The 72,089-nt window shown below is 37.7% G+C and overlaps 1 protein-coding gene across 3 annotated transcripts; it reads left to right on the top strand.

The window, feature by feature from the left end:
* The first annotated feature begins 31,383 nt into the window (after positions 1 to 31,383).
* LOC122010382 (mitogen-activated protein kinase 10-like) lies at positions 31,384 to 50,708 on the top strand. Of its 3 annotated transcripts, none has more exons than XM_042566896.1 (10): positions 31,384 to 31,973; positions 32,601 to 32,999; positions 46,936 to 47,063; positions 47,232 to 47,291; positions 47,844 to 47,993; positions 48,065 to 48,220; positions 48,385 to 48,596; positions 48,676 to 48,777; positions 49,948 to 50,096; positions 50,203 to 50,708. In XM_042566896.1, exons 2-10 carry the CDS (start codon positions 32,603 to 32,605, stop codon positions 50,469 to 50,471), a joined length of 1,623 nt encoding a protein of 540 aa, XP_042422830.1. In that variant the 5' UTR covers positions 31,384 to 31,973; positions 32,601 to 32,602; the 3' UTR covers positions 50,472 to 50,708. The 3 variants fall into 3 exon arrangements, with proteins under 3 accessions (XP_042422830.1, XP_042422829.1, XP_042422831.1); XM_042566895.1 differs by having other exon boundaries at positions 32,591 to 32,999; XM_042566897.1 differs by lacking the exon at positions 47,232 to 47,291 and having other exon boundaries at positions 32,591 to 32,999.
* Positions 50,709 to 72,089: the final 21,381 nt, after the last annotated feature.

The raw sequence follows: 72,089 nt of genomic DNA, 5'->3' as shown, positions 1-72,089 counted from the left end.
GTAAACCTAAGGTGTTGGTGAGATGCTCAAAAACTAGACCTATGGGTACATGCTTTCTATGGATTCGAAACTAGTCTAAGGCCAAAGCTGTTTTTGAAAATCTAAAAATGGAAAGTTTCGAAAACATACAGTTTTAACTTATAAGTTAAAAAAAAAATTATTTTAAAAGTAGTTTTTAAAAAAAATCCTAGTCTATTAGGCACATCCCTAATTGTCGTCGTAAGTTGCTAAATTCACTTTCAGGGAGTGGTTTTGTAAAAATGTCAGCTAAATTTGATTTGGACTCAATGTATTTGAGTTCAATATCACCTTTAGTAACATGATCCCTGATGAAGTGGTGCCTAATTTCAATATGTTTGGTTCTTGAATGATGCACAGGATTCTTGGTTAAGTTAATTGAACTTATATTGTCAATTAATATTTTTACATTTGTGATATTTAAGTTGAAATCTTTTAGAGTATGCATCATCCATAATAATTGTGCAACACATTCGCCTATAGCTATGTATTCTGACTCAGTTGTAGATAGAGCAACACAATGTTGCTTTCTACTAAACCAGCTAACAAGTGATGAACCTAATAATTGGCATCCACCACTTGTGCTTTTGCGGTCTAATTTGCATCCAGCATAATCTGAGTCAGAATACCCTATTAGTTCAAAATTATTTATCCTAGGATACCAGATTCCTACATTTGTTGTTCCTTTAAGATATCTAAAAATTCTTTTGACTTGTGTCAAATGGGATTCCTTAGCACAGGTTTGATATCTAGCACACATACTAACTGCAAATAAAATATCAGGTCGGTTTGCAGTTAAGTACAGTAGGCTACCTATTGCACTTCTATAATGTTTTAAATCAATTGGTTTTCCATTTAGGTCACTGTCTAAGATTGTGTTTACTGCCATAGGTGTCTTTATTTCTTTTATATTTTTCATTCCGAATTTTTTAAGTAATTCTTTGGTGTATTTATGTTGATAAATATAATTTCCTTCATTTGTTTGTTTGATTTGTAATCCTAAGAAATAGGTTAATTTTCCCACTAAGCTCATTTCAAATTCTTTTTCCATTAGATTAATAAATTCTTCTAAAAATTCTGAATTTGTTGAGCCAAATATTATATCATCTACATATATTTGTGCAATAAATATGTCTGTATTTAATGATTTAACAAACAAGGTTGGGTCAATTTGACCTTGTTTGAATCCTTTAGATGTTAAGTAAGATGTTAGCTTCTCATACCATGCCCTGGGTGCTTGTTTAAGTCCATATAGTGCTTTCTTTAATTTAAAAACATAATCAGGATGTTCTAGACTTTCAAACCCAGGAGGCTGACCTACATAAACTTCTTCTTTAATTAGTCCATTAAGAAAGGCAGACTTAACATCCATTTGGTATAGTTTGAATCCCTTATGGGTTGCATAACTTAGTAACATTCTGATGGATTCTAATCTGGCTACTGGGGCATATGTTTCATCATAGTCAAGTCCTTCAACTTGACTAAATCCTTTGGCAACCAGCCTAGCCTTATTTCTAGTAATTTCCCCAGTTTCACTTAGTTTGTTTCTGAATACCCATTTTGTTTCTATTATTTTCTTATTCTTAGGTGGTGGGACTAGGTCCCAAACCTCATTACGCTCAAATTGGGCTAGTTCTTCTTGCATAGCTATAATCCAATCTGGGTCTAGTAAGGATTCATCCACAGTTTTGGGTTCAATTTTTGAAATTAATGAAATTTGACTTAGGTTTCGAAAAGATGATCTGGTTTGAACACTTAAGTCTGGGTCACCGATTATTTGATCAATTGGATGATTTGGGTTGACCCTTATTGTTCTAGGGGGTTGACTCTCTTGATGTTGTTCCTCTTCTTCATGACTTAGAGTTTGGTTGGTTTCTGGAACAAACTTAGGTATTTGTGTAGGTTCTATGTCTTGTTTAGTTTCTTCAAATTTTACATTAGTAGTTTCTTCAATTTTTAAGGTAACCTTATTGTAAATTCTGTAGCCTCTACTATTTAGGGAATATCCTACAAAAATTTCATTTTCAATTTTAGAGGTGAATTTTCCTAAGTGTTCTCTTGTATTTAAGATAAAGACTGGGCACCCAAATACTTTAAAATATTTTATATTAGGTTGTTTATTATAAAACATTTCGAAGAATGTTTTGTTATGAGTTTTATTTATTGTTGTTTTGTTCTGTACATAGCAGGCTGTACTAACGGCTTCTGCCCAAAAGTATTTAGGTAGGTTATACTCATTTAACATTGTTCTAGAAGCTTCAAGTAAGGGTCTATTTTTTTTTTTCTACAATTCCATTTTGTTGGGGGGGTTTAGGGCATGAGAACTCATGATGGTAACCGTTTTCTAGACAAAAACTGTTAAAGTTGTGATTTTTAAATTCTCCCCCGTTGTCACTCCTAATTCTTTTAATTTTAATATCTTTTTCGTTTCAATCTGTTTACAAAAATTTGTAAAAATTTCAAAAGTTTCATCTTTATGTTTTAAGAATTTTACCCAAGTAAACCTAGAATAATCGTCTATAATTACTAAGCAATATAAGTTTCCATTTATAGATTTGACTCCATGGGAGTCAAAAAGGTCTAAATGTAGGAGTTCTAAGATTGAGTTAGTTTGTGGTTGATTTGTTTGTTTGTGGGTTGATTTAGTTTGTTTGCCTTGTTGACAAGCATTACATATAGTTGAATCTAAGTTAGGTAGCTTTGGTAAGCCTTTTACAAGTCCATTTAGTTTACTTATATTTCTAAAGTTGGTGTGAGACATCCTCCTATGCCATAACCAAGCTTCTTCTTTTTGTGTTAAATAACACTTAATGGAAGAAATGGTTAGGTTGATGGCATAGATGTTGTCTTTTCTAAAACCTTTTAGGCTTATGGTAGGATTATCTAGATGTTTGATTAAACACTCTGTAGATAGAAATTTGACCTTATACCTAGTATCACACAATTGACTTATACTTAGAAGATTATATTTACAATTTTCAACAAGTAAAACATTTGTAATTATAAAGTCTAATTTTAATTCTATATTACCTATACCAATTACTTTGAGTTTGCCGTTGTTTCCAAAGGCAACTGTTCCTAGGCTTTTGTAAGTGAGTTGAGTGAACTTGGTGTGATCTTCAGTCATATGTTTGGAGTAACCACTGTCCAAAATCCACTTGATTTCCTACAGTAAGTAGGATTTAAAGTTAGTCTTTTGAGCATGCATTACTTAAGTGTAAAATTAATTTAAGTTTGAAATTAATTAAAAATAAATTTTTAAGTTTTTAAGATTAAAATTTTAAAAATTAATTTTTAATTTTAAAATTAAAATTTTGAAAGTAATTTTAAGTTTAAAATTAGAATTTTGAAATTAATTTTTAAGTTTAAAATTTTGAAAATAATTTTGAAGTTTAAAATTTGAATTTTGAAAATTAATTTTTAAGTTTAAAAATTTTGAATTTAATTTTTTTTTTTAATTTAAGATTAAAATTTTGAGATTAATTTTTAAGTTTAAAATTAAAATTTTGAAGCCTTATTCATCTCACTCGATCTATATTTTCAATCAGGGAATCCTATGATTTCGTGAGATGAAATTGGATTTTTAATTATAGAGTTTTGGTTTAACGTGTGTTAGATTCAGATTTAGTTTTGGTTTCCACAAATAGGCATTCTTCGGATAAACTTTTAAGCTAGGTGAGTCACATGGACATCATTAGAAGTAACCAACCTTTCGAGGTTTTCCGAATAGTCTTATCCACGGAACTTAGTACTAAATCTTGGTCTAACTGGTTAGGATTCATTTAAGGGTAGCTTCGGTCAGTTCCACTTGGCCAAATGCACCAGATCGAAGCCATATCTTTCTAGACATGCGATGCCCAAGCTTCCCTAACGTACTATCATCCAAAAATTTCACTAGTACCATGATTCAAGTTAAACTTGGTCTCTTTTTAACTAATCCTAATTACCCTGTCGGGTTGGTAAATTTTGGGTTACCCTGTCGGGTAAGTTAGTTTTAGAGGTGCCAGCTATTCTGGAGCCTCCCCCTGAATTATTGGCCTTTAATAAATTTTGATTTTAGGCTTGTGTCGATTCTTTTTATAGTCATGGTTAATTTAGTGATAATTTTGTTGATTTTTAAACTGTTTAGATTTTGAATTTGATTTAGGTTTGTATTTTGGATTTTGGTTTGGTTTATTTGATTTTATATAATGTATTTTTTCTTTAGGTATATAATATTGATTAAGTCCTACTTGCGTGGTTAAGCACGCTTTCGGAACCCACGCTTGATTAGTTGATTTGTATTGAGTTATTAACGACTTAAAAGTTTTATTTGAGTTTGACTTGTATCCGAGTCCGGTTTTATTATAACATGCTTTTTGATTGTTCAGGATTAAGTCAAGATTTTTTGATCTTGTTGTGAATTTTTCTAACATTCCTTTTAAACTGTTGATCTTATTTTTTAGTGATAAACTCTCCTCCTCAAGTGTTAGATCTTGAGTTGGATTTGAATTTTTGATTTGTTCCTTGAGGTTTTGATTTTCCTCAAGAAGTGATTTGTTTTCATTTTCTATTTGGTTAATTTACTATTTAAACAGGAAATAATTCTAAAAAAAATTTTGTTTAAATTAAAATATACCTCATTCGAGCCTTCGGAAACGAGTATGGACTCGTGGCTTGTTTCGGGTTCAGACCCGTCTTCATCTTCCGACTCGTCTTCTGTTTCGTCTTCGCGGGCCATCAGTGCGAGGTGGCTCTGATGTTTCTGCTCTTCTTCCTCTGATTCGTCCGAGGAGTCGTCCCACGTTGCTTTGAGTGCCTTCTTTCTGGTTGGCTTTGGTTTGTCGAACTTCAGTTTTGGGCATTCGTTCTTGTAGTGTCCCTTTTTATTGCAGCCGTAGCAAGTCACGTTCTTTTGTTCTGAAGGAGAACTGATCTTTTGAAGATCCTTTTTGCTCTTTCTCTGGTGAACATTTTTCTTACCAAGTTCACCAGGTGTTCTTCGTCTTGGTCTTGGTCGGAGTCTTCTTCAAATTCAAGCTTGCTTTTCTTTTCTTTGGAGGAACCTGCAAATAAAGCTACACCTTTCTCGGCTCCAGCATTAGTTTGTTCGTGTAATTCTAATTCACAGAAAAGCTCATCTAATTTTAATTTAGAAAGATTCTTAGAAATTTTGTAGGCATCCACTATTGATGCCCACAAACTATTACGTGGAAATGCGTTTAATGCGTACATTATTAAGTCTCTATTATCCATCTGGTGGCCTATCGCATGAAGCCCGTTGAGGATATCCTTGATCCTCGCGTGGAGCTGATTCGCCGTTTCACCTTCCTGCATTTTTATATTAAAAATTTTATTCAAGAGCAAGTCTCGTTTGGTTACCTTGGCGTCGCTCGTTCCCTCGTGCAGCTCGATCAATTTGTCCCACAGCTCTTTAGCGTTTTTGTGTGGACCGGCTCTGTTTAGTTCTTCTCTTGTTAATCCGCACTGTAGAGTGTTGATTGCTTTATTTTCTATTGATGCTTTCTTCTTCAAATCAGCTGTCCAGTCTTCAGGATCCAGTATATTCCCGGAAGTGTCTGCTGGAATTTTGTAGGGCCTCGTAACGCTCATCCACTGGTCGAAGTCTGTTTTGAGGTAGACCTCCATGCGCTTCTTCCAGTACGGAAAATCGTCCCCGTTGAAAAGTGGAGGTCGTACTGTGCTGAAGCCTTCTTGTTGGGACATCCTGTACACAGATAAATAACCAAAAAAAACCCAAGACTTGGTCTTGGATTAGTAGTGCGAGACGAGAAAAAAAATCTAGATTGGTGTTGCACCAATTTAGCAAAAAAAAAAATTATAGAAAATTATAAACCAGTTTGGAGTTTTGAGTGTAAAACTGAAGACCGGAAAAAGAAAGAATTTCACCCCCAGTCTGATTGGTGGTTGCACCAAATCAGAGCGGTACCTGCTCTGATACCACTTGTAGGACCGTTAGATTCGATAGAGGGGGGTGAATATCGATTCGAAAACATAGAGTATAAACGCAGCGGAAAAGTAAAATAGACACAAATGTTTTTTACTTCATTCGGAGCCTGTGACGACTCCTACTCGAAGGCCCGTGGTCTTTGACCACTTTCGTTGGGCAATCACTAACAAATCGAAATATGATTACAGAATGAATACAGGAAATGCTAGTGAAAATAAAGCAATACCGACAAGGAAATTAAATAAAAACTGAAGGAGCACTTTGTCGGAGCGTTGTTGGCGTCGCACTGAACGTCGAGCAGCAAGACCAGCAGTAGAAGAGTTCTCAGATGAATTGTTGATGAAGCTCCTGCCTGGGGCTTCTTTTATATGCTGTTCCGAGCGCCTGGATCCCTTCCGGGCGCCTGGAATGCGACGTAGCTGCACAAACCGTGATGCTCCACGTGGCGACGACTCGGCTGGATATAATTTGCCTTCCGGGTGTCCGGACCACCTTGTTCCAGAAATCTCCTTTTTCCTGCAAAACAAAGTTAGTCCGTGGCAATATATATCCTGCAAAACAGATTATTAGCACATTTATAATAGTATGAATTAGCATAAGTTAGTATGACTTAGATTCCGTCTTTCCGAGACCGGAATCTAGTCACGATCTCGACTTAGACATCCGAAATGGATCTAAACCGGATCGACGCCTAATGTTCCCTTCCCGGGAACGCGTCCTCACAGTCACTCCCCTCCAGTGACTTACCTCACTTACCTGCCAGACGTCCGGTCAGCCCTTCGACCCGTCTGGACTTCTTGCCAGCTATCCGGTCAGCCCGTCGACCTAGTTAGACTTCTCGCTAGCTATCCGGTCAGCCCGTCGACCTAGCTAGACTTCTCGCCAAGCGTCCGGTCAGCCCGTCGACCCGCTTGGACTTCTCGCCAGCTATCCGGTCAGCCCGTCGACCTAGCTGGACTTATCCTGCACACTCGATCAGAGTGTTAGATAATGACGAACCTAACTTAACCTGATTTGTCATTCATCAAAACCTGAGTTAGACCGTTAGTGCTAACCGCACCAACATTAGCTTCCTATCCTTCAAAAGTATTCTCTTAGCACACAGCAAAGGCAGTCTCCTAGTATACAGTAGGCCAAGATAAGATCTGGTCTAACTTGCAGAGCTGAGGTGCCTAGTATATAGCTGGTCAGCCCTACAATATAATTCTTAGCATGTAACTGATTAGTCTACTAGCCGGTCAAACCTCTGGGGCTTGATTTCCCACTTCTTATATGCCAGTCTCCCTTCATACAACCCGTCGGGTAAAGTGTCAGTCGAATTGTCTCCAGGAGACAACGGTGTTAGAGAATCGTAATAATCTGTCAGAGAATAATAGCTATTCATCAAGGAATATTTAGATATTCTGACACATACCTACAATGGAACCTTCTTATGAGAGTGACCATATAACTTTCATCATTTTTATGGAAGTTACAAAAGACTCTTCATATATATAATGGAAGATTCCTCAGAAGATGTTTATACCACTTCCAGACTGTATACCTTCCATTACCCGCCATCTTCTGACAACAAATATTCCATGCCACCTCATTATTGTGAAGGTTATGAGAGGTGGTATAAAAAAGGGGTCTTCTCCATTGACGAGGTACTCTCACATTTTTTATTGGCATTCGTATCTACTATTCATCTTCTCCACTTTTTTCTTAGCTACCTTACTAACTTGAACGTCGGAATTTCTATGTTAAAGACCGCCTCCCTAGTTCTCACCCTATCATTCTGTTTGATCTCAATAGTGTGCGCAGAAAAGAAGTGCCCGGTTTCATCCTCTTTACCAGCTTGAAGTCTTCTTGCAGTCAACATCAAAGCCACTTTCCCAGCCAGCCATCTACTTTGCTTTCAGACAAGATCAAATTTGGTGTCATTTATAGGAACTTTGTCTGAATCTGAAACAAGGAGATGGAAGAAGTTGAATGACTTACCACTGTTACCCTGACGTAGGAAGATTTCATGTTACTCATTGCCGCCCGAGCATAAAAATTAGCGCAACAACAATAACAAGAAGTAGCTATCGATGGTACTTTACTACATGACCCAGCGCGTCAATGACGGGCCCTCATACTGAACGAAGGATCTGTCGGACCCCGTAGGTGTTTTGATGTGATCAACCAAGTTGGTTAGGTCCTGCGTTTTGTCTGATCCCTATGTCTGAGTGTGCAGGAGCTTAGGAGCACAGGAAGTCGAGCGGAAGACGCAGCTAGCGAGAAGGACGACACGGGAAGGGAGCCGACGGGCTCGGTGCGTCCGAAGGACAAGAGAGCTGCGGAAGAGTACTCCGGTGGAGCGAGAAGAACGTGCGCAACGTTCGAGGGACGAGAAGCCGGACGGAAGCCTGCTCGAGGAAGGCCGAAAATTGGGTTCGGGTGAGCACTATTTCGGTTGGCCGGAATCACCCAAAAGACCGGAACTACGGAAGACGTCGGAAGACGAAGCAAAGAAGCAAAGGAGCTGAAAAGGCAGCTCAAGGCGCCTTCATCATGCGTAAAGGCGCCTTCATCATGCGTAAAGGCGCCTTCAACTTGAAGGCGCCTTCAAGGCTTGCTTAAGGCGCCTTGAGCCTGGTCAAATCGACCGTTCGGCTTCGGATAGAGTTCTATCCGAACACTTGCTTGGAGGCACCTTGGACCATTGTTGGAGGCGCCTTGGAGCTTCGGGATAGACTTTCCAGGGGCTATAAAAGGACCCCTGGACCTAGGAATTCATTCATTGATTCAAGCTTTCAATTCCTAGCAACTTGTGAGTTCATTAAGTGTGTAAAAAGGCTTCTCCGCCTACAGTGAAGGAGACTCTGCTAGTGCGATCTTCGATTGTCCTGAATTAACAACCTCCTTGGTTGTAACCAGGTTAAACCTCGGTCTCCCGTTTTATTTCTGTCTTTAATTTTATATAGTTGCTAGTTATTTTTACTGCTGATTTTATTTCTGAGTTGGAATCCGAGGAGGGTATAGTTTATTTTTGATTTCAGCAATTCACCCCCCCCCTCTTGTCGGCCTCCGCTGCACTTACAATTGGTATTAGAGCCTGACCGCCTCAGAAGGATTAATCGCCGACTGAAGCACGAAGATCAAGACGATGGCCGGAGCGAACATCTATCCCCCGAAGTTCGACGGAGACTTCGCCACATGGAAGCGCAAAATGGAGGTATTTTTTAAAACGGATTTTGATATTCTTATTACAATGAAATATGGTTTTGCAACGCCGAAAGACAAAGAAGAAAACACATGGAGCAAGAAGGAGCAAACTGATTTCGTCGCCAACAGAAAGGCAGAGTTCCACCTGCTCAGTGTGTTGCCATCACAAGAGGTAAGTCGAATCGGAAGCTATGCCTCCGCGAAAGATCTCTGGGAGAAATTCCTGGAGCTTCACGAAGGTACCTCCGAAGCAAAGATGGCGCGACGCGACATCCTCCGGACCCAGTTGACGAACCTCCGGATGAACCAAGGCGAGAAGGTAGCGCAACTCCAAGCGAGGATCAAAGAGCTGATCACTCAACTCACCAACCTTGGAGAAGAAGTAACGAACCGGGACTCAATTCGATACGCGCTCAACGCCTTCCCGAGAACTCCCGAGTGGGCCTCCTTAGTAGATGCTTACTACATCTCTAAGGATCTCGAGGTAAGTACATTGGAACAATTGTTTTCAACCTTCGAACTTCATGAATCTCGACTTGCAGAAAATCTAGTAGAGAAGTCGAACCTCAACATTGCCCTACGAGCCGAAAAGGACGATCCTGACTCTGAAGCGACAATCGACGAAAACGAACCTGCATTAATGGTAAGACGTTTTAATATGTTTTTTAAATCTAACAAATTTAGATCGCAGAAGCATCATCGAAAGAAAAGGATGATTCGTTGCTACAACTGCAACGAAGAAGGGCACATCAAGGAGGACTGCCCAAAATTGAAGAGCAAACAGAAGGATAAGGAAAGGAGCAAGAAGCCAGCTCGAACCAAACACAATCTAAAGGCCACGTGGGATGATTCGTCATCCTCCGAATCAGAAGTCGAAGAATTCTCGGGACTAGCACTGATGGCCAACCATCAGCTAGAAGAAACGTCCAGCTCAGAGATGAGCATCGACGAAGGGGGAGGAACGTCAGAAGAGGAAAGCTGCAGTGAATGGGGAGCATCGCTGAGTCAGGTAAGTAAGGTACGCAATCTAACCCCGACTCAGCCCTTTAAATTTATAAAAGCACTTTCTAAAGAGTTAGATAAATTTGAAAAGGAAAATGAAAATTTAAAATTAGAAAATACAAAATTAAAAAATGATATTGAAAAATTGAAAAATGATGCATGCTTAAAGAAGTTTCCAAATTCAAAAATTAGAATTTATGGTAAATTAAATTGGTATATTAGAAACCATCATGGCCAACTTAGAAAAGTACCAAGAAACTATGTACCCCCTAAATTTTTGAATAACCCTGTAGGAAGGAACCTCTATTAGGTTCCAAAATCTGTGCTAAATTAATATTTTTTTTTAAGCTTTAAGAGAGAAAATTAAACATGGAAATTCTTTATGGAAGCTTTGTCTAAGGAAGTGGTTGTTGCTCCAATAACTAAGAAGGCCTAGTGCCTCGCCACGACCTGGAAGCTAAAATATTGAAAGAAATATTTAATTAACTTTCTGAAAAAACATTAAAAATAAGAATTAAATAATTCTTTGAAAGTTTGACAAACATTTTTTTTTAACTATTCTTGAAAATTCTAACTTAGAAATTTTTTATTGTAGTTAGAATTTTGTTTTAGAAATTCTAAATAACTTTATTTGACTTAGAATTTTTTTGGGAATAGTCAAACAGTTCGCTTAGGATTTTTTTCCCCTTAGAATTTTTTTTTGAAAATTCAGTTTAAACTTAGAATTTTTTTTGTAAAATTCAAAAAATTCATTTTTGCTTAGAATTTTTTTTTAAATTTAAATTTAACTTAGAAATTTTTTTTTTCTAACTTAATAATTTGCTCTAATTGGTATCCCATTTTTTGCTGTGATCAAAGGGGGAGAGAAAGGTACAAGTTTAGGGGGAGTACGAAAATTAAAATTTTAATATTTTTTTCTAAACTGTGTTGCAATTTTATTTATTGCAAATTTATGCTTAAATATGTTAGTTTAGTAATTTCCTTTAAAATTACTATTTATGTCTATTTACCCTAACTTGAACTTGGGTTGATACACATCAAAAAGGGGGAGATTGTTGGACCCCGTAGGTGTTTTGATGTGATCAACCAAGTTGGTTAGGTCTTGCGTTTTGTCTGATCCCTGTATCTGAGTGTGCATGAACTTAGGAGCACAGGAAGTCGAGCGGAAGACGCAGCTAGCGAGAAGGACGGCACGGGAAGGGAGCCGACGGGCTCGGTGCGTCCGAAGGACGAGAGAGCTGTAGAAGAGTACTCCGGTGGAGCGAGAAGAACGTGCGTGGCGTTCGAGGGACGAGAAGCCGGACGGAAGCCTGCTCGAGGAAGGCCGAAAATTAGGTTCGGGTGAGTACTATTTCGGTTGGCCGGAATCACCCAAAAGACCGGAACTACGGAAGACGTCGGAAGATGAAGCAAAGAAGCAAAGGAGCTGAAAAGGCAGCTCAAGGCGCCTTCATCATGCGTAAAGGCGCCTTCAACTTGAAGGTGCCTTCAAGGCTTGCTTAAGGCGCCTTGAGCCTGGTCAAATCGACCGTTTGGCTTCGGATAGAGTTCTATCCAAACACTTGCTTGGAGGCGCCTTGGACCATTGTTGGAGGCGCCTTGGAGCTTCGGGATAGACTTTCCAGGGGCTATAAAAGGACCCCTGGACCTAGGAATTCATTCATTGATTCAAGCTTTCAATTCCTAGCAACTTGTGAGTTCATTAAGTGTGTAAAAAGGCTTCTCCGCCTACAGTGAAGGAGACTCTGCTAGTACGATCTTCGATTGTCCTGGATTAACAACCTCCTTAGTTGTAACCAGGTTAAACCTCGGTCTCCCGTTTTATTTTTGTCTTTAATTTTATATAGTTACTAGTTATTTTTACTGTTGATTTTATTTCTGAGTTGGAATCCGAGGAGTGTATAGTTTATTTTTGATTTCAGCAATTCACCCCCTCTTGCCGGCCTCCGCTGCACCTACAGGATCCAAGTAGAAGGCCCCATTGGATTCTATCCAATTCCTCCAATGGCTGGCTTCGTACAACCACTTGTCCAACCAATCAACCTCCCACCCATGCTGCCTTCCCTGGTTGTCTATCACAGAGCACTATTCTGCACACCATTTGACAAGGCTGGCCATATGGAGTGACCCCAAGTATCATCTTCTAGAGATGCACCCGTGCAAGATTTGTGCAAGTGTAAGGCCCCGATGGCTAGCAACTCTCTTGAGTGAATAAGCATGCATTTCTCCCATGAAATATTGGAGGACAAGCTGTTGAACCATTTCTAACCATTGATGATCGAAGAATATGGAGGGGTGACCGACCCAGAAGATCACCTCCTCAAATTTGAGAACGCCGCCATCCTTTATTAGTACACGGATGGAGTAAAGTACCGGGTGTTCCTCACCACTCTCTCTAGCTCGGCATAGAGATGGTTTAACAGGCTCCCTGTCGAATCCATATGCTGCTTCAGGGATTTCTGCAAGGCTTTCTTGTTGGTGCATCAAGGTTATTTTGATGTGATCAAACAAGTTAAGTTAGGTCCTATTATGTTTAACATTGTATCTAAGTGTTAGGAACTTAGGAGTACATGAAGTCAAGCAAAAGATGCAGTTAGCGAGAAGAACGACATGGGAGAGAGCCGACGAGCTCGGTGTGTCTGAGGAACGAGGTGCTGCGGAAGAGTACTCGGGCGGATGAGAAGGAGGCGTGCGACATTTTTGAGGGACGAGAAGCCAGAGCGGAAGGTTACTCGAGAAGGCCAGAAGTTGGGTTTGGGTGAGCCCTATTTCGGATGGCCGAAATCATCCAAGCAAGTAGAGTCAGAGCAGAAGATTCGGATCGAGGCGAGCAGCACCGGTGCAGAGGGTCTGGACCGGAAAAAGTCAATATTGTTGACTTTAAGGGTCTGGGTACCAGGACTCAATCCGGGCACCTGGACTCCGGGCGCCCGGAATGGACTTTTATCCGGGTCACGTTGCGAAGGGGATAAAGTTTTATCCCCTTCCAGGCGCATTAAACACTTTCAAGCGCCCCGACCAAGGCTATAAATATAGCCTTGGTCCAAGAAGTTAGATAGAACAAGCAATTACTGAAATAACACTTGTGTGATTTCCTTTCTAGTTTAGCTTCTCATTTTCTGTGCTTACACTACTGTAAAGAGGCTTCTCCGTCTGAAAGAGAATTTAGTGCTACTCTATTCCTTGGATTAACACCTTCCTAGTTATAATCAATTAAATCCTCTGAGCCTCTGCTTTTTCAATTTATTTAATTATTTTATGCAAGTGTTCTTTAAAGTTTGAGAAGGGTTCGCTTTATTTTTTTTACAGGGCTATTCAATCCCCCTTCTAGCCGTCCAACGGTCCTAACAAGTGGTATCAGAGTGAGGACGCTTCAGGAGGACTAAGTGTCAATCGAAGCACTGAATCAATTGCCGAACCGAGCATATACCCATCGAAATTCGAGGGGGAGTTCGCTAGCTGGAAAAAGAGAATGCAGGTATTCTTTAAAATTAACTTTGAATTACTTTTAATAATGAAGTTTGATTTTGTAGCACCCAAGGGTAAGGAAGAATACCAGTGGACGAAGAAGGAGCAAGCCTACTATGTGGCAAACGACAAAGTAGTGTTCCATCTACTGAGCGTTCTTCCGCCACAAGAAGTCAACCAGATCGGCACCTACAACTCAACAAAGGAACTTTGGGAGAAGTTCCTTGAGCTACACGAAGGGACGTCCGAAGCCAAGCTCGCAAGATGGGACGTATTTCGCAACCAGCTCACCAACATACGATTTGAAGAAGACGAAACGATTGCACACCTTCACTCAAGGATTAAGGAGCTTATCACCGGACTTTTGAATCTTGGAGAAAAGGTAAGCAACCGAGATTTGCTAAGGTACGCTCTTAATGCATTCCCTAAAAATACAAAATGGCATCACTAGTAGATTCCTTCTATATCTCTAAGGACTTAGAATATATTAGCTTAGAAGAATTATTTTCAACTTTTGAAGTGCATGAATAAAGATATGTAGGTACGAAGGAGCCGAAGCACAACATCACCTTCAAGGCAACGGGAGACAAACATGAGTCAGAATCCTCTCTCGACGACGATGAAATGGTAATGATGGTAAGATGTTTTAAAAAGTTATTTAAATCAAGAAAAACCAACCATCCGCAGGGTAGAAAGAAAAGGACAATCAGATGCTACCACTACAATGAAGAAGGGCACGTTGAGGACAACTGCCCTAAGTTAAGGAACAAGGATAAGGACAAAGGAAAGAAGTCTGCACAAATGAACAAATACAAGACTTTAAAGGTGATGTGGGACAAAACGTCATCCAAATCGGAAGTTAAGGCTTTCTCCGGACTTGCATTAATGGCAAGTCATCAAGAATATGAATATGAAGTAAGCTCGTCCGAAATGAGCATCGAGAGCATCGATGAAGGGGGGGCTACATCGGAAGAAGACAGTATTTCAGGGGGAGCTACAGACAACGAGATCGATAAGGTAAGTCAGGTACGATCTCTTCCTTCCGATAAGTTATTTAAATTTGTTAAATTGTTAACTAAAGATTATTGTAAATTAGAAAAAGAAATTAAAGAATTAAAAGTAATTCTAGCAAAATCTTGTCCATTAGAATATTTTGATAAATTAAAGCTAGAAAATGGTAATTTATAAAGAGAAATAAAAAATTTGAAAAATCATACATGCACATATAGTACAAGTATTAGAAGATATAATTTGAATTGGTATTTTAAATATCACAAAGGATAAATTAGAAAAATTTCTCAGAAATACATTCCAAAGAAATTCCTAATTAACTCAGTTAGAAGGAACCTATATTGGGTTCCAAAGACTTATCTTAATTAAAAATTAGACTTAGGGCTTTCAGAGAGTATATTAAACGTTTAATTTCCTTAGAGGCTTTGTCTATAATATGATTGTTGCTCCAATAACCAAGAAGATCTAGTGCCTCGCTACAGTTTAGAAGTCAAATATTGAAATAAAATATTTAATTGACTAACTGATAGAGCATTAAAATTGAAATTAGATAATTCTTTAAATGGTTACTCAAATTTTTTTTACTTAGAAAATTTTCAAATTTTTCTCTACAATTTTTTTTAAACTTAGAAAAATTCCTCATTTTTTTAATCTGTTTAACTTAAAGTTTTAAAGTTATTTTATAAACTTTGTTTTACCAAAATTTATTTTATGCATTGCACAAAATTTTTTTATCTTTAAACTTAGAAAAAAAAAATTTTGCTTGAAATTTTCTTACTTGGATTTTTTTTTGCAACACTTAACGTTTTTAAAATTATTACAATTTTTTTTAATATCAAAATAATTTTCAGAATTTTTAAAACTTGATAAGTTTTTTCAAAATTATTTGAAAATCAGACTTACCCTTAGATTTTTCTTAGTACCACATTTTTTAAGTGATCAAAGGTGGAGAAAAAAAGATTAAGTCTACGGGGATGTAGATTAATTTTTTTAAAAAATTATTACACTTGAATTGTAAATTTATTGCTTTTATTTTATATTTATTTACCCTAACTTAACCTGAGTTGCTCACATCAAAAAGGGGGAGATTGTTGGTACCCCAAGGTTATTTTAATGCGATCAAACAAGTTAAGTTAGGTCCTATTGTGTTTAACCTTGTGTCTAAGTGTGCAGGAGCTTAGGAGCACAGGAAGTGGAGCAAAAGACACAGTTAGCGAGAAGGACGACAAGGAAGAGAGCCGACGGGCTCGGTGCATCTGAGGAACTAGATGTTGCGAAAGAGTACGTGGGCGGACGAGAAGGAGGCGCGTGGCATTTTCGAGGGACAAGAAGCCGGAGCGGAAGGTTGCTCGAGAAGGTCGGAAGTTGCGTTCGGTTGAGCCCTATTCCGGATGGCCGAAATCATCTAAGCGAGCGGAGCTGGAGCGGAGACCTAGACCGAGACGAGCAGCACCGGAGCAAAGGACCCGGATCGGAAAAAGTCAACGTTGTTGACTTTAAGGGTCCGGGTGTTCGAAATGGATTTTTATCTGGGTCGCATTTGATCGCAATCCGTTGCGAAGGGGATAAAGTTTTATCCCTTTCTAGGCGCTTGGAACTCTTCCAGGCGCCCCGACTAAGGCTATAAATATAGCCTTGGTCCAAGAAGCTAGATAGAATAAGCAATTACTGAAACAACACTTGTGCGCTTTCCTTTCTAGTTTAGCTTCTCATTTTCTGTGCTTACACTGCTGTAAAGAGGCTTCTCCACCTTAAGGAGTATTTAGTGCTACTCTATTCCTTGGATTAACAACCTTCCCGGTTATAACCAAGTAAATCCTCTGAACCTCTGCTTTTTCAATTTATTTAATTGTTTTATGCAAGTGTTCTTTAAAGTTCGAGAAGGGTTCATTTTTATTTTTATTTATAGGGTTATTCAACCCCCCTTCTAGCCGGCCAACAGTCCTAACATTTCCTTCATCACTTTGCCAGTAATCGACGATACCATAAAACTACGTTGAGCTTATTCTCACTCAAATGGGGGCTCAAGGAGATGCTGAGGGCCTACATCAAAAAATTTAACCAAGTGACTTTGGATGTGCCCTCGACCACCTCAAAGATTCTGGTGAGCGCCTTCTCTTAAAGGCTCGCAGATAGCAATTTCTTTTGTTCCCTAATAAAGAAGCCCCAAAGGGACTTAGACTATTTGTTTGGAAGGGTGACCAAGTACATTAATGTAGAAGAAGTCCAATCCACTCGGAAGAAGGAGGTTACCACACCTGCTTCACTCTCCACTCCCGAGCGTCGGGCTCCTCCTCCGCCTCTTTCGTATAAGGGACCTCAAGCAGATCCTCAACCTCATCATCAGGAGCAACGACCTCACATGGTACAACACATGGAGGCCAAGCAGACAAGATTCTCTGAGCCCCTGAGATGGGCTCCACTAAAGTTTTGTACCTATTATCAGTCGGAAACGCACAACACCCATGACTGCTACCACTATAATTAGGAGAAATGTGAGGTGACTAACTAGGGGGTCCGTCATCATTCGCCGTCTCCTAACCATCAGTGTTATCAATGGCCGAACGGACCACTTCGGAGGGATGATGATCCGGCGGTAAGAACAGGGGACCCCCGTTCCGAGAAGTCAACGCCACGTGGAGGTCAAAAGGACTATCGGAGAAGGGTGGGCCGACCGGCCGACCGGAAAAGGTTGTACCGACCGGCTACCGGTGTCTAATCGAAGTGTAAGGCACCCCGGCGGAAGTTAGGGTTCCGACGCTCATATTGAACAGGATCGTACGGCCGAGCGGGTAGCCCGCTCGGCCGAAGGAATAAAGTAGCAATACTGCGAACAGTCTTCACAGAGCACACTACCGGGAATCTCCAAAGTGGACCCGCGCATATGACCGGCCGGACGTAATGGGACTGCTGACCGGTCGGACACTCGGCATGGGGTAAGGAGAAAAGGACAAGGAAACATCTTCTGACAACGGGTATGTCCAACGAGAAGGCCATAAGCAGGATCTTATGACAGAGGGTTCCGTTGTCCCATCACACACGTCCTCAGACTGTAGCAGTATGGTGTCAGGTAAGCTTGTCTGACAAGCCCATGCTGAGGTATGGGCTGAAGACACGTACGTGCCTCGGTATTTGTGCGTGAGCATCTTCGCAGCTCTATATAAAGGACCTCACACTTCATGGGAGGTACGCGTTCTTTGATATTCGAAGCCACCTCTTTGCTGTCCACTTGTCTGACTTGAGCGTCGGAGGGTCGTCGCCGGGAACCCCTTCCCGGCCCGACTTCTTTGTAGGTTCACCGGAGCTCCGTGTGACCGGTCGGGGATCTACGTCAGCAACGAGGAGAGCCCCACGTGCCCAGCGTCCATTGATTCAGCGTTCGGACAGGATCAATTTGGCGCCGTCTGTGGGAACGCACCTGCATCCGAGCGGAAGAGATGGACGACAGCACACCGTGATGCTCTCCCAGGAGAAGCTCGATGCTCTAATCGAGGCAAGAGCAGCTAAGCTCGTGGAGCAACAAGCAAAGTCAGTGTCAGGAGGCCGAGCGACAGCAAAGTTCCGACCGGAGAACATCTCAGCATGGTGCCGAGATAAAGATCCGGTCGGCATTCAAGGGGAAGCACCTTACCGGGCGGGGTGAAAGGTGCGCCAATGTAATGTATGCTGTATATTTTCCGTTTGGCTGTATATTTGAAATGCAGGGATAAAAAATCAGAAAATTAGCACAAGTATAGGGCATCGTCAGCCGAATCGAAAGACCGTCGAGCTCCGACGTTAAATATCGAGAGTCGAGCCGGCGACTATAAACCCTCCGAGCGGAAGACCGTCGAGCTCCGACGTTAAAAATCGAGAGTCGAGCCGGCGACTATAAACCATCCGAGCGGAAGACCGTCGAGCTCCGACGTTAAAAATCGAGAGTCGAGCCGGCGACTATAAATCATCCGAGCGGAAGACCGTCGAGCTCCGACGTTAAAAATCGAGAGTCGAGCCGGCGACTATAAATCATCCGAGCGGAAGACCGTCGAGCTTCGACGTTTAAAATCGAAAGTCGAGCCGGCGACTATAAATCATCCGGCCGGAAGACCGTCGAGCTCCGACGTTAAAAATCGAGAGTCGATCCGGCGACTATAAATCATCCGAGCGGAAGTCTGTCGAGCTCCGACGTTAAAAATCGAGAGTCGAGCTGGCGACTATAAATCATCCGAGCGGAAGACCGTCAAGCTCCGACGTTAAACATCGAGAGTCTAGCCGGCGACTATCAATCATCCGAGCGGAAGACCGTCGAGCTCCGACGTTAAACATCGAGAGTCGAGCCGGCGACTATAAACCCTCCGAGCGGAAGACCGTCGAGCTCCGACGTTAAAAATCGAGAGTCGATCCGGCGACTATAAATCATCCAAACGGAAGACCGCCGAGCTCCGACGTTAAAAATCGAGAGTCGAGCCTTAACAGCTCCGACGTTAAAAATCGAGAGTCACGCCGGCGACTATAAACCCTCCGGCCGGAAGACCGTCGAGCTCCGACGTTAAAAATCGAGAGTCGAGCCGGCGACTATAAACCCTCCGAGCGGAAGACCGTCGAGCTCCGACGTTAAAAATCGAGAGTCGAGCCGACGACTATAAACCATCCGAGCGGAAGAGGACTTGTGAGCAAGTACCCAAAGGTATTTGCTGTAAATATCGTTCGACCGCCTCTACGGTCCGCTCGGCCCAGTACCCAAAGGTTCTTCATCACCATTTAGCGAACAACTTCTTCTGTCGAAGCAGGACATATTCGGCCAAGCGGAAATGTTTCACAAAATACTTCATCAAAATCCCTTTCGAACACAAGAGATGTGTGATAAGAGGCGAGCGGACAACACACCTATCGACTAACAAAAGGACAGAGCAAGCAGAAGGATGTCATATTAAGGAAACTAAGGCCGAGCGGCCAAATTACAAAAAGTGATAGGTTTAAGCCAAACGACAGAATTACATATAGACTCCTATTCTATATAATCATAAAGCGTCGTCGGGATGTTGTTGAGAAGTGTCGCCTGGTCCTTAGCCGAGATGACGGCGGACTCGGGAAGTTGCCCCTGGGACTTCAAGTATTCCGTCGTGGCATTCATGGCAAGCTCGAAGGCCATGTACATCCGCTCGCAGACCTTCTCCGAAAATTCGGCCGAACGGATGTATTTCTGTTTCAAGGCAGCGACCCGGCTTAGTTCGGCCTCCTGGTACTCTTTAAAGGCCGCTCGGGAAGCATTGACGGCTGCCTTGTGTTCTTGTAAAGCAGCCTCGAGCTCTGCCACCTCGTCCGTTCGGGCAACCTTCTCGTTGGCTAGTTGGTCCATCAGCTCTTTAACCTTCTCCTCCAAGCCCCGAGCCTCAACATTCTTCTTCTCCAGGTCGGAGATAGCTGTGTTCTTCCGCTCGGTCGCCAGGCTTATCTTGCGATCTAGAGATTTATTCACGCGCTCAAGCTCAGCCAAAGCGTGGGCCTGATCGGCCGTCTTCTTCCGCTCGGCCTCCAATAGATCTTGGGCCTTTTTGAGCTCCTTCTGAAGATCGGCATATGAAGAGCCTTGGGAAGGAGCGCCGCCCGAACTCCGTAGCCGTTTGAGCTCCTCTTCCACCATGGCAAGCCGATTGGAGACCGCAATCTCCTCCACCCATCTCTGACAAAGGAAAAATTATTAGTAGCCTATCGGAAAGAATGTGTAAACGACTTAAAGAAAATGCACTTACCCCGGTGGCCTGTTGCATGTGGCTATTAGCCAAGTTGCTGAGTGGAATCATTGCCACCCGCGCCCGAGCGTCGGCCCACATTTCGGCTAAGGGGCCCTTCATCGTGATCATATGCTTGGGCGCGGTGGGTCGGTCAGCCTCGGGCAGCAATTCTTCAGTTGGGAGGTGAAGTGAGACTCGGACAGTGCGGCGCCGACCGGGGGTCGTTTGGGCGGAAGCCGGGGGAGGATCGGAAGCCGGCGCCGAAAACTGGGACAAGATGGTTGAGCGATGGACTGGATGGGGAGCAGGTGGAAGGGAGCTGATCGGAGCGGCTTCAATTGGGTCCACGGACGCATCCCATTGGGAGGGAGTCCGATCGGACGAAATAGTCTCCATTGCTGGAGCCTTGCCCCGCGAATCCGCTGTGGCCCGTTCAGGCGGTTGGACTGCGGACGTGGCCGATCGGATGGGAGTCTCCACTCGGCGCCTTTTTTGTCGGAGAGGCCGCTCTCCTGCCTGAGCGGAGCCTTCCTCCCGGGCGGAAGGCTCTTGGCTAATAGTTGCTCCCATCGCCGGTTCCAGGAGAAAAGCTTGAGCGGTCGACTCCTCGTGAGTCCCGCTCTCCCCTTCATGCGAGCCGACCGGCTCAATGTCGAGTGCTTCCATTTCTTTGGTCGTCGCGGCTTCGAGCGCCGCCGCCTTCCTCTTCAGGATACCAGCCATCACCGACTCCATGACAATATTCGCTGCAAAGGAAAAAGGAAAAAATCAGTTAGCAAGCAAGGCAACTGTACAAGTAAAATTCTTACCGAAGCCGCTCGGAAGGGGTGTTCTGATCAGACTCAAGCCGAATATGTACATAACCCCATCTGGAAGGAATTTGTTGATGTCAAAGCGCAGATCGGCGAGCATGTTGGCGGCATGGAGATAGTCCGGTCGGGTCTTGAATCTCTTCAGCTCTGGTGAAGTTGGTGGTCCGGTCTGCCACTTCGTAAGGAAGGGGGTCCGCTCGGAAAGACGAATATAAAAGTAAAATTCTTTCCAATACTTATTGGAAGAGGGTAGTTTGTTGAAGAAAACTAAACGAGGCCGAGCCTGGAACATGTAAGTGCCCGGCTCGGACTGTTTAGGGTAATAGAAATAATAAAAGACCTCCGGTTGGAAGGGAATGTTATGGATCTTAACTAAGACGACAACGCCGCATAAGAGGCGGAAGGTATTGGGGACTAGGCTTCCGAGCGGAATGCCGAAAAAGTTGCAAACTTCCACAAAGAATGGATGAATCGAAAATCATAGACCGGCTGTAAACTGGTCGCGGAAAACACAAAAAGCTCCACGCGGCGGTTTGTGTGGCCGAGCGGAATTTGTGGGTAGGATGATTTCAAGGTTGGAGGGGATGTCAAAACTGTCTATCAGAATGTCGGCGTCGCGCTGATCGAAGCGCGACTCCATGGTGGTATACCATGGGCCGAGGGCTTGGTCTTGTGGATGGGAAGAACCAGCCATTGTCTGAACGGACGAAATCAAAAGAAAATGAACGGATAAAAGGAAGAAGATGGCAATGAAACAGTAGCCCGAGGACGAAAACTTGGGAAAGAAAGGCAAAGAAAACGCTAGAACCAAAGAGAGAAAGAAGGAGAACCTTACAACGAAGGGGAGGATCGAGGGAAAAGCACCGGAAACAGAAGCGCGAGATCGTCGGAAAGCTGGAACGCAAGAAGAAGCGGTGAGCATGCGACAGCGGTACTGAGGCGAAGGGAAGAGAAGTTTTTATAGGGTGGAGCCCGAGCGGCCTCCACCGTCGGATCTAGGTCGCGAGAATCGGAGCACGCATCGCACCATTCATTTAGAACCGCCTCGATCCCATCGGAACACCACGTCGCCGCCGTACAATGATGTCAGCACCGCCACGTGGCCTTCAGCCATTGGAACGCATTTAATGAGCGTGTGCTCGACCTTAATGATGGAGATTGGCGGAAACTTCGAAGAGATGCTGAGTAATGTTGGCGTTGACTGGCGTTTTGGTTGCCCCTTTGTTTCCGAGCGGATGGTAATGCCGCTCGACCCAACTGATGGTCCAGTTAGTCGGACTAATCGCCTCCTTCGACTAGACTTGAAGGGGAGGCAAGTGATCCGGCGGTAAGAACAGGGGACCCCCGTTCCTAGAAGTCAATGCCACGTGGAGGTCAAAAGGACTATCGGAGAAGGGTGGGTCGACCGACCGACCGAAAAAGGTTGGACCGACCGGCTACCGGTGTCTAACCGAAGTGTAAGGCACCCCGGCGGAAGTTAGGGTTCCGACGCTCATGTTGAACAGGATCGTACGGCCGAGCGGGTAGCCCGCTCGGCCGAAGGAATAAAGTAGCAATACTGCGAACAGTCTTCACAGAGCACACTACCGGGAATCTCCAAAGTGGACCCGCGCATATGACCGGCCGGACGTAATGGGACTGCTGACCGGTCGGACACTCGGCATGGGGTAAGGAGAAAAGGACAAGGAAACATCTTCTGACAACGGGTATGTCTAACGAGAAGGCCATAAGCAGGATCTTATGACAGAGGGTTCCGTTGTCCCATCAGAGACGTGCTCGGACTGTAGCAGTATGATGTCAGGTAAGCTTGTCTGACAAGCCCATGCTGAGGTATGGGCTGAGGACACGTATGCGCCTTGGTATTTGTGCGTGAGCCTCTTCGCAGCTCTATATAAAGGACCTCACACTTCATGGGAGGTACGCGTTCTTTAATATTCGAAGCCACCTCTTTGTTATCCACTTGCCTGACTTGAGCATCAGAGGATCGTCGCCGGGAACCCCTTCCCGGCCCGACTTCTTTGCAGGTTCGCCGGAGCTCCGTGTTACCGGTCGGGGATCTACGTCAGCAACGAGGAGAGCGCCACGTGCCCAGCGTCCATTGATTCAGCGTTCGGACAGGATCAGATGACTAAGACAACAAGTAGCGCTAAAGAACATCCCAGAAATAAGAGAATCGAGCTCAGGCCCCTGCCCGGGTACAGTAGGAGCATCTCCAGACACGACAAGAAGAAATCGTAATAATGCCTCTCTAGGAGATATTGGTATGATAGCAAGAGGTCTGACCGACAGATACTCCAACCGAACCCATAAATCGCATGCTTGCCTACTTGAGATCCACACGGTCAGTTGTAGCCAGGAGTATACACAAGGGCCCAAGATTAGTTTCAGGCCCAAAGATTTTGAAGAGATGAAAGTACCCCATGATGATGCTTTGATTGTTATGGTTGTTATAGCCAATTATAACATACATCGCACTTTTGTTGACATAGATAACTTGGTCAACATCATTTTCAAGAAGACGTTCAAGCAGCTACAGATAGACAAAAGTGAGCTCCAACCTATGATGATGCCACTATATGGCTTCACGGGCAACGAGTCGCTCGGCCAGATCAAGCTGGTTATATTTTTAGGGGAGAAGCCCCTAATGAGGATGCACCGGACAACTTTTATCTTGGTGGATGCGCCCTCAACATACAATATCATTTTGGATCGGCTGGCCCTAAATGAATTCCAGATAGTTGTTTTGACTTTCTGTCAAAAAATAAAACTCCCCGTGAACGACCAGGTGGTGGAAGTCAAAGGAAATTAACCGATAGCACGTAAGTGCTATGTTGATATTATCAAGACGAAAGCTAACATCACTCGGAAGAACCAAGGGATAGAGGTTAACATCATTCAAGAAAAACCCTCCACACCTATTTATGAAGAAAGGAGGAGATACAGATTCACCTAGGCCAGTCAAAGATACCATTCATATAGCAGCCAACTTGGCTTCATAAAGCAGAGCTCATTATGTGTCTAACACTCAATAATGACGTCTTCCCTTGGACGCCTAAGGAGATCACGAGCATATCACCAATAGTGATGGAACATGTGCTTCACGTTCATCTGGACGCTTAGTCGATTAAGCAGAGGAAGCAAGATTTTGGGGCCAACCAAAATAAAATCATCCGGATGGAAGTAGATAAGTTGCTAGAGGTCAGATATATCCGCAAACTATAATTCCCAAGTTGGTTAGCAAACGTGGTCTTGGTGTCTAAGCTAGGGAACAAATGGTGAGTTTGCATCAACTTTAGGGATCTAAATAAGGCCTGCCCCAAGGACTATTATCCCCTTCCCCACATCAATCAAATGGTAGATTCAACTTTCGGTTGCGAGCTGATATGCATACTGGATGCATATCAAGGCTACTATCAAGTCCCACTAGATAAAGAGGACGATGAAAAGGTTAGCTTCATCACTGCAGAAGGAACTTATTGCTATAATGTTATGTCATTTGGACTAAAGAATGCAAGAGGTACTTACCAATAACTTACGAACAAAGTGTTCTGAAAGCATATTAGGTGGAACATGAAAGTCTATATGGATGACATTTTGATAAAGTTCCTCCGAGCGGTCAATTTATATGCGGACATAGATGAGACCTGCCTGACCTTACGAGAATACAGGCTCAAGATTAATCCCAGTAAATACTTAATTAAAGCTAAAAGTGGACAATTCTTGGGTTATATAGTTACAGAGCGAGGGATTGAAGCTAACCCGAGTAAAGTGCAAGATCTACAAGACATGACTCCTCTACGCAACTTGAGAGAAGCACAACGATTGACTAGGAGAATTATAGCATTGTCCTGCTTCATATCAAGATCAACCGATCGGAGCTTGTCATTCTTCAAAATACTCCGCTGAGCCACCAAATTTCAATGGGATGATGAATGCAATAAGACATTTGAAGAGCTAAAAGAGTACCCGTCCACCCTACCTATACTTGTTAAACCAATATTGGCCGAAGCTCTATGGGTGTACTTGTCCACTACTAAAAGTATTGTTGGGTCAATATTAGTAAGGTAAGAGGGGAAGGAGTAGCAACTTGTATATTTCTTAAGTCATTTATTAAAGGATGTCGAGTGTCGGTACACCACATATAAGAAGTTGACTTATGGATTGGTTTTAGCAACTCGAAGGTTGCGTCCTTATTTTCTCTCTCACCCGATCATTATATTGACTAATAGCACCCTGAGCCGAGTACTTATCAATCTTAAAGCATCAGGGAGATTGATTAAGTGGACTAATGAACTCAGTAAATATGATATACAGTATCAACCTTGAGCGACCATCAAAGATCAGGCCTTAGTGGATTTTATAGCTGAAGTACAAAGCTAAGAACCAAAGGAAACTTGGAAAATATATGTGGATGGATCGTCTACTCGGCAGGATAGTGAAATGAGAATTCTTATGATCTCACCTAGGGAGTACAAACTGCAATTGTTCATTCGGCTGAATTACCGAGCTACCAATAATGAAGTAGAGTATGAGGCTCTGATAGCTAGGTTGTAGGCCATGAGGAATGTAGGAGCAGCTCGGGTTTTAATTTACTTAGACTTTCAGCTAGTGGCTCAACAGCTCTCGGGCAATTTTGAAATTAACAATGAGCGACTCAAATTATATGCAGAGACATTTGAAAAATTGAAGGCAGGGTTTCAAAAAGTTATTTTACAGAAGATTCCCTAAATGAAAAAATTGAAAGGCGAATGAGTTAGCTAAATTGGTTGGTTCTTTAGTCCCATGGACCCTAGACAGATTTGTGGAGTAAACATTATTGATAGCTTACATTGAAAGATAGGTCGAGCAAGAGTTACAAACTGATTGAAAAGCATCATTAATTTCCTTTCTTCAGCAGGGAGTCTTACCAACCGACTAGGAGCAAGCCCATATGATCAAGAAAAGGGTTGGTCGGTTCACTCTAATTGGGGATCACCTATACAAAATGACTTTCTCTTGTCTTTTGCTCAAGTGTGTCAGACTGGAAGATATGTAGCACATTTTACAAGAAGTACATCAAGGTTCTTGTGGGAGTCACTCGGGCAGCCGGTCATTCGCTCAGAAAATCTTGCTAGCTGGTATTTTGGGCCCACTCTGTAGGCAGACTCGGCTCATTTGGTATCAACTTGCATCTCATGTCAGAAACACCAAAATATTCCGCACCAGCCCATAAAACTACTGAAGACCTCAATTGTTTCACGTTCGTTCGACCAGTGGGGCATGGATATTGTTGGGTCATTCCCGATGGCATCTACTAAGAAAAAATTTCTCTTGGTAGCATAGCATTAGATTATTTTTCCAAATAGGTGGAGGCTAAGCCATTAACAAAGATAATTGAGTGGATGGTCATCAAGTTCTTTTGGTAGAACATTGTATGCTAGTTTGAGATTCCACATAAACCCGTTTTAGTTAATTGAAGACAATTCCAAGGCCGTAAGATTTGAGAATGATGCTCAAGCTATGACATCTAGTACACCTTTATATCTATGGCTTACCCACCGAGTAATATCTAAGCAGAGGTCACTAACAGAGAAATCATCAGAGGACTTATAACTAAACTTAACCATGTTGGAGGGAGCTGGGTCGAGGAATTGCCCAGCATATTGTGGGCCTACTGCACCACTCCACGAGAAGCCACAGGTATAACACCTTTCAACCTTGTTTATGGTGGTGAAGTAGTTGTTCCAGTCAAAGTGGGTGTGGAGTACGATCGGAGACAACTATACGACGAAGACAACGTCGGCTGGTGTCTCATAGAGCTTGACCTGATAGAGGAGGTCAGAGACAAGGTAGCCGCTCGGCTAATAACATGCCACCAATAAATAAAATAAAACTACAATCAAAGAGTCATCTCAAGATTTTTTCAAGTCGGGAACTTAGTTTGGAAGCAGATTAAGCTGATCAGGGATGTAAGTAAGCTGAAGCCACAATGGGACGAACCATACAAGGTGGTGCAAAAGCTCGCCTTTGACTCTTATTACCTCTAGGATGCAGATGGAAAGAATTTGGAGTGACCTTGGAGCATCAACCATCTGTAGGCTTATCGAGCTTAAGAGTACACCTATAATAAAATTAATGTATCATGTTATATATTTTACATTAAATGAGAATGTAGGTAAATTTATCTCAAGAGCCCTATATCCTAGACTCCCAAGCCATTCGGTGGAGTTATAAGCAAGCATGCTCTTGTGCCTATGTCCCAAGTTCTTGAGCCGTTTGACCATGTTATAAGTGAGCATGCTCTCGCACCATGTCCCAGACTCTCAAGTTGTTCGACCAAGTTATAAGTGAGCATGCTCTCGCGCCTATGTCCTAGACTCCCTAGTCGTTCGGCTGGGTTATAAGTGAGCATGTTCTCACACCATATCCCAGAATCTTGAGCCGTTCAGCCGGATTATAAGCGAGCATGCTCTCATTGCATGTCTCAGACTCCTGAGTTGTTCGGCCTGGTTATAAGCAAGCATGCTCTTGCACCTATATCATAGAGTCTTGACCTGTTCGACTAGATTATAAGCGAGCATACTCTCGGGCCATGTCCTAGACTCCTTAGCCGTTCGGCAGGGTTATAAGCAAGCATGCTCTCACGCCATGTCCCAGACTCCCAAGCTATTCGGCTGGGTTATAAGCGAGCATGCTCTCATGCCATATCTCGAACTCTCGAGCCATTTGACTAAGCATGCTCTCGAGCCGTTTGGCTCGGTTATAAGTGAGCATGCTCTTATGCCATGTCCTAGACTCCCAAGCCATTTAGTCAGGTTATAAGCGAGCATGCTCTGGCGCCATGTCCTAGACTCCAAAGCTGTTCGGTCGGGTTATAAGCGAGCATGCTCTCGCGCCATATTCGAGACTCCTGAGCCATTCGAAAGGGTTATAAGCTAGCTTGCTCTCGCGCTTATATTTAAGACTCTCAAACCGTTCAGCCGAGTTATAAGTGAGTTTGCTCTCGCGACATTTGGCCATATTATAAGCGAGTTTGCTCTCGGACTTATATTCCAGAATCCCGAGCCATTCGACCGGGTTATAAGGGTGCTTGCTCACGCATTCAAGTATTAGATTCATGCACTACTAGCTAAATTATTCTGCCCTACCTAATTATTCTTCTTGGTCGATCTATAAGTGTGATCGGTTACGTGTTTAAGTTCCTGACTAGTGAGTCACTAGATATTGCTTATCGTGGCTTCATTTAGATCTTATCTCAGAAACCCAATTACTCAATCAACAATAGATAACATGAGAATACACAAAAAAAAGGTATGACATAGTGAATTGTTAATACATGTTTACAGTTTAATTTCTTGGTCCTCCCCCCACCTGGAGGGCTCAAGACATAAGTATGACTACATTATATAATCATGCTTACTGAAGAGGACCATCCACAATTTGTTGGTGATTTATGAATCACCTAAGAGGATCAATAGTTAGATATCCCACCTAGTGAAGCTGCTAGATCGCTCATTCAACTCTATATGTGAGTATCCTTGTGGTGCACTGGCTGAATTGCAAACCAAACTCGCAAGACTAGAAGTAGGCTTTTCACCTAGCCTCAAAACATTCGTCTTCTCCTGCTTTATATGCTGCAAATTCGGATTTGGTTGATTCTAATTTAGCTTGTATTGAATCTATCTGGGTCTCCCGTGTTTCTAAGTTCTTTTATTATTCCAAAATTAGCTGATAGTTCTTTAATTTTCTTAGCTGATTCTAAGGCATGAGAAACCTTTAGTTCCTCCAACAGAGTGGTTTTCTATGCCAGGTCAGATATTGCCTTGGTTTTCACTTTAGCTTCTGCTCGGAGTTTGGTTTTATCGGTCTGCAATAGGATTTCTAATTTCCTCTTTTCCATCTGTTGGAGATCCACCGTTTGTTGGACTCCCTCATAGTCTTCTCCAACTCTAGCAGCAGCCCATCTTGGACGTCTACTTCTTTTCGCAGGCTGACCACCTCGGGGAGTTCTAATTCTTCTACACACTTTTTCAAGATCTTGTTATCTCACACTAAGTCTACCACCAAGTGACTCAAGTTCAGCTAGCATGAAAAAGCCAAGAAAAAATAGTGTTAGGTAGTTTTACTCATGAAAAGAAGTAAAGATAAGACCTTACTGAAGTGGAACCTCGAGCAAACTCATTTCCATGCTCAAAAATACAAAAGTCCCTCGATCGCATTATTGCGCTCATCCAAGCCTCAGTCAATGATCCCTATAATCTTATCATCTTGAAGGGTGGGGTGGGGGCTTAGAACCCATCCCTTGTTTAGATGACACGTTGAAGGAGAAAGAGAATCGGGGCTCCGACTCAGGGGGTGTGCCGGGCCTCGAAGAAGTACTTGGAGCTAGGTGCACTGGTCATGATGGAGGTGTGAATGATGAGGGGTCGTGAGTGGGTTCTGCTGGCTGAGGTGGATGCGTGGACGACGAAGGTCCGTGAGATGGTTTTGATGGTCGGGGCAAGCGCGTAGGCAGTGATGGCGTAGAAGTGGGGCGGGCCGGCTTGGAAGGCAAGGGCCTTGCTGGAGTAGGTCACGCAGTCTCAATCATATTAGATCTAATGTGTGTATGATATTTATGCATGTATGTAATGAGAGAGAGAGGAGAAGAAAGAAAAATACGATTTGGAGAGAGAGGAGAGGAAAGAAAAAAGAGAAAAAAAAATTAAATTTAATTGAAAAAGTAAAATAGGAAAAAAATAATATTAAATATATCCTTTGATAAATATTTAAGTAGCATGCACCTTCTAATTAATTTTAAAACGTAAATATGTCATTTGATAAATTATTGGCTAAAATTTATATAAAAAATTGTTTTAATATTTTTTAAATAAAAGTTATTTTTTTTATGTTCAGTACTAAGTGCTCTTTTAATTTTTTTTAATAAAGACAAATATACTCCACTCAAACAACATACCTCAATATTTAATATCCAAAATACTTTTTTGTTAAAAAATTCTCTAAAAAATACTGCAACTTTGATGAAAAGCTGCTCCGTCTTAGAGAAATATTATTCTAAAAGGCGTAGCAACTTTGACTTAAAACTCTATTTGAAACTTTGAATTTGATAAAAAAAAAAACAAAGGTGATGGGCTCATTCGGTTCAGTATTATCAATCCCATTGATAAATTAAGGTACACAACCACATCTTAAGTGGATAAAATATTTTTCTTACGAATGAATCACATGAGAATCAATCTCTCATTCTAATATAATAAATCATAATATGAGTATCAACTATGCTACAAACGAGTTACTTTCAAACTTTGAATGTGGCAAAAAAATAATTCATTTATTCATCTTAACATTCCGTCAATCCGTCCCTAGATTAATAAGAAAAAAGTAAATCATAAATAATTACTAGTCATGAGTGTAGTGGCCAAGATATGATAAAAGACATGCTCAAACATAATCCTAGAACCTAATGTGGCAATACTCCATAGCTCAACCATTATACCGCCCCGAGGAGATACACTTTCAAACTTTTAAACTACTATTTCATGGTTTAGGAAAATTTTAATTAAAATTATATTATTTTATAAGTTAAAGATGGTAGGAAAAAATAATTAAACTCATTTTAGATGTCTCTCATAGTCCGTCATAAAATTATGTAAAATGAGAAATAATAGAATTAACTTATAGTCGATGACTAAAAATGAGAGGAGTTTTTTTTTAAGAAATTATAAATTAATCCCTATCCCATTATAATAAACATGTAGCCTAATAGTAAAATTATTTTAAAGTGGAATAAACAAAATATAAAACATTTTAAAGGAGGAATTACCTGTTTTTATGGATAATATAAATTTAGTGATATAATTTTCGATTACTTCCGTTTAGCATGATAGGATAAGATTGAATTTATTAGGAGAGAAATAAAGGTGAGATAAATAATTCCTTTTGAAACAAAGATATTATAAATCCTACTCGATTAAAAACTTTTTGAAAAATATACGATACCAAACTCTACCTAAAATGGTTAAATGGCGCATAGGGCAAGTGAAATATTAAATTCTAAACACAAATATTATTTTAATAGAACTTACCTTTTACAATAAGCAAGAATTAACGACTCTACCCGAAACAACAAACCACAATTGTCCAATACATGAAAGGTGGTTTGTGGGTAATTGCCATTGGGGTAGATGAAGGATTGTCATGCTATCTCTACTTTTGGCACAGCGCGATCCGATCGGTTAAAATAGTGCCGCATCGGAGAGGAAGGGGGAAGGAAAGTGGATAAAGAAACCCGGTGTCCTCTCCTCGCTTTGCTTTACCCTACGCCGCCTCCTTGTCGTCCCATCTCTTCCTGGGGATCTATCTGATCGGGAGGCCTGATTCGGTGGCGCTGGAATCGGGACCGTCGCCAAGGGCCTAAGCGATGCCGAGCCGGAGCGCGAGGACTTGTCTTTCTGTCGCCTGTTCCCGCTGGTCGTCTAGGTTTTAGAAGAATTGAGGCGTGTGGGGACGGTTGAAGAGGGTGCCGTGAAGGAGGAAGTGGGGTGCATGAGGGATTTGGTTGGGGAGTGGAGATGGGCGCGTAGGGATTGCAGGCTAGTGATTCGGAGCAGGTGCCGCTGGGGTAAATGCGGTTGAACTTGATTCGCGTTCTCGCTTTACTCAATTGATTCGAGTTGGTTCTTTTCTCCTTTCCGGAGTTGGAATCGAAGGAAGTTACTAAGTTTGCCCAGTTTCTGGGGAAGGGAAAGTGAAGGATCTCGTGGTGGAGAAGAAATTCGAGCACTAGAAGGAACTAAGTCGTAAAAGATGCAGCAAGATCAGCGTAAAAAGGTACGAAATTACGTCTCGAGTCTTCTCTTCCTCTCTCTTTGGTTCACCCAGTATTTTCATTATTCTGCAGGATTTTCGGTAACTCAGATAGTGACTCTATCTATTTTATTTGTGTGTCTTGTTCCTTAGACAATGATTTTTTGTTTTGCGCCTTTGTCATATTTGCCATACTTTGCTTCATCATTCATATCCGTTGTTTAATTCAATTGGTAAAAAAAACTTTTTTTTAAACATTTGATCCTTCCTTGTCGTTGTAAATATATCTGATTTCTCTGCTTAGTCATTTAAATACTACTCAAACGTCCTGGAGTTTTGTCATGTTTGGACGTTTATGTTAGATGTTTGGAAAATTTATACTGGACTTATATGTGATATGGTGATGTTACATTCTCTTCTCTGTCGTGTCTTATGAAGCTATTATTCATCTACGCAATTAGATCAGGTTTGATAGTGCTTAACTAGTATAAATAGTTGTATTTAATAACTACTGATATTTAACTGTTCAATAGTTTTTTAATTTCAATTAAGGTTGTAATAAGTTGAAATCTCTTCAGGAATTTTGGAGCTCAAATATTGTTTACAATGTCATAACTTTATTTTAATCCCTCATTCTATAGAATGCAACAGATATGGAATTCTTCCGAGAATATGGAGATATCAGTCGGTACAAGGTTAAGGAAGTCATAGGTAAAGGCAGTTATGGACTGGTATGTTCTGCCATCGACACACATACTGGGGAAAAGGTGGCTATCAAGAAGATACATGATATTTTTGAGCACATTTCTGATGCTGCTAGGATACTTCGAGAAATTAAGCTTCTTAGGCTTCTAAGTCATCCTGACATTGTTGAGATCAAACACATCATGTTGCCTCCATCTAGAAAGGGCTTCAAAGACATATATGTTGTCTTTGAACTAATGGAGTCGGATCTTCATCAAGTTATAAAAGCTAATGATGACTTAACCAGAGAGCACTATCAATTTTTTCTTTATCAACTTCTTCGCGCATTAAAATATATCCACACAGGTGAACACTCTTGTTTAATATGTCATATCCTAATTTTATTTTTCTGTTCATTCATGTTTTTGCGGTAAACAAGTGTTCATGGTTTTGTCTAAATTGTTTGCTGGTACCCTTTGTTTATTTCTAGGGGGAAAAAAATCATGTAATGCCAATATGTTCTTCTAAAGAGGTTTGCTAGATAAAATAATTGGCTAGGATCATGCTTCTACAGATTTAGGGATGGCATTGGAGAAGGGTAGGGGCGGAATTGCCATCCCCATCCCAGCTTCCCACCCCTGAGAATAGATATAAAAGGATATCAGGGAATCCTCTTCCCCATGCTCATCCCCGTACCAATCCTCATCCCTGTACCCCATCATGTCGTATCGGGGCGGGTTCGGGGATGGGGATAGCATCCCCATACCTACCTCAACCTGAACCCTAACTCGAAAAAATTCCCCAAACTCGAACCCGAAAAAATTCGCCGAACTCGCGCTCGTTTTGGGTTTTCCCTATGGGGCCCCGAACCCAAGGTTTAAAATCTCGACCTATGGAGAGATTTCAGTCCTAGACTGGAACGATACGGTTTCAGTATCGTTTCGTGCTGTGTCGATATAGTTTCGGTATTTTTTTATTTATATATAGTAATTATTAGATAAATATGTTTATTGAGTATAATTTAAAAATAAGTTATATATCGATTTTATATAAGTTATCTGAACAACTTAATATGGTTTGGAAAAATAGTTAAATATAGTTTTCTTTAAAGATGTATTAATACTCAAACTAAAATTGATGCATCATAATTATATAAATGAATTGTTTTTAATTAATTATTAGTTTAAATAATATATATTTAAAATAGTAAAAAATATCAAAATATCAATTTAATAGTAAACAAATACAAGATAGTACTTAAAAATTATCAAAATATAAATATAAATTTTTTAGATTTTTTATAGAATTTTTAAATAAAATTTAAAATAGTAAAAAGTGAATTTTTATAATATCAATTAATATTTTTTTAAAATTGTAAATATATTTTTTATATATTTTATAGGGATAATTTAATTAAAATTTATGAAAGTCTGTTTGAAATATTACATCTCAGTTGGGAATTGTTTAAATTAATTAAATATGTTTTTCCTTTTGAGTAACAGTCGCGTCATCGTGCGACCGGGGCAAGGAGGCGATGCTTTTGGTGTCGGCGTAGGCATCGTGTGATGCTTTCGGTGCAGGCGTAGGCATCGTGCGACGCTTCCGGCGCCGGCGTAGGCGTCACGCGACGCTTCCGGTGCTGGCAGAGGCGTCCGCAACACTTCCGGCGCTTGCGGAGGCGTCGCGTGACTAAACGATGTTTCTGGCGCCAGCGAAGGCATCCCGTGATGTTTCTGGCCCCAGCGGAGGCATCCCACGACGCTTCCAGCCACGCCGGAAGCGTCGCAGGATACTCTCGGCGACGCTTCTGGCTGCGCGGAGGCGTCCCGCGATTGTCGATCGCACACAGATGACGTACGTGAAATTTATTCGCGTGCGGTGCCCGTTTTGCTGCCTCACCGGAACGGTAAATTTCGACGGTTTCGGGCGGCACGGCTCGACACTTCAAACACTGCCCGAAACCATGGGAAAAATTGCCATCTCTAAACAGATTCCTTATGGGAGGTCTTGTTCATATATTTTATAAGTCTGATTTATTCTGTTTCTAGTAAATTATAAAATATTTGTATCTCTGCATTGATTCTATATCAAGAAATATACTTCTTCAGGTCACTTTGTCTACTAGTTAATAAAATTTATATACTGGCAGTGTATTATTAAGAAGCATTGTGTATTAAACTAAAAGTTAGTGTACTTAACCTTGAAAAGTTCCTCCCAATACCTCTGAAAGTATCCATGAGTCGGACTCTACCCAGAACTGTAACCAGGTCAACAGTCCGGTAGGTTATCTATTGACCCACTTCAATGGGTTTTGAACCATTGAACTAGCGGCTTGAACAACCAATTCAAAATGCCGATTTATAGCTGGGTTACAAGTTTTTTTTTAAACCCTTATTTTTTAACCAATTTAAACTTTTTCAATGAGAACCTCTCATTTAATAATATTCATAGCATTTTAATAGTTTTAATGGTGTGATTCAATATAAACAACCTATTTACTTTAAATTTTCTAATGCGGGACTATTTGAACATTTATAGCAGCCAATTTTCAACCTATTTGCCTTGAATTTTTATTATGGGATTATTTCACCTTTAACTCATTAAATTTGTTAATTCCATTTAACTCTCTTAATAGGTTGCTTATTGGCCTTATTTTATTTTTTTATTCATTCAACACCTAACTTATTTGAGTTTATAGTGACAATTTAACTTTTATGATATGTTCAATGATAATTTGCCAAGGAATATAATTTATTCAACAATAAAATTATATGTATACAGAAGACTATCATTGAGCATATAATTTTTTTTATAGGTATTGACGAACTACGTGGGCTTTAATTCCCTTAATTCTTAAGGGGATATGTAGGCAAGTTAAATAAGTTAAATTTTTTTTTTTGACATTTATAAATTTTTAAAGGGAAATCTTGGAGCAACAGTAAAATTATCGTCGTGTGACCTTGTGGATATGTGTTTGAGTCACAGAAATAACTTTTTATAATGCAAGGTAAGATCATGTACAATAGACCCAATGTGATTTGACCCTTCTCTAGGACTCCACATTGGTGGGAGTTTTATGCACTGAGCTAATTTTTTTTCATATTTATAAATTTTCAAATATATATATTTAAAAAAATATAAATAATAATCTTGAATAGTAACGAACTGTGAACCGAACTAATAGTTAACATGTAACCGCTTTTGAAGGTTAAAATTAAGGGGTGATATTTTTTGAATCATTGAATCGGTTTGAACCGTCAAATCATTGGATCTATTGAAAGTCTGAGATGCTCATCACCCTTGAATGTGCTGCAGCCATGAGTTACTTTGTAATATGTTCTTCGATATCATCAATACTTAATTTCATTTAATTTTTTTTTTTGAAAAAGAAAACCAAATTCCTACTCCCTTCATCTCCACCTCTCATGCTTCTTGACTCACATGAGCACCCGTTGCTTGAGCACCAGATTTGGGCCTTATTGTTCTCTACCTTAAAGCCAAAGTGGTGCCTTTTTCCTCTACTGCTTTCTCTTGCCTTGCCTTTTCTCTTACTCTCTCGTTCTTCATTCTCTATGTTTTGCCCATCTTCATCCTTGCAGATCAGTCTCATTCATTTTTTACTTATGTCTCTCTTGCTCCTTTCGATTTTGTTCTTTGCTTGACTACTTTCTTACCCTCTTCTACCTCTTCCCCTTTTACCTCTTCTCTTCCATTTTCTCTTCTACTAATAGTAGCCCCCTCTCCATTCTTCCTCTTGAAGACACGTGATGCTTTGGTGAGCTACACCACCACGAGTGAAAAAGGTTGAGAGGCGAGGATGGAGGAGAAACGAGTGGGGTTATGGTTTGCTTTGCTATTTTGTTGTTGTTGTTTTTATTTTTTATTTTTTATTTTTTATTTTTAAATAAAATTAAATGTTGATGTCTTGGACCAAAAAGTTGTAAACCCAAAGTTTTTTTTATCACATTTCATGAGGTATCAGTGAACTATTAGACTCATGGATATTGATTGTACTTTTCAGATCATCTAGGGTATCTGATGCAATATTGAAGCATAATTTCCTTTCTAAAGCTGCAAATTAGTTGTATTCTCACCCTAGTTTCCCTTCTAAAGCTACTTTTTTTTAGTTGAAATGGACTCACTTGCTACATCATGATACTCTTTGGGATATCTATTCATCAATATGAATCAATGTACAAATGCATGCAAGTGACACTATGAGACTACTCCATTACTTAAGTAGGTTATATGGACATATATGCCCATGTATATGGTTTTTGGGAATTCTTTAGAACTTTTAATATTAAATATAGTTCAAAATAATTATTATATTTTTTAGTATTGAAGGGGACAATCATTCTAGGGATGAGTTAGTACAAAGAAGTAGATTTTTGGGGAATCCAAACTACTATTGAATTATGGTACACTATTAGCAGTAAAGACAAGCGCCGAGCCACTTAGTTGGGTTGATTGACTGATGTCTCTAGAAGGTTAGTAGTACTCCTTGGTTAGAAGCCCGGAAGGAATTTATAAATGATTTTTTATGGAGTCACTAACTAATTTTCTTATGAAAAGGTAGTCCACGTAATCCCTCCTTACAAGTGTGGTACATTTTAGTATTAATTGTCCAAATTTGAAGGTGATGAAGGCATTAATTAGATTGTTTCCCTCTTGTTTGTTCCCCATTGATGAGAAGTACAGAGAAAAGATTATCTATTGATTTCTTCCCTTGAAATATACTTTGTTTTTAACTACTTAGACCCTGGTTGCTGGAAGTTGGAACCTATATCTTGAATTTCTCCCCTCTTAGAGTATCCACAGCGGTTAGGGAGATTTCTCCCAAGTATTTGCAGTCCCCGCTTTTATATTACTATTCAAATATCCCAAATCTCACAATGAAATATCTATGGGTCCCACCCATCAAATATCCACTCTCAAATATCCCCAATTCCACAATCAAATATCTCACCAATTAAATATTTATAGGTCCCACAACCATTTTATTAACTTACATTTAATTTTAAGAAAACATTTAAAACGTCCAAAAACATTAATTAAAAATAAAAAAAATAAAAAAAATAAAAAATATGATAGCCCACCTTTTGGTGGGCCCCACAAAAGGGAGATGACTGGGCATAAACTTGTGTCCGGTGATTTCTAATCACCCAACAAATATTCCCTCCAATAGGGGATATTTGAGAGGGGGGATATTTGGAGAAATATCCCCTGCAAATATCCCCCATTTGAGATGCTCTTATGAACTTTGAGAGGTACTTGCACTTTTTACTATCTTACCTTGATGGCAAGGAAGAAGATAAAGTAGATTGTCTTTCCTGTGTGAGCCTAAGGAAGGAGGGAAGAAATTCAAAGATAGTCCCTTCTTTTCTTTGGGGAAAGTAGTTTCTTTAGTTCACCTAGCAATCATTAACAAAAATTACCTCGTGTAGGAGACTTATAAATGACTTTGTTAGGGAACCACTAATTGAATTGCTAATGGGTATGCTTTTGGGATCCCTCATCTGTTGATAGCTAGGGAGGCATGCATTAGTAGTAATTTGTCAAATTAAAATGACCTACTATGCACGGAAGGATACAACAAAGGGGTGTCTTAGGAATCCTTCATGGGATAAGCAATTGTTGAATCATAAATGGCCAACAACGTTGAATTTGTTTTACTTACAAATAAGCAAACCATGTAGTGTCTATACAAACATCTTCAAAATTGATGTTTAAACTTTGTTGGGACAGTTAAGGAATCAACTAGGGGATCAATAGCAGTTAACTTGCAAATACAAAATTTATACTCTTGCTAATGCTTTATCAAGATCATATAAACATAATTAGCGGTTAAAGTAAAAACATCAAGTAATTCAATGCATACCAACATTAACCAGGTGATGTAATATGGTATGGAATCCTCATTCCTACTCCATGACCTATAACTCATTGGTGAGTCACTCTCAAAAAGCTACAAATACAATAGAGAGAGCTCAAGTGAATAAAGAATAAGTATTTTTGCTAACCTTCAAACACTCTTGTTCTTTTTTTTTATAGCCGTCTATTTTCTTTAGCTAATTTATTGTTTTGCTATTTTGTCAAGATCCTCAATTGATTGATTTTTTTGATAGCATTAGCCTGCATTTGGCCAAGGACTATATCAGTCAAATGAAATCCACCATAAAGTCAGTCGACTGATCCACTATAACCCTTGGCTCATCTGATCGTTGTAGTGCTAGTGCGCTAGTAATGACTCCTTTTGGCTTTCTCACTATAGCGTCAGTTGATTGAAATCCAACATTAGTTGACCACCTCAATTAGTTGACTGTTCAATCAACTAGGCTCTAAACAAAAATATTCTATGTACAAGCCACCAATCCTGAGTTAATTCCTTAGTTGATTCAACTTATCAGTTGAGTTAACCGGATTTCAACATCGGTTGACAATACTCAATTAATCGAATTGACTGCTTACTCAACTAAGCTTTAGAAAGAAATATTTTTCACGTCAGCTACTAACCTCACCAGTATTATGATCATTTTAATGATCGAGTCTTTGCCTAAAATTGAGACCTACCCTCTTTTAAGGATACAAGTCTCTCAAACTTTTGTATCTTACATAAGAGCCTATCTTTTATCATCGCCCACTAAGTTATGCGTCTCTCAAATGTACTGAACCCAAATTCGTTCTATGTATCATCTTTCACACTTCGCCTATATATCTTGATTTTTTTCAGCTACCTTCAATGTTGCACTTTAATGCTCATTGTCTTGTAGTCCTTAGAATGTCCCGTAACATCTTTCTCTGATATCCAAGGGACCTTGAGCTATTAAGTCAACTTACTTGGTTATGCTAAGTCAAACTCTATGAGATGCTCCAACACCACCTTAATACTTCTCGTTTTGCAGTCCCTCATATACTCCATGCAATCTTCTCCTAACTCCATCTCCAAGCCATTGAGCGTGCTTCCTCACCTACACTAAGCCATCATCCACACTTGACCTCGTCGAGACACGAGCTCTATAACCTCCATTAGTGTCCTGCCAAGTTTATACACAATTTAACACACATATCAAATATATATGAAAGACCTAACTCAAACCCTTTATCCAAGTTTAAACCCCACAACTTAGGGTAAGATTTCTCCTTTTTATGTTTAACAATTCATTTAAGTTAGAAATATTAATAAATAAAATAAGACCTAAACTTAGGCTCCCACTCTTAAGCTTTCCCTTGAGGTAGGAGTCTTCGAAACTTCCACTAGAGATGAATAATGTTTCTAACTTAAACTTTTTCCTCAAATATCTTATGAAATATTCTCTGAACTCCATCAGGCCTTTAAGACATTGAGCATGTTGTCTTGTCCTCGAGTCATCATCCACACTTGACCTTGAGTCATGAGCTTTGCAAGCTTTATGTATGTCCTACCAAGTTCATGTACGATTTAACATATATATCAAATATATATGAAAGACAATTTAAATTCTTTGCCTAAACATTTAAATTTAACACACATCAAATATATATGAAAGATCTAACTTAAACCCTTTGTTCAAACATTAAAATCCAATGTTAGATCTGCCAATTTTGGACACAGTTGCATCAAGAATCTTTTCCATTTTATGTTTAGAAATTTGTTTATATTAACTCCACCCATGGTGAATAAACTTTCACATGCTCGATTCCAAGTCCGGATAAAGAAGGGTTACGTTAGGTTGTCGGCCAACGTAAAATAAACAAATTTTATGTATAAATCTACCAAACTATTACGCTAATACTAGGTTATTTCCTAGAAGGAATGCGTTGTAGAGTGCGACTACAACATCTCGACAAAGACCTATACATCTTTTTGAAAATTTAAGTGATGTTTAATATGCAACAATTCTTAGAATAAATATTAGAAGGGGAGCCTTTGCGCAACGGTAAAGTTGCTACTTTGTGACCAAAAGGTCAGGGTTCGAATCCTGGAAACAGCCTTTTGCAAAAAGCAGGATAAGGCTGCGTACAATGGATCCTTCCCTGAGACCACGCATAACGGGAGCTTCGTGCACCGAGCTGTTTTTTTTTCCTTAGAATAAATATTACACGAATACCAATTATCTTAGATTTAAAATATAGCAAGTAGGAATGCTTATTGGCAAAACAATGGAGGGAGTAGATTTAATGATTAGGAGAAAAATTAATATTTTAAGACAAAGATGATAGAGAATTTATGTTTTAAGTTATACTACATGCGGGTAGCCTGATGCATGAAGCTCCCATCAATACGGCTCCAACCTAACTTTGCTTTAAAAAGGCTATTTTCAAGACTTGAATGTGTGGATGGTAGGTGATATGACAACAACTTTATCGTTATACTACATACAAAAGAGTAAATAAGAAATGACATAAGTATTTTTTAGATAGTTCGTTAAGGGACAAAGTATTGGGAAGGGAGATAGGATTATAACTCTTAAGATTTTGGTAAAAAAATAATCTATTAATTAATATATATGCGCTTTAAGTAGGATTAGATAAATACACCAATTATAAATTTTGGGAAGACTGATATGAGATAATAAATTTTTTTTTGACAAACTAATTAATTTTAATAGATCTAAATGACCATGTAAGAGGAAGAAATAAGGAACATGATAGGTGCATGAGGATCATGATTTTAAAATAATAAATGTAGAATGAAAAATTATATTCAATTTTACGATAGTATATAAACTTATAATAATTAATAGTTTTCAAGAAGAGAGAAGAAGACTTGATTATGTTTGAAAGTGAGAATAATAAGTCATAAATTGACTTTTTTATGGTTCAGGAAGAGGGATAGAAAAATTTATAGTTTGTAAGGTTATTCCTGTGTAAAACTTAACTGCCCAACATAAGTTAGTGTTGTCAGATATGTGCCTCAAACATAATAAGGAAAATGTGGATAGCTCCTAGGATGTGAACGTTAAAGGATGCGAAACAAAGTATTTTTAAGAAGAGGGTAGGAACACAAAAAACAATAACCAAGCCTTTCCCATTAGATGAGGTTGATTATATGGATCCTTCTATGCCATCGAGTTCTATCCCCTATTATATCATTTATATTTAAATGAATTTTATCTTTTTTTATTATTACTAACCAAATCTTTTTTTATTATTACTAACCAAGTCTTCTCTGGTCTTTCTTGTTTAATGTGAATATTTGTCATAGTTTTAAAATATTTATTAGTTCTCTAAGTACATGTTCATACCATCTTAAATTTGTCTTGTAGAGTTTTCCCACAATCCTCACAACCCCGGCTTGCTCTCTATTATTCTTATTTTTATCTTATCTATCCTCATTGTCCTCACATCCACCTTAACATCCTGATCTCTACTTATTTTCTACTCGTGTGTTTGAGTTTCAACATTCAGCTTCATATAATATAACATCTACAATCATCATTTTGTAGAACTTCCCAAAAAATTTTAGAGGTACTTTACGATCACAACAAAGTATCGAACGTTCTCCTTTATTTTAATCATCCTGCCTTGCTTGCATTTTATATAAGACATTTCTTTCAATCTCTTCATCCTTTTACAAAAATGATCGTAAATACTGAAAGCTCTCAGATATGGACAATTTGTTATTTCCTATCTTAATAATTGCCTTATTACGTTTAATATTGTTAAACTTAAATTTTATATATTCTGGTTTTACTAAACCTAAAATCTTTTACTTCTAGTATTTTCCGCTTAGATTTGAGTGTAATATTTACTCCTTAAAGTAGCTCATCTACAACATGGGATAAGAAAGATCAAGTTTAAAAATAGTGGTCAAGAGCCTTCTCGGAGAGTCACGAGCATGGACACCACCAAATAAAAAAAAATCTTTGGATGAGGAAGTGTAGGAGAAACTAAAGGAAAAAAGAATAGATTATAAGTTCATGTACATTTGTAAGAACAGAAAAAAATAAAATCATATAAAATAGCCAAGAAAGAGGTCAAGAAAGCAGTGAGTGAAGCCAAGACTGAAGCTTTCGAATGCTTGTATAGCTTGATATAAAAGGAGGGGAAAAAAACATTTATTGAATGACAAACAAGAGAGGAAAACAAGGGATCTTACCCAAATGAGATGTATTAAAGTTAAATCCAATAGGGTATTAGTGTAGGATGAGGAATAAGGAGCAATGGAAGAGGCATTTTCATCAAGTTTTTAATGTTTGTTCAAGCAACCAATTTAGTGCAGTGAAGTATAAAAATTTAAATTTTTATTGAAGAAATCAAATTTCAAACATTAAATGGGATGAAAAATAGAAAAATGATTCGATCCAATGATATTTTTAGAGTTGTCAATTTGGATTAGGCTCGTCTGGTTATTCCGCCCCGTTAAATAATTTAAGCGGGTTGTATTTAAATTTTATCAACCCATTTAAAGGCGGATCTGATCTGCCTGGCCTGCGACCCATGTGGGTCGGCCCACTGTGGGCTTAGGTTGGCCCGCGAGTTGAGGAAAAAAAATTCCCTAAAACTTAAAACTAAACTAAAAAATTGAATGGGTTGTGGCTGTGGCTTAGTCATCTCTAATGCTTCTATCTTGTTTTGGTGTAATCTATTTTTAGTCTTTGGCCTCTTCTTCCATTTATCTTGAACAAGTAAAGAAAGAATACAACTCTCCTCTTTATGGACCCAGCCCACCCCTTTCAAGTTTCAACTCATTCACCTTCACCTCAACTAACTCAACAATTATCTTAATTGTAATTACTATCAAATCATCTAAAATCCTTTGGCCTCCAGGTTAAACAATATTTACCAAACTTATATTAACTACAATTCAATTATAAATTAATCCACCCCAAATACTTTTCCTTGTTTTCTAGCTAACTAAATTATATATAAAACATTTTACTTAGATGATTAAATCTTTATGGGAGAATTGAAATTCATTTGGAATTCTAACTAGATTTTGATTAAACCTACTATTTTTTTCCCTCCATATATGTTATAGAACAAAACTTAAAATTTAGATCTCATCCCTTTTCTAGTAAATTAGTTTTTCAAATAGTAAGTGCTTCTGTCATCCCTTTTCTAGTAAATTAGTTTTCCAAAGAGTAAATGCTTTTGTTTTACTAAATTAAATGCAATAATTTTTAGACCTGCCTACAATATAAGAATAAATGAACTAAACAATCTCCAATGAAAACATTCATGAAGAAGAGCTACATCTAAATTTTAAACTTTTTCAATACTTAAATCGCTCGTCTAATCTAAACTTAAAATTTTTAATCTTTGATATATATTTTTTTTATTGTTTCATGGTCTTGTGGGTTGACCCGCCTAAACCCGCAATTCGCCTTAAGTTGGGTTGAGTTGAGAATTTCCCAACTTGCCAAAATGACGGGTCGACCCACCCCGCCTCGTCATGAGTCAGCCCGTCTGACAACTCTAGATATTTCAATAGAGGTATAGAAGTGCCTAAAAAAAGTAGGGTATTGAATGACTTGTGAAGTTATTCAATCATATTGAAAATGAAGAAAATGACTAATAACGGAGGGGGTAAGTACTTTAGTCTCATGCATAAAAACAAAAGAGATGTATAAAATTATGCGAAATACAAGTGCATTAAGTTAATGACTATACCATGAAACTTTTAAAAATAGTGGTAGAAAAAGATTTAGGAGACTATACCAAAAGTCAATTTGGCCTCGTGCTGGAAGATCGATGATAGAAGCTATACATCTTAGACAATTGATTAAAAAAATCATAAAAAGAACTAAGACTTACATATGATATTCATTGACTTAGAAAAGACTTATGATAGTGTAGCGTATATTGAAATAATTAAGGATATATATGCGAATGTAATAGCAAGAGTGAAGACTTCAAGCAAATTAATCAAAGCGTTTTCTATAAAGATACAGTTACATCATGGATAAATTCAAAATACATATGTTTTTTTACATTTGTTATAGATGAACTCACTAGACATATGAAGAAGTAAATATTAAGCTTGAATTTTGGCGGGAATATTAGAAGTAAAAGTTTTTAGGCTTACTAGAGTAAATATAGAATATATAGAATTTAAGTTTAGGAGTATTAACGTAGTATGACAATTGTTAAGATATGAGATGACGAGTTTTGATTCAACCATAAATACATTGTATAGAAATTTGCTTTTTTGTAATGAATTGATTTGTCATTTTCTTTTTTAGATGAAAATTTCATTGATGCTTTATTGTGAATCATACAATTTTGATTGATTTTTTTCGCCAATTTTTCACTACCCCAATACTAATCGAGACCATTTGCTTTGAGATAATTGTATGTATAATGTCGAGGTTCAAACCAGTGAATGAAATCTCGAGTTGTGCCGCCCGAAACGGTGATTTTTACCGTTCTGACACGGGGCTGACACCGATACAACACACAGCAATTTCGCGTGCGTCATCGCGTGCGTCACGTGCACACAACAAAAGGAAGGAAGAAAAAAGGAATCAATTTGGGATAAAGACTTACTTGGAATCATCGGCAAAAGATTATCTCAGCGAGGCGGTGTGGCGGCAGCAGCAAGGGCGCTATGATGAGGTGGCGACATGCAAAAAATCGCGATAGGGTTTATTAAAACTTTTAAATAAAACTATTTTATTATATATAATTTCTAATTTCTAATTAATTATTATATAAATTATAATTATATATTATAAAAAATTGTTAATTAATTAATATAATTATAATATATAATTTTATATTTTTTTATTGTTATTAAAATTATAAAAAATGAAAGTAAAAAAATAGATAATTTAAAATAATTTTAAAAACAAGCTTTAAATTATTTTTATAAATTTAAAATAGATTAAAATTTTATAAAAATATTTAAAATAATTTTGAAATTTTATAATAATTTTAAAATTTTATAAATAATTCTAAAAAATTAATTGTTAAAAAATTTAAAAAATATATAATTTTTTTAAATAAATTTAATTTAAATTCAATATATATAATATTATTTAAAATATTTATAAACTATAATTATATATTATATATAATATAAATTAATTAATAAATAAATAATTTGTAATATATATATATATATATAAAATGATTTTTGTGTTAATTTATGTAATTATTATAGATAATAATTTTTTTTTATCTTAGAATCAATTTGAGATTTGAAATCATGCGTGTTAATCTACTGAAGCATATGAAACACATATTTGTTGATATGAATGCTAATCTTTATTTTAGAAGTTTTGACAAATGAATGTTATGCTATCGAGTTACAAAACATTAATACAACAACCAAGCTATATATATATATATATATCGAAACCGTATTGGTACGACACGATACCGAAATTGTATCGTTCCGGTCTGAGATCGAAACCTTGACACAGATCGAGCTTTTAAACCTTGGTTCAAACAAGGAATGACTTATGGTGGATACCTAGGAACCCAGAGACGAGGAAGGGCGTAGCAAGCGACAAAATGCTTCGGGGAGTTGAAAATAAGCATAGATTCGAAGAACCCATTACCTTCTAGGTGGAATTGCTACAACATGGCCATTCTGATTGAGAATTTTAAGTATCTAGGATCATTTTTGTAAAAGGATGAAGGACTCGATAGAGGTGTTTTTCGTATGATACAAATAAGATAGTTGAAATAGATGAAAGCGTCAACTATTATGTTATTGTAAGGTACTTCTAAAATTTAAAGAGAAAATTTACAAAATGACTACTAAACTTGCTATGTTATATAGAGTTGATTGTTGGGTTATGAATCAAGTATATGAGTTGTTGAGATGAGAATGTTAAGGTGCATATGTATAGACATCATTAGAAATGAGAATATTAAAGAGAAAGTTGGGGTTGTACCTATTTAGGAAACTCCATTGGACGCGTTTAGTTTGGTATGGGCATGTATTTAGGTAATCAATAAATGTCCTATTTAGGTGATGTTACACACATTAATTAAGGAAGAAAGACCAAAGAATATTTAGTGAGCAACGAAAACATAAGATAAAATTCATTTAAATATAGATGAAGATACAAGCGATTGAGCTCAATAATATAAGAGGATCCATATAGTTGACCCCATTTAGTAGGATAAAGATTTAGTTGCTATTGTTGATTTATTGAGCTTATGCTTACATTTTTTTTCTGTTTTGAAAATGCTACTACAGTATGACGTGCATATGTATCTTTAGAACACCCCAGATATTTGCATTCTTTTTGGCACGAGGCTTTTGTAATTGCATCTCTTTCATCGAGATCTAAAACCAAAGAACATACTGCTTTCTGCAATTCCAGATATTTGCGTTCTTTCTAACACTAGGCTTTTGTAATTGCAGCTAATGTTTATCATCGAGATCTAAAACCAAAGAACATACTGGCAAATGCGAACTGTAAGCTTAAAATATGTGATTTTGGTTTAGCAAGAGTTGCATTCAATGATACACCAACGACTATATTCTGGACGGTAGGCCAATTATTATGAACATTGGAATTCAATTGCTCTTTCTCAGAACTTGCTCTCTTTTCACATAACATTATTTGCTGTATGAATCATAGAGTTTGTACTCTCTACATGGATAATTGAAATCTTCCCTTGGTAATTATAATCTTCACTCATAATCATCTATTGTAGGATTATGTTGCAACCAGATGGTATAGAGCTCCAGAACTATGTGGGTCATTTTATTCTAAGGTAGTGTTTTTTTTTTTTTCCTTTTTGTTTGACAGGGTAGTGCTTTTTTCTAATCTATTTAACTTCCTGTGCAAGTTATTATATTAATCATGTAAAGTTATTGACATTTAGCATAGCAAGTTCAGGTTTATCGTTTCCATTTTCAATTAGAACGTGGAACATATATTTGTTGGATTATTGGTTAAATAATGTAATAATAATTTTGTTTATATTTCTGTTCATTTAATATGTAAAGAAAAAAAAGCAAGCTTTATGTGTGTATAGTACAGAAAATTTGTTGAAAAATGAGGTACTTTTCATCCTATAATTATTAATTTTACAATGGATTGACAACCAATGTCTGTTTCAAGTGTTACTATCTTACATATTTAGAGTTAAATGTTTTTCAGTAATTAGAAACACAATTCTTGTTCAGGAAGGGCATTTGTACTCTCCTGTAGTCTGACATATCTTAGCTTTCAGGTACTTGATTGTGCTTATGGTCAACGACTTCTTCCATTTGTATTTTTTTTATCATCTAGAAAATGTAATGACAATGTTTGTGTATTGCAGTATACCCCTGCTATTGATATATGGAGCATTGGTTGCATTTTTGCTGAGATCTTGATTGGAAAGCCTCTTTTTCCGGGTAAAAATGTGGTTCACCAGCTGGATTTGATGACTGATCTTTTGGGAACACCCACCTTAGATACCATTTCTCGGGTACTGCAATCATGTTCAAGAATTGTTAGTATTAATGCTAATTCTACAATGACAATTCTTTTGGATTCCAGGTGCGCAACGAAAAGGCAAGGAAGTATTTAAGTAGTATGAGGAGAAAACAACCAGTTCCCTTTTCTCATAAATTTCCAAATGGTGATCCTATGGCACTTAAATTGTTGGAGAAGCTTTTGGCATTTGACCCTAAAGATAGGCCATCGGCGGAAGAGGTTTGTTTAGTTTCACGATCAATTTTCTGTCAAACAAGCATTTGCTTATGTAATGTCATTTCCCTTGTGCCATATGAAATTATGACCATAAAAGTTAGTTATTTTTACTAAATATTCTAAATCACAATCTCCTAATAAGTTGACATTCTGTGTAAATTTATCAGGCACTAGCTGATCCTTATTTTAAAGGACTGTCTAAATTGGAAAGAGAGCCTTCATCTCAACCAATTTCAAAGATGGAGTTTGAGTTTGAGAGACGGAGAGTATCAAAAGAAGACATTAGGGAACTTATTTTCCGTGAAATACTGGAGTATCATCCACAACTTCTCAAAGAGTATATTAGTGGAACTGAAAGTTCAAATTTCCTTTATCCGAGGTATTAAATTAATTTTTTTCCAGATCTATAGTTTTCTGAAGAATATTACAAAACTTTATCCATCATCTTGTCTGTGCAGTGTTCTTGATCAATTCAGAAAGCAGTTCTCTTACCTTGAGGAAAATAGTGGTAAAAATGGATCAGCAGCTCCTTTAGAGAGGAAACATGCTTCTCTCCCCCGGTAATTGCTTATTCAACATTTAGGTTCTATATGCATATTAATGTCTTGGAATATTGTTAGACGTATTTTGATGAGGTTAGATAAAAAAGACTTGTGGACCTTTTGCATCTCTAGCCTTTTCCTCTCAAATCTCAAGCATTTACAACCATGACTGAGTTTCAGACCATGACTGAGTTTCAGCTCCTAGTGGGTTTAATCCACGCTTGTAAACTAGTTGAATTAGCTTGACAGGTAACTTGTGTTTTTACTATATGCTAGCCTTGAGGAATTGTAGTTAGGGCTCTAAACGAGCCAAGTCAAGTCAAGCTTTGCGTTGTTCAAACTTGTTTGATAAGGTAATTGAGCTAAACTAAGTTGACCATAAAATGAACTAAACCGTTAAAATGGTTGTTCAAGCTTAGCTTGGTTTCTTTTTTATAAGCTTGAGCTTGGTTTATTTAGATACTATCGAGCTCTCAATTTGAACTTGTTTGAAATTTTTATATGTTTGAACATATTGGTTGGTTAGTGAGCTTGATATTACAAACTTGTTTGATTGTTTTGAGAGCTTGTTTGTCTATTTACAAGTTTGATCAGATTCTTGTTGATGAATGTCCTTGTTTGTTCAAATATGTTTGTTTAGTTTAATAAGTTGGTGCAATGGTAAAGTTGTTGCCGTGTGACCTAGAAGTCAGGTTTGAATCTCAGAAACAACCTTTTGCAAAGCAAGGTAAGACTGCGTACAATAGACTTTTCCCCGGGATCTGTATTGGCGGGAGTTTCGTGCTGTCTTTTTTTTTAGTTTACTAAGTGGTTCAAGTTTATTTATTTAATTAATCTTGTATATATTAAATGAACAACCGACCCTACCTAGTGGGATAAGACTTGGTTGTGGTTGTATATATTAAATGAACATAAATAAACTTTTGGTAACTCAAACACCAAGTTTGTTCACAAGTTTGATTCATTTACAATCCTAATTGTAGTCTAGTAGTTATCTAATTAATTGTTTTGACAATTGGCACTGTAACTTAACCTAGATAGGTTGATATTGCATATTGGATTCTTCACTTTCAACAAACTTTGGCCATTTTTCATCACACGGCTTCACCAACTTGATGATGGTTCATACCTTGGCTCTTGCTTTTCCATTTTTAAGAAACATTTTTTTTATTCCTTTTCCATTTGCAGACCATCTGTGATGCACTCTGCTGCAGTTTTCACAAAGGAGGAACCAAGGGTGTCTTTATCCAGAGGCAGGCTATCGACCGACGAAGGTACCGGAGAACTGCCAAGAAATTTAGCTAGCACTTCGCTGTTGCCTCAGTGTGTTCCAGTAGGTACAAATCTAATCCTCATATTCAAATGTTCTAATCCTTGTAACCAGGTTGCTCCAGTTGCAACCCTTTGTTGACAGAAGTTCGAAAATTGGTTTCAAAATGTCAGCTAAACCTGGGAGAGCCGCAACTCCAGCGATGCAGTGTGATGGTGGACCAAGCCATGTCTTTTCACATCAACCTGGGATTCCTCTTGCCTATTCTTTCCATAGAAGCGCTGGCAATGTAGCTTCCTCAGAGAGGAACTTGGAAGCAGATCAAAGACCACCTCAATCTATGTTGCGAAAACTGGCACAGCCTCTCAATCAATCAAGAGGAACCAAAGCTTTAATAGTCGAAGACAGAATGTCCGTAGACGTGAACTTACTGCCTCCATAATTTACAGAATGCATTCTCTATTCGAATGTGTTGTGCAGCGACAGTTTGGTATATGATGGATGAATTATGGCATTTGCCTGTTTATGTTATTTTGCAAATAAAACTACTATTTTGTGATTTCCGTTACGATGTCAACTGTCCAGGTGTTCTTGAGAAATATTAATAACCTCATGAAGCTGTACATACGTTTTGAGTACTAACTTGTCTAATAGATGAGTTCATATTTAGTTGTTTTTATATATAATTTTGATTTATTTTCATATCTGGTTAATGTGCCAAATAAGAACTTATTCTTATAGTGGACAAAGTATTCCCAAAAATGTTTCATGTTTCTATAAACTTACCCGTCTAGTGCTAGTGCATATCTATTGAGAGTTTTGGTTAAAAAATAAAGAGTTTGTCTCTATTGAGATTTGAATTTGATCTTATTTATTCCTTTAAGTGTTTTACCATTGCAATACATGTGGGGGCATCACCAATTCTATTTATCCTTATGATAGATGTTTTTCATGGGTCCATCAAATGAAAATGGTATATTAAGAAGACAACATTGGCAAAACTTCTAAACATAGTCCAATAATGCCAGAGTATGCTGATAAATAGCTTACTCATGGTTAAGGGAGATCAGAAAACATGTGGAACCTCATACTCACACGGGCACGTTTCACCCCTTTGATCTCTATAGACATCGAGCCACTAAGTCGATAACTTGGTCATGCTAAATCATGCTTCAGATCTGCTTCGACACTGCCTTGGTATTTTTGTCTTGTGATCTTCGGTTGCCTTATGTAACCTTCTTGTATCTCTTCGGACGTTCAAGTCATTGAGTGTGTCACCTTGGCCACGCTAAATTATCATCCATATCATCACTAAACCTGGTTGAGCACAAGCTGTTTAAGTTCCATGTGTGATTCTACAAGTCCTTGCATATTTAAATACACACATCAAATCAACATATAAGGTCTAACTCATACCCATTGCACAAAAATCAAAATTCAAACACTCGAGGCATGACTGTACCAATACTTAGTGGAGAAGTTTAGCTAAATTGAAATTAGACAAAATCAATTCTAACTTATGTGTTGAGATAACTTGAGCAGATAATCAATGCTAGGTTGTCTAGAAAATGACTACTTTGTATCGCCGACTTCGAAAGCAAACTCATTGAGTCTGGAGTCGAGAAGCAGAGTCGCCAAGTCAGTAAGTAGAGTTGGGAGTCGGGAAGCAGAGTCGCTAAGTCAGGAAGTAGACCTGCGCTCAACGTAGTTTTCTTGAAATAGATTCACCCCATCTCCGATTGTGATTCGAGATTTTTTCGAATCGTCTGTTTCCAGGATACAGTGGCAGACCATAACCGCCACCAAGCACTGAGGATCATGGCGAATTGAGAATGCACCCGAGTGCTATTACGAGTAGTTCAGTCAAGTGGATGCACGACTAAGAGAAAAGAATTGGGGAACGAATGTGGAGGAATTATTTTACTATTACTTTCGTTTCTATTTTTTTGCCCTTACTCACAGTCTCCTTTTATATCAGCGTTCACCTTTGGGTGCAATGAATGACTGAATTATGACCATTCAATGTTAGATTTAATGGCAGTTATTGCTGAGAGGTTAGAACGTTGGTTCATTCACTTGGGTAAATTTTACCTTGCATGAGAGAGAATCTTTCCCCATACATTTATTCACATCGTTAATACATATGCAACAATATAAATCAACCATAGTAGCTTAAAACTTCCAATGTGAAACTAAATCCATATACAAAGGAGTCTCCTTCTTCCTTCCATCCTCCTGTTCTATTCACATTTCTAACAGCATCAACCTTAAAAGTGATCAAGTTAGAAGAATAGTCAATTAAAAGAATTTTCCAGTTAACTGGTACATTAGTCAACCAGCAAATCGACTTAGGGTCAAACAGAAATATAGAGAATGTTTTCGTTTAGATGTCAGTTGACTTTCTAGTCAATCGACCAATACTTCAGATTAGTGGACTTAGCACCAAAAAAAAAAAAACAAACAAGATGGTTTTGTTCAAGTTTGTTCTATTTGGAGGCTACTAGTCAACTAATGAACAACAAAAAATATAGAATAGAGTGGTCGATCTTATAATAATGGCCTACAATAGCTGGATACCTACCTGTTCAAGCAATTGACTGAACTATCTATTGCGACATATTAGGCTGACAAAATCAAGTCAGGAGTCGATTGATGTATGATTTTGTCAATTGATCATAACATGAAGAATAGAACTATGGTTGAAAAGGAGCTAGAAGCTGAGGCTATATACATGGGGTGTTAGAGACTCAATGGTTCCTGAAAGTGCTCACATTTTCAATTTCTAAGTTCAATGTTCTCATTCCTTTGTGCTATAATTCTTTCATATAGAATCAAAGAGGAAAGGATAAAGGGAGATGAATAGCCTTTCTTGAGCCTTAGAGAGATGTTAGTTTGAATCAAGCACAAGTATAGACAAAAGAAAAACACATCATACAAATAACCTTTGGGCAGGCTACTCAACGAATTCCACTTTCTCCTTTCAAAAACCTTTCAGAGAGAGGGCTTGAGAGTAAACAATTTGGCAGTGTCTTTGCTGTGAATTGATGTATATTTTGTAGCCAACATGCACTATATTTATAGCCTTCACCCAATCCTCCAAGTTGCCTCTAGAGCCTTCTATTATGTCCTAAATCACTCAACTTCTCCTACACATCAATCTAACTGGTCACTGATGTACAATTGCTTTACTTGTCACTTGAGTCCATTGCTCAACTATTATCAGTTGATTTCTCTCCAAACCAAGCTCCTTTTATAGCCTTCAATCAACCTCTTTACCATTGTTGTCTGACACTAATAGACTGATAATTCGTTATCAATCAACTCACATACTAGAAGCTGGCCTGAGACTCCAACTCTCCTCATTAGAGTTTAGATTTCATCAGCTGATTGATAGTCCATCAATCTATTGAATCAGATAACCATGAATTAAAAACCTTTTTGTTTGAACATTGAATTCTCGACATAGTCATCAATTAAGTGATATAAGTATCAATTGACTGGTCCCATGAGTCTGACTACTTCTAAGGAGAGTCCGCCTATATTGAGATACTACCGTTCTCCTAGGTCTAATTCTCTCAACACTCAAACTCCTTAAGAGTTTTACCTTGCCTTGAAGCCATCTCTCATTAGTTTACTCATCTCTCGAATGCATTTGAGCTCATGGCTCCTTATGTTGTCCTTACCTTTTTGCGGGCAATGTTTGCTTCCTTAACTCATTCATCCTCCAATGTTCTTCGTCCTACAATTTGTCAAATGCACAATGCCATCTTTCTCCTTCACGAACCTTGAGCCATTAGATCATCAAATAAACTTTGACTGTACAAGTCATCTCCATGTGTATATCTCCCGTTCTAAATGATTCAAATACACATATCAAACACAATAACAATTCTAACTTAAACTATTTGCACCATCTATCAAAACATCAATCATCCTACATGATCTCTAAGGGTGTGATAAGTTAAGTAGATAAGTCTGAAAAATACATAAATATGTTAGGGACTTAAGCAGGCTTTCCGTACACCTAAGCTCCCCCTTAGCTAGGATTTTTTTAAAAAAATTCTAACTTAAACCCATTCAATCTCCTGCTCCTTTAACAATTATTAAAAAGATTGCACTAATTGAGTATTTGGACTCATAATTTATCCCAAAATAAGTATTTCTAATTCTTATCTTAGATCTATAAGAAAAACTATCAACAAAAATAGTTTTGAAATAGTGTTTCAAACTCTATTTCAGGATATCAGTTGTTTGAAAACACGACTCCAATCGGCTGCTCCAAGGCTAATCGACTAGTTTTTAAATTAATCAATTTGTTTATGATAAGTTTCAAATTGCGCATCTATGCCAACTTTAAAAATTCACTAGAAATTCTAGAAAACTCTAAAATTCTAAAATTTTACATGGAGATTTCTTTAATGCATATCTAACATTGAAAATTTATTATTATTACAAATGTATTTTAAAACATGATTTTGAATTAAAAAAAAACCTTCAATTCTGTGTCAAGTTTGCAAACCATGTTTTGAAACCTAAATTTAAAAATCACAACCTAAGGATTTTAAAACATGAATTTTTTTTTTTGAAAAATATGAAAATTTCAACTATGATATATGGGTTTTGTATTCATTCAATTGAATGTCTTTCTCCATAGTTGGTCAATGATTAATGTTACTATACCTTTATGATTCATCAAGATTCCTCAAACAAGCAATGTACCAGATTTAAGGTGCACCTATAAAACTAAGTGATCATGCATTTCTATTTCAATTTAACTATTTCACTTCTCCAAACATATCACATTGTTAGTGTAATCTCACCCCAAGTGGTCCAATGCAACATTCAATTAAACACTAATGAGATGTTAAGAATAACATCTCACTCGCTACAACATGTATGGATAACTAACTAAACTACACACCCGCCCACAATGGCGACCACCATTCTAGCTAGTCTTGCTTGCAAATCCAAAATGATATGACAACCAACTAAGTCGATATATGTCCCTACCCACAACCAATTGTGACGGTCCATCCATCCGCCTTTACGGTCGATAGACCACCGGTCTCGACTATGCTATAAGGCCCTAACAAGTATTTTCATTCATTTTTAGTGGCTTGAGATGAGAAGCAACAAGCACACTGAACCATCTCACCTCTCTTTCTCGTGTTTGCTATGGACCATGTGCACCATGACACACACAAAATCTTGATTCCATTAATGCCTGCCGTATGATTGTTTTGATGTGTATATTCATGCATGCTAACGGCGAAAAAGAACTGAGGATTAAGATTTACGAGACTATGCATTGTGAAGTTAATTTTTTTGGTAAAAGCAAAAAATTAACAACAGAAAGATCAAAATTTTTAATCAGTCATTATCTCTTGACCGTTATAAAATATCGGTGCAAAATAGAGATTAATTTTAAAAACCGATCCCTAATGGAAAAATTTATAATTAGAGACCTAAATTTTTAATCAATCGTTATTTACCGTTGATTTGGTGATAAGGAGGGGCCCCATCCCTCGGGTGGTCATAGCGAGGTGGAGGTCAAAATCAAGTCGGTCAACGTCCCGTATCATCGTCCAGTCGGACAATCCACTTGCCCGACCGGGATGAAGAACAGCCGAGCCGATACGAATCCGATGTTATCACAGCTCGGTCACGGACCGAACTTTCGACACTCAAAGAAACATGTACAGGTGAAGCATGCGCCGAGTGGCCAACCCGCTCGACTTACATCCAGGGGTGATCCTGAGAAAAATTAGGCTCAGGGCAAGACTATAGATTTGACCATTTGGACCCTCCCTCTTGCATTAACTTAAAAACTCGAGGGAGGGCAGCATGGTGAAGGACGATGTCGTCGCGTCGTCTCGTCGTCATGGGGAACTTCGGAGTTCAACAACGATGATGATGATGAGGGAGGGCGCAGCAAGAGGGAGGGCAACTGGGCGAGAGAGCTAGAGAGGGAGGGCGAGTTTGCTTCGGTGAGGAGAGAGAGGGCTAGGGCGAGAGGGTTTCAATTCGGCGAGGAGAATTCGACGAGGAATTAAAACTATATTGTTTTTATAATATATTAAAATAAATTATGGGGCCCCACCCAAAGTGGGGCTCCGGGCAGGTGCCTTGCCTGCCCCCCACAAGGGCCGCCCCTACTTACATCAAACCTTGGAACCGGCAAAACAGAATCATGACCGAGCATACTACATTCAAGCACAGTTCCTCCACTCGCCACAACAGCGGAGCTGGGACAGTTGGATGTTGGCCGAGCGTCCACTCCGCTAGGCCGAGGACAAGATCGCTCGAACGGCTGAGGGCTGGCCGAGCGGTTCTGTCGCTCAGCCTAGTAACAGACAAAAGGAAGATCAAGCAATATCCTTCTAGGAGCCCGTGCCATCGACAGACGGCATGCTTGACGGCAAGGTTAGGCAGAGGATCGTACGATGGAAGCTTCCACTGCCTTGTCAGAAATATGCTCGGATCGTTAAGATATGGTGTCAGGGACACTTTCCTGATATGTCTTTTCAGGGAAAGCTTTGAGAAGTATGCACACCTCGAGAAGCATGCACATGCGCTCTTGGAAGCCCTATATAAGGAGGCCCAAGTTTCAACAAAGGTATGCTAAGATTACTGTAGTCACACTATTGCTCTGTTGCTCCGCTACTTCGTTTTCCTGTTTCCACACCGCCGGTGCCTGACTTGAGCGTCAGAATTGAAGGTCAACGCCGGGGAACCCCTCCCTGCCTCGGCACTGACGTTTTGTGGTTGCAGGTTCATCTTCAGAGTCCACGTAGTCAACGGGAGCGTCATGTCCCCCAACATCCATCGCCTCGACTCTCGGACAGGACAACTGTATATGTGTCTATCCACAATGGTGGTGGACACATCCACCTTTACCATAGATAGACCACTAACCTTGCCGATGCAAAGGCCCTAATAAGTGAGGCCAGATCCTTTGGTCCAGAATCTTCTGGACCAGAGGAGGCCCTGCATGTTCATTGGTGGGGTGAACTGGACCCCACCTATTTAACAGGAGGGGTACAGTCCACTCATCCAATGAACATGCAAGAGTCCAGGATTGGTCGAGGGATCCTGGACCAGAGGATCCCTGCCCCTAATAAGTATTTAAGATTTACGAGATTATGCATTGTGAAGTTAATTTTTTTGGTAAAAGCAAAAAATTAACAACAGAAAGATCAAAATTTTTAATCAGTCATTATCTTTTGACTGTTATAAAATATCGGTGCAAAATAGAGATTAATTTTAAAAATCGATCGCTAATGGAATTTTTAATCGATTGTTATTTACCGTATATGTGCCTATCCACAATGGTGGTGGCACATCCACCTTTACCATAGATAGACCACCGGCCTTGCCGATGCAAAGGCCTTAATAAGTATTTTCATTCATTTTCAGAGGCAACAAGCAAACTGAACCATCTCACCTCTCTTTCTCGTGTTTGCTATGGACCATGTGCACACAAAATCTTGATTCCATTAATGCCTGCCATATGATTGTTTTGATAACGTATACTCATGCTAAATCATCACATATAATATATTGCTGACTTTTGCTGAATTTCATAACTTGCAGTGATAAATACTTGCAGTCACGAGATAGATGAGATGAATCTGTGAAGTGGAGCGAATAAGGATTGTGTTTTATTCTTGCTCGTGAACACTCACAAGCTATGATCCATTTGAGGTTTATTTATTGTGAGATTCAGAGAATGGAGAAAGCCAGTTGCTAATTTTAATATTGTTCACATTGACAACTTGTTTCTATTCCTCTCCTTTATTTGATTTAATTTAAGTTTTTCATTGGACCTAAGGCTCCGTTTGTGTAAATTATTGATCCTTGTCAACGGATGGATGTTACCTTTGCCCTCACTCATCCACCATTGCACATGACCTCCCCATTCTCATCCTTTAGTAGTTTAGCGTTGCTTGCAAGCCTTAATCGCATAGGCTAACTAAAAGGGCTGGCCTACCTTGTAGGACTGTGTTGTACGCTAGGGGGTGAATAACATATATGAATTTTACGAGTTGATAGTTAAATAAATAAACAGACAATCAAAATATACAACGAAAATAACAAGAATAACTTAACTAAGTTGAACAAATTTCTCTAACCAAGTCTAAACATGCAAGATCAAATAACTCAATCAATTAAGCTAATTAATATGACAATACTTGAATAAATAAAAATATATAGATTTTTTATGAAGATATCCTTTTTAAAAAACTAGAAACCTTTTTAACAAGAATCCCAAGTTAAGCACAAATAATAAGAAAAATGTACGGCAACAAAGCAAGAACACTTAGTGATTTGATAATTTCACAATGGAAATATAAAAAAATAAACAAATATAAAAATACAAATTCACAAAAAGGAAATTAATTTATATGGTTTGGAACACTTAGTTCCTACTCCATATCCTATGATTCATGAGTGGATCACCCCTAAAATCATCATTATATTTTTTTTCTTCTTTGGATACCTACTAAACATGGAAACACCTCATACATTTCCTATTCTTACAGCATATACAAGAACTACATATAAGGAAATGAAAAATAATATAAGAGATAAAATTTACACAAAACTATCCTTGTTCTATTTTTGTTGTTGTGGATTGCTCACAATGGTCATGGAATGCAACAACACTATCCTTAGAACCTATCATGACATTTTCTTCAAAACCTCATTGAAATCTAATTTTGTAAGTCTCTTGCTCTAGTTTAAAAATTCCTAATCAATCGATTAAATTTATAAATCAGTTGCCAACAATATGTATTGATAATGCTTCATTCACCATCTTAATATCTCACTTGTTTCTATGTGTCTAGGTACAGAGTACAAAGGGGCCAATGGTTCTTATGTGATGTATCAATGTTCTCTCTATGCTAGATGATCATGCATATCTACCTATTGAAGAATTTAAGTCTCTATTAGGTGGGTTAATATGTGATTAACATCACATATATAATAATTTTTCATTAAGAAATTTAAACTCTAATTAAGTAATCTAATGTTTAATTCATGAAGGGGGTTTAAGGCAATTGGATGTTGATTCAATGTATAGATCCAATAACCCATTTTATTAATGTTGATGAACTGTTAATGGGTTATGAGCTTTTATGGTGGATGATCCCTACGAGTATATAAGGAAGAGGTTAAAATTCATTTGGGCATATGGACTTTGGCTTCTCCTTCTTCCTCCTCTCTTCTCCATTGAGAAGGAATCCGGTGGTTGCCCGATCCCTACAGAAGAACATTTGTTGCGCTTGCAAGAATTTATATGATGACAAGTAATATCATAGCTCTTATTTTCGATGATTTGGAAATATACATCAATTTTGTATTCAATTCCTTTTGGATGAGCGAATTGATGTATATCCATCGAATATAACATTAGATAGAGTAGTTTTTACCTACATTTCAAATTTTTCGCTTTATTTCACGAAGAACATGAAAAATTACAATGCAATTATGTTTTTCCACCATCATTCATTCATTCGCGAGCTGAAACTGTCTATGCAAGCAGTAAAAAAATAAATATTGCGGCTATCAATCGACTGATAAGGGCTACTAGTCAACTGTTAGCAAGAAATTCAAGCACATAATGTTATCAATTCGACTAGAGAATCTGACTAATTCTATCAGCCGACTACTTCAAGTCTTAGTCGACTAATGTGCCTAAAATCACATACATAATGAAATCAAAATTCTACCATAGCATTCGACTGATGTACATAAGTCGACTGCTATAAAGTCTAGTTGATTGTTGCTCATAAGGTTGCACATAGAATGGAGTCAAATTCGATTGGAGTATTCGACTCATGTCATCAGTTGACTACTATAAAGTCTAGTTGATTGCTTGTTTATGTTGGTTGCTACTCGGAAAACCTAGAGGTTCCATTGTACAAAAATTTTGTACAAAGGTCTGAACCTTTTCCTAGCTACCATGTGTTCTTTTAAATTAAATTTTGGATCGTCTGCGGAACTTAACACGTTTGATCCAAAACTTAATCTATTTATTCTTTTAGGTTTTGACTTGGATCTCCTGCGGAACTTAACACGTTCGATCCAAATCACCTAAAGTTATTAATTCCATTAAATATTAATTTCCATAATTGGTTCCCAGTACTGACGTGGCGAGGCACATGACCTTTTTGGATATGGGAGCAACCACCACCGACTAGACAAAACCTTTTATAGAAAGCTAATATTTAATTTCCTAAAATAACTTTAGGTTAACCGAAAAGAACAATCAAATCACAAGGAAAAATAAAACAAAAGAACACAACATCGAAAAACATATTCGAAATACTAGAATCGTAAGCCTCTTGTATTTGGTATTATTTCCATAAATAACTAGTATGATGCGGAAAGGAAAAATTACTAATTATACCTTCTAGAAAGACCTCTTGATCTTCTACCGTATTCCTCTTCTAACTTCGAACGTTGTGTGGGCAACGATCTTCCGAGATGAGAAACCGCCAAACACCTTCTCCTCCTAGCTAGGTTCGGCCACAACAAAGAAGCTTCACCAAGGATGAAGAACAAACACCAACTAAGCTCCAAGGGATGCAAGCTTTCTCTCCTTCTTCTTCCTCTTCTTCTCCAAGTAGTATCCGGCCGCCACAAGAGCTCCAAGCATTAGAGAGTTTCGGCCACCACAAAGAGGAAGAGGAGAAGAGATGATGGCCGGCCACACCAAGGAATAAGAGAGGGAGAAAAATAATAGAGGTTGTATCTCAATGAAGGCACCCCCACCCCTTCTTTTATATTCCTTAGCCTTGGTAAATTAGGAAATTTAATTACAATAAAATTTTCTTAATTTCCTTAACATGATTTAATTGAGAAAAATAAAATAAAATTTCCCAATTAAAACCTTAATGGCCGGCCACATCAAAAAGAAGCAAATTAGACAAGTTTCAATCAACAAATTAAAACTTCCTAATTTGTTTCCGGAAATTTTAAAAATAAAATTTCTCTTCAAAAATCCCTTCATGGTTGATAAAAAGAAATTTCTATAATTTTAATTTTTCAACATGTGAATAATTTTAAAGAGAAAATAAAATATCTCTCCAATCTACAAATAAGGAAAGAGATCTAATCTCTTTCTTTAATCTTTTGTAGATCCTTTTTAAAAGAGATATTTTAATTTTAATTCTCTTTAATAAATTATATCTTCCACATAATAAAAATTAAAATTAAAATTCTTTTTAATTTAATTATGGCCGGCCCCCACTAGCTTGGGTTCAAGCTAGGGCCGGCCACCCTAAACCATGCTTAGGCCGGCCCTAGCTTGATTCCCAAGCTAGCTTGGCCGGACCCCTTTAGGTGGGTATATAAGGTGGGTATAGGTGGGTATAGTACTCTATAAATAAGAGGCTATGATAGGGACCGAGAGGAGGAATTGGTTTTGGTCTCCCGATAAAATTAAGCATCCCGTGCTCGCCCCGAACACACAACTTAATTTTATCAATAATAATTCATTCCACTAGAGAACTATTATTGAACTACCGCACCAATCCCAAATTATATTTTTTGGGCTCCTTCTTATTATGAGTGTGTTAGTCTCCCTGTGTTTAAGATATCGAATGTCCACTAATTAAATGAGTTACTGACAACTCATTTAATTAATATCTTAGTCCAAGAGTAGTACCACTCAACCTTATCGTCATGTTGGACTAAGTCCACCTGCAGGGTTTAACATGACAATCCTTATGAGCTCCTCTTGGGGACATTATCAACCTAGTATCTCTAGGACACAGTTTCCTTCTATAATCAACAACACACACTATAAGTGATATCATTTCCCAACTTATCGGGCTTATCGATTCATCGAACTAAATCTCACCCATTGATAAATTAAAGAAATAAATATCAAATATATGTTCTTGTTATTATATTAGGATTAAGAGCACACACTTCCATAATAACTGAGGTCTTTGTTCCTTTATAAAGTCAGTATAAAAGAAACGACCTCAAATGGTCCTACTCAATACACTCTAAGTGTACTAGTGTAATTATACAGTCAAGATAAACTGATACCTAATTACACTACGACCTTCTAATGGTTTGTTCCTTTCCACTTTGGTCGTGAGCTACTGTTTATAATTTATAAGGTATTGATAACATTATCTTCTGCATGTGACACCACATACTATGTTATCTACAATATAAATTAATTGAACAACTACAAACAAATGTAGATAATTTTCACCAAATGTGATTCTTTATTCAAACAAATGTTTACAAAAGCTTAGGCTTTCAGTATACACTCCAACAGTTTAGACGTCACAAACAGAATGTTATTTGATCCGACTAGAGCATTCAACTGATTAACATTAGTTGATTAATGTAAGGTACTAGTCGACTATTGCTCGATGACCTGTGCATAGAAACTTCCTGATTCGACTATTAGACTCGACTACTATGGTGCAGTCAATTGAGAATACTAATCAATTGATCGGTGTGTCCGAAACTTGGCACATACATTGTGCCAATCTATTGGTGAATGTAGGGAGTCGACTATTGATAGTATTAGTCAATTCATATTTGATATAGTCGATTGATGCTTGTTTAGTTGCATTTTCAATAATTTTCTAGTATCTTTCATCACACTTACTACTTAGTCGAGCCAATACTCTCACAAAGTGAAATTATTGGGGAGGCTAGGGGTATTTGTGTAGACTGATGTATATCCATACTAAAGATAGATGATCCAAAGGAAAATCATTCTTTATGCCAGATATATATTTAAGGAAGATTATAAATCTAGTTTGGCTTCTAAGTCATGCACGTAGTGTGTCGATCCAAAAAAAGAGACGTTATATAGTCGATTAGGAGTATTGTGAGTGATAGTTAGAAACATAAGCTACTTAAGGAGGCTTGTACATAAAGTTAGTCATGCACATGATATGTCAGCCGAAATGAAGGCGTATCATATAGCGGATGAAGGAAGTTATAAGTTGTTTAGAGAGTACCACTAGCAAATTACATTTTAGTCCAAAGACTTAATGTAATGTTGCACTAGGTATCTCATTTAAAGCCCATAAAGTTGCATGTTTGTTTGTTGCATTTTGTTACCGCACAACTATAAAAACGCATGCCTTGCTTGTTAAATTGATCTATGTTCTTTATTTCTATTTATGTAGTGATTTCAATGTCAACTAATTTGTACAATATCCCCTTTTTGACTGGCCATGGTCAATGGAAAGAGCATATTATGATTTTATTAGGCTGCAAAGATCTAGACTTTGGTTTTAGGCACAATCTCTCTGCACCTTTAACTAGTGATTCCATCGCGGATCAAAATATGATCTTTGACAAATGGAAGTGATCAAACTGCATGAGTCTAATAATCATGAGGGTGTTCATTCTAGAATCGATTAGGGGTTCAATAAATGTGAATAAGGATACTAAGACCTTCATTAAGGAATTAACGAACTGATTTGCCTCAAACAAAAAGATTGAGACTGCTACACTTCTCATAAAGTTAGTGTCTATGTAATATAATGAGAAGGGTAGCATTAGAGAGTACATCATTGAGATGTCAAATTTGGCTACAAGGCTTGGGATACTATAGTTGGAAATGTCCAAAAGCGTACTTATAAATCTTATCTTAATCTCTCTACCTACACAATTCACTCCCTTTAAGATTAGTTAAAATACTCAAAAGGAGAAATAGACACTGAATGAGTTTATCACTTAGTGTGTACAAGAAGAGAGATTGAGATATGACACATCTCATAGTGTTAATTTTGCATCAACATCTCAGTATTCGAATAAGAAGAAGAAAAAGGGTAATGACAAGATTAAGGGTAAACAACTTGCAGTGATTGGGATTTCAGGGCATAAGATGTAAAAGCAACAAGATTTATATCCAACTTATTTCTTTTGTAAAAAGAAAGGTCATCTAAAGAAGGATTACCCCAAATTCGTTAACTGGGGTGTCAAGAAAGGTAAGCTTCTTAATTTTGTCTATTTAGAAGTCAACCTAGGTATTGTACCTAATAACACTTTGTGGATAGATACTAGTGTAACTACTCATATAAGTGTAACTATACAGGGTTGCCTCATTATCCGAATGTCAATTGATGCTTAAAGATTCATCTTACGGGAACTAGCAAGAAGGCGAAAGTATATGCAATATGTGTCTTTAGAGTTTGTTTAGGAAATAATGTACTTTTGAATTTAGAAAATATATTTGTGGTGTCATGATTTAGACAAAACTTAATTTCTATTTCATATTTGGAAAAATCTGGATACACTTGTTAATTTGAAAATGGAAATTTTAGTATTTTTAAAATTCTATTATGTGTGGTACTAGTTCATTGATTGATAAATTATACAGGTTAGATATTGAAACTCATACAAATAATGTTGTAATGCATAGTATAGGTGTGAAGTGTGGTTTGACAAGTGAGAATTTATTCATGTTGTGGCATAGATATTTATGACATATCTCTAAACAACGCCTAGAAAGAATGCCACTAGGAATTCTCAATTCTCTTGATATATCAGATTTTGAAATATGCATTGAGTGTATTAAAGAGAAAACAACTAACAAAAGTAATAAATGTTTAAGTTGGAGTAATGTGGTCTTAGAACTAATATATAGAAATATATGTGGATCGTTCTCTAAAGTTTTTTGGAACGGTCAAACATACTTTATTAGCTTTATAGACGACTATAATATGAATACTTGTACCTAATTCACAAGAAGTTGCAATCCTTGCACATGTTCAAAATCTTCAATACTGAAGTTGAAAATCAACTTGGTAAGAAGATTAAGACTGTCAAATCAGATAGTGGTAGTGAATACTATGGTAGATTTGACGGATCAAGTCAACAACATCTTGAGTCATTTACGGATTACCTTGTAGACTGCAGAAGCATAACACAATGTACCATGCCTGGGCCCCTTAGCAAAATGGTGTAGCAGAGCAATGAAACTAGATCCTAAACAACATGATGAGGAGTATGATTGTATTTTCTTCTTCATCAAAGTCTTTATAGAGTGAGGTATTCAAGACTACAGTTTATTTACTCAACAAAGTTCCTAGTAAGGCAATAACAAAAATCTTATATTAATTATAGACAAGTAAAATGTCTAGCATTAGGCATCTACTTGTCTGGGGTTGTCCAGCTAAGACTAGACCCTATTGTTCTAACAAAAGAAAATTGGACTTAAGAACTATTAGCTGTTATTTTATAAGATACTCTGAAAACTAAAGAGGCTTCAAGACTTACAATCTCTTGAGTAAATCCTTTTTTGAGACAGATAATGTCAAATTTATTGAGGACGGTGAGAGCGATAAAATTAGGAAAATATCATTCAAGGAAAACATAAGTAATTCTAATATATTACCTACTAATACAGCTGATAGTGAAATGGTTATCATTCTAAATATAGTTAAAGCTGCACAACTGGAATGGGTAGTTGACCATGATATTTTTATATCTCCTCCAATACAATTGAAAGGTATGTCAGCTCGAATAGAGGTATTCCCTCCTATGGATGAGCATGACTCTTAACCACCTCACGACATGTGTCACTAAGAAAATCCATTAGGGAAAGGAGATCCATGATGTCTCATGATTATGTATTTCTCCAAGAGTATGAGTTTGACATTGGATTGAAAGATGATTTCTAAGAAGTCAAACAATATCCTCATCCATAAAAAATTGATCGAAACCATAAGGGAAGAGATGAAGTCTATGGCGGACAATGATGCTTGAGAACTTATTGAATTATGTGAAGATGTGAAACCTATTGGCTCTAAATGGATATTAAAAACCAAATGGAATTCACATGACAATGTTGAAAAATATAAGGCTCGCCTAGTCGCCAAAGGATTCACACAGAAGGAAGACATTAATTACAAGGAGACTTTTTTATTGATTTCGATGAAAGACTTCCTTAGAGTAATTATGACATTTGTAGCTCATTATGACCTAGAGTTATACCAAATAAACATTAAGACTACATTTTTCAATAGAAATATTAAGAAAATTATATAAATGGTGCAGCTAGAGAATTTTGAATCGGGAGATTCAAAGTACCTAATATGTAAACTAATGAAGTCTATTTATGGGTTAAAGCAAACAACTTGTCAATGGTGCTAGAAGTTTCATCAATTGGTTTCTTCATACTATTTCAAGGAGAATCTAGTTGATTAATATTTGTACATCAAGTTCATTGGGAGCAAGTTTATTATACTTGTTCCGTATGTGGACGATATATTGCTGACAAGTAATGATAAGGGTCTACTGCTAGAAACCAAGTCATTTCTATTAGGTGAATTTGAAATGAAGAATCTTGGTGATGCATCCTTTCTCTTAAGCATATAGATTGTTTGTGATCGTTCAAGGTGTACACTTGGACTATCACAAAATGTCTATATAGAAAAGATTCCCATTCAGTATGACATGCAGAATTATGCTCCCAATGACACACCCATGTCAAAGGGTAACAGACTTAGCTTGTAGCAATGACCATGCCATGAACTCGAGATTCAGGAAATGCAGTAATTTCTCTATGCATCAATAGTAGGGAGTTTGATGTATACTCAAGTATCTACATATTCAGATCTTGCGCACATTGTGGGATGTTAGACAGATATTTGAGTAACCCTGGACCAGAGCATTAGAAAGCTATAAAGAGTGTTATACGATATTTGCAAAGAATGAAGAATTACATGCTCACATATCAGAGATCAGGTCATCTTGAGATTATTGGATATTTAAATTCCGATTTTACTGGATGCTTAGATAGTAGAAGGTCCACCTCAAGTTATGTCTTAATGTTGATAGGAGGAGCTATATCATGGAAAAACATCAAACAAATGCTAATAGTCACTTCAGCAATAGAGACAAAGTTTATAACCTTCTATAAAGCTTCTAATTATGGGATATGGATGCGGAACCTTATCATAGGTTTATAGATCATTAGAGGTATTGATAGGTCAATAAGGATCAATTGTGATAATAAAATTACAAAATTATATTCTAAGAATAACCACAATTGATCAAATTCTAAATACATCGATATAAAGTTTCTAGTGGTTAAAGAAAGAGTTCAGATTGGTCAAATTATGATAAAATATATATGAATAAATTCTATGTTAGTAGATCCGCTCACTAAGGGATTGTCACTCAAGGTGTTTCATCAACATGTGTTGAATATAGCGGTTCTTCCTTTTGATGAAGTACTAATCTGGTAAGAATATATATTTTGGTGTAATGCTTTATATTAACGAACACATGTATTTTTGGCTTATTATATGTACTAAAGTTTTACATGTGTATGAGGTTTTGACTCTTTGACATAAATACATCACGATTTGCTATTGTGGTTTTACATATAGTATTTGTAAATGTGATGTAGGACTCAATTTTGAGTCATAAGGTTGAATCATGATTTACTACTGTAGTTTTGCAAGAGGTTCAGTAAATATGATTTGAACCTAGTTTAGGTCATAAGGAGGACTTATTGTGAATGACAATGTACAAATTATATTTCATGTCATTCTTGTACTATACATCTACATTTGATCTATATCATTAATGATATTAGTATTATGATTACTATTGGGTCTTGTTATAGTTATAGTAATTCTGACTTTTTTAATCATATAATATTTGATTCATAGACCAAATTGTTTAAAAGAAAGAAAAATAATCCTAGTTAGCCTCATTGAGACTATCCCTAAGGGTGATCGGCCCGGTCCCACAGAAGTTTTCTACCAATCACTAGGGTAAATCAGGAAGCGCACATGATGGCCAGCCCAGAAGCCCAGCATCCTTTGATTGCGCTCCCTATTTGGAGAATTTTTTTTTACAAATATGTCATAGCAGGGGATTGAATGTCGGGTGTCTGGGTAACAACCTGGATATCCTACAGCGACATCATAACCTCGGGGTCCCAGATTATTTAAAAAACTATTTAACTAATAAAGTTTTAAAAGATTGAGATCAACTAAGGTATTGTGTAGTGTATACAGTATCATATATATCCCAAGTGAGAGATTGAATGATTGAAAAGTTTAAGCTAATTGGATATGAATTTTGGATGTGGATTCAATATGTAGATCTAATAACCCGTTTCATTAACATTAATGGGTTATTAATGAGGTATGTGCTTTTATGGTGGATAATCCCTATAGGATGAGTCTTAGTATATAAGGAGGAGGTAAAAATTCATTTGGGCATCTTGACTTGACTTCTACTCCTTACTCCTCTCTTTACCATTGAGAAGGAATTTGGTGGTTGCCCAATCCTCGAAGAAGATCATCCATTGTGTATGCAAGAATTCGTTCGGCGACAAATAAGATCAATGACCCTTGCGATAGATCTAAGTCAGCCTTCGCTTGCCATTGTTTTCGTTTCAATTTTTAGCCTTATAGATGATTGATAACTAGATCCTTAGATGCATCATATGGTTTCATTTCGATGTACTATAATGCTTTCACCTATGACAATTTCAATTAATGTAATTGAATCAGGAAATACCGAACCTAGGGCGTTTGGCTTGACACTACTAAATTTTTCATCAGTCGTTAGGATAGAACAGAAAATGCTATGACAATTCCAATTGATGCTCTTATTTAGGATATCAATTGATGTCATGGTAAATTTGATACATATGACTTATAACTAATAACAATAACGACCATACGAATCATAGCATGAATAATATTACTTTTTCGTACAACCCATCATTCTTAAAATAGTGTATACTTTTGATATTTTGTTAGAGATTAATTCAGACTTGTGTCCCTAAACACACAAAAAGGAGTGTTCATATACGACAAAGAATTTTATTATTTAGGCACATTATGATTGCTTATAGGAGCATATCGAGTCATAACACAAGGTTCAAAATCTTAGATGTAGCTTAAGTTAGATTTGACTTTGAAATATTTCAAAAGTTGAACTTAATTCTGCAAGAGTTGTAAAATTTTATTCGAATAGAAATAATTTTAAATTTTAAAATTGTAATTTTTTTTAAAGGGTTTAGAATTTTTAAAAATTATTTAGTTGAGTTAAATTAGAGATTATTTTTCTAATGTATCTAATATTTCAATTAATTAAATATAAATAGATGACAAAATTAATTTGGAATAATATTCTATTAAAAAAGGTCTTAGATTACCTAACTTTAATTAGTCACATCATCTCTATCTTCTATTTTCAAACATTGTTCCTATTCTATCTCTTAGTCACTTGACGATCGACTATAAGTTAATTCCATGATTTACTTTTCTTTATATAACTTGAGAACGGATTATGAAAGACTTCTGAGTTAAGAATAATTGCTATAATTGTTTCCATCATTGTTTGATCTTAGAGGTGCAAACTAATTTAGTTGTCTCATGAGCTTTTCGAACTAGGCTCAAATAATATTTGATTCCTATTTAAAGTTATCGAATTTGAACCAAAGTACTCAAATATGTTCAATGATTTTTTATGATTTTTTAGCCAAATTTAAATCCATAAATTTTATTCAATTATTCAAGAGTTGCTTGCAAACTAAATTTATATTAAATTTATATTTTTATTTTATTGTACATAGCTTTGGTCTAAATATTCTCAAATTAAAGTTTAAATAACTCTAACTATTGGAATGTGAGTCATTTCGAGCTATAGTTCTATTCTACTAGAATCAAGGTTCGGATAATTAAAATGAAACTCAAGCTTAAATTTTATTTTAAATCAAATTTGAGTTAAATGTACTTGAATTTATAAAAATCTAACTTTAATATTAATAATTTTATATTATTTGACCCAATTCAATTCTTTTCGCCCTTAGTTAAATCTAAAACATTTAAAATACAATGAAAAATATTTAAAATTTTATATGGTTTATTTGATCAAATGTCTCTGAAATAATGAGGTTAAAACATTTTACAACTTTTTACCAAAAAGAATGATCATGTTTCTTTATTTATTCAAAAGAACATCCTAATTTTAAAACTAATATCAATAATAATATTATTCTCTTTGTCCCAAAGAAAATGGATTGAATGATCCTAACCATCAGACTTTCAGTATCTTTAAACAAATCCTAAATTTTTAATTGATTTGGAATTTTCAATGAGAACTTCTTATTTAATAATATTTATAATATTTTAATAATATTAATGTATAATTCAATGAAAACTAACTCATTTGCTTTAAAATTTTTAATATGGGACTATTCCACCAAGTTAGTTTTTCAACATATTTATCATGAATTTTTTAATACGAGACAATTCTACTCATTAAATTTATTAATCCATTTTATCTTTTTTAATAGGTCACTCATTAGTTTTAATCTATTTTTTATCCATTCAAAAAAAAATAAATATATATATATATATATATATATATGTTTTATCAAACTACTAAAATATAATAATATTAATATTAGATAAAAAAATCATTGATCCTGTCGAAAGTGGGAAAGATGACAAACTGAGGAGGTTTCTAAAAGTTTGACGGGGCGAAGACTCCACGTGGTCCTGCAACACAAGAAGCATTAGTGTCGGGTAAGGAAGGGGTTCCTGGCGTTGGTTCTCCGATACTCAAGTCAGTTTCCGGCAAGTGGCGAATAGTAGAAAACTATAGTTGGAGCGTGTGAAATAACGAAGTTGTGCATACCCCCGTTTGTAGATGGAAACCTCCTTTTATAGTGTCATTGTAGTGTTTGCGCACGCATCTCAAAGATTGCACATATTTTCTAAAGTGTCCCAGGAAAAGAAGTCAAAAAGTGTCCCTAATATATTTCCTTAAGTAAGCATACAAATCTCTAATGTGACAAGCTGAAAGCTTCTATTGTACGATTTGCTAGCGAGACATGTTCTGTTGTCAGTGGCACAAAACCTCCAAAAGAGTACGAGGAGATATGTGGGTGGGTCCCGCTATAGGTCGACTAATGTTTGCTCGACCGGGACGCCCCTGCTCGGTCGTGCTGAACAGAGCAATCTTCCTTCACTTAGCTTTTCCATTATCGGAGGACTACCTCTCATCTAGACAGACACGCTGCCTGTTGGGCGATGACAGGGGTTGAGGGATGCACTGTCTATTTGTCTCTTAATCTCATGCCATCCGCCTGGCCTTACTCGTCCGCTCGGATATGCCATCTGTCTAGCAACGTCTGGCCCGCTAAGCCGCCTTTGACACCTTCCTTGATTTTGACCTCTATATCCGTCAATTTTCTTTACTTTGACCTATTTTTGATTGGACCCTTTTTGATCACCACATCAAGTATCAAGCTTATGTGGATACTTAAGCAACTTAAATAATTAAGTTTACATCTTTTTAAACTGTAGACAGTTCTGAATTATTAAACCGTCATTTTTGAATTGTGGTTAAGTTTAATTTAGATGATTGATTTTTTATTGAGCTATGCCAACTTAATTTGTATTTAGTAGAAAGAACTACTATGCTGGTTTTTTCACTCTAGGATAGATTTGTTGAAGACACCTTGTATATGTCAATACATGCGTAGATCCCATGTCCAAATTTTATAGCATTTTAATTAAGGTTGATCCTGTCCAAAGGCGTGAAGTTAAAAATTAGAGATATAGTAATTCTGTTGATTGGATAAAGACCTCACTTTTATTTACAAGATAAACTAAACTAGGATAAGGGTCTCTGACGTTGGCTCTCGGATGCTCAAATTAGAAACAGAAGAAGAGGAATCGAAAATAATAGGGACAGATATCAGTCCTTCTTTTCTTCATACCTAGTATATTCTTTTATACCTTTCTTGGTGACCTTCAATCTCCCCTTGTTTAATAATATTAAATTATTGACAGAAGTCATCTTTTTTCTTGGCTTCTTCGCATTCATAGATGGATTGTTCTCCTTTGTTTTCTCTTCCCCTTATTAAATATCTCAGTTCTTTCCTCTTTTATTATATCAGTTCATTATTCACTGTTAATGGCATACTCCGAGTCGGACGGATGGCCCGCTCTCCTGTCGATCGGACATACCATACGCTTTTTCCTCCAGACGGCCGACCGGACATCGGTTCCTCCAATCGGCCTGTGCATTCCCC

Source organism: Zingiber officinale, chromosome 8A, assembly GCF_018446385.1.
Source record: "Zingiber officinale cultivar Zhangliang chromosome 8A, Zo_v1.1, whole genome shotgun sequence".
In the NCBI taxonomy this organism is placed as follows: Eukaryota; Viridiplantae; Streptophyta; class Magnoliopsida; order Zingiberales; family Zingiberaceae; genus Zingiber; species Zingiber officinale.
This window is presented reverse-complemented; position numbering and strand designations above follow the sequence as displayed.

What these genes read in the sequence shown, in the direction of transcription:
- LOC122010382 (XM_042566895.1), top strand. Translation starts at nt 31,950, where the DNA reads ATGCAGCAAGATCAGCGTAAAAAG. An exon ending in AAACATGCTTCTCTCCCCCG is followed by an intron (nt 48,778 to 49,947) that starts GTAATTGCTTAT and finishes TTCCATTTGCAG; the next exon opens with ACCATCTGTGATGCACTCTG. An exon ending in GCCTCAGTGTGTTCCAGTAG is followed by an intron (nt 50,097 to 50,202) that starts GTACAAATCTAA and finishes TCAAAATGTCAG; the next exon opens with CTAAACCTGGGAGAGCCGCA.